The sequence below is a fragment of the Rhipicephalus microplus genome, chromosome 1 (assembly GCF_043290135.1).
Source record: "Rhipicephalus microplus isolate Deutch F79 chromosome 1, USDA_Rmic, whole genome shotgun sequence".
Classification (NCBI taxonomy): domain Eukaryota; kingdom Metazoa; phylum Arthropoda; class Arachnida; order Ixodida; family Ixodidae; genus Rhipicephalus; species Rhipicephalus microplus.
Window position 1 is genome coordinate 193,304,907 of NC_134700.1, and position 56,957 is coordinate 193,361,863.

The 56,957-nt window shown below is 43.1% G+C and overlaps 3 protein-coding genes across 3 annotated transcripts; all 3 read right to left on the reverse strand.

Annotated features, from left to right (window-relative positions):
• Positions 1-6,512: 6,512 nt before the first annotated feature.
• On the reverse strand, positions 6,513-8,918 carry LOC119185083 (cuticle protein 10.9). Its single transcript, XM_037434209.2, has 3 exons — positions 8,826-8,918; positions 8,675-8,728; positions 6,513-7,112 (listed from the first exon to the last, which is right to left on the reverse strand). The coding sequence occupies exons 1-3, from the start codon at positions 8,835-8,837 to the stop codon at positions 6,684-6,686; spliced, it is 495 nt and encodes a 164-aa protein (XP_037290106.2). The 5' UTR covers positions 8,838-8,918; the 3' UTR covers positions 6,513-6,683.
• A 23,585-nt stretch (positions 8,919-32,503) lies between these two features.
• On the reverse strand, positions 32,504-42,554 carry LOC119185084 (uncharacterized). The gene is made up of 7 exons (XM_075867999.1): positions 42,239-42,554; positions 42,030-42,153; positions 41,871-41,936; positions 39,636-40,148; positions 34,996-35,037; positions 34,842-34,895; positions 32,504-33,107 (listed from the first exon to the last, which is right to left on the reverse strand). Exons 2-7 carry the CDS (start codon positions 42,039-42,041, stop codon positions 32,667-32,669), a joined length of 1,128 nt encoding a protein of 375 aa, XP_075724114.1. The 5' UTR covers positions 42,042-42,153; positions 42,239-42,554; the 3' UTR covers positions 32,504-32,666.
• A 5,838-nt stretch (positions 42,555-48,392) lies between these two features.
• Positions 48,393-53,304, reverse strand: LOC119185889 (uncharacterized). The gene is made up of 4 exons (XM_037434736.2): positions 53,186-53,304; positions 52,449-52,508; positions 51,308-51,547; positions 48,393-49,155 (listed from the first exon to the last, which is right to left on the reverse strand). Exons 1-4 carry the CDS (start codon positions 53,195-53,197, stop codon positions 48,865-48,867), a joined length of 603 nt encoding a protein of 200 aa, XP_037290633.2. The 5' UTR covers positions 53,198-53,304; the 3' UTR covers positions 48,393-48,864.
• Positions 53,305-56,957: the final 3,653 nt, after the last annotated feature.

Here is a 56,957-nt window from a genome sequence, read left to right on the forward strand (position 1 = left end):
GAAACGAGCTGACTCATCTCTGTTGCACAGAGAGAGCATGCGTTAGCATCCCCCACGTGCGAATCCTACCATCGATTAATACTCAAGTGGAAAGGAAACGCCCTGTGAGTATAGGGGGAGCACGAAAAGATGCGTGGGGTGGGGTGGTAGTCGCACTAAAAGCAACTGCGTGCTCCCATGCCAAAGGTGCGGTGGGGATCGCTGGCGCGCGCTATCTCGTCCAGGAATCGTTTAAGAACTAGGCCCGTGGTTGGAGGCCAGGAAGACGACCAGCTCCGCCTTCCATAACTTTGTTTCCTTCTCCTTTCGTCTTTCGCACCTCCCCGAAGCCCAGGGCAGACCACTTCCAAGGAAAACATGATGGTTTCTCGCCTCGCGAACCTCCAGGTGACGAACGCTCTTCCATCATTGACTCGTCGTCTCGGTCTCACTTCCAGCCCGAGACGTGGTCCCGGTTTTCACGGCACCAAATGTATAGGACACCGACCGACAGTATGCCTGCTTTCTTTCTTCGTCTTTATTAGTCCACACTCACCTTAATGATGACAGTTGGCGCGTGGTTCCGAAATCGTCTTCATCGTCCATTTTTAACAGAATCGATCAGCACTGTGCCCCTATAACCTTTTTATTACGTGCTCTGATCTTAGCGCAAAGAGACATTAAAAACGGCAGCTCTGCCTGAAGCGGCCGTATTATGTTGCACCAGTGCTTTCTAGAGTGAAGTGAGATTGGAACGCAAAGTTAGCGGGTAGCTTTACGTCGCGTAACATTACTGTTTGTTGCTGTCGCATTCAATCATGGGCCCTCGGGGTTAAACTAATTTTCTTCGTATGAGGGATCCGCAACTTGCCATAATGATTCGTAGTGCAATAGGAAAGCGAAGAACTGGGTTTTCCTTTATACCCCTTTGATTTAAAAAAAAAAACTCAGTGTACCCTGCACTCGACGCGCAACGCTATACATAGACAGCGACACCGATGGGCTCCAACGTAGTCATAGCTTTACTGGTTTGCTAAGTTAGGCCTTTTTTTCTTAATATTTTTGTCCCTTATTTCTGTTTTTGTGTATCGTTTCTCTCTGTTTACTACTATGTCCTCATTGGTATTTCGATCTTTGCCTTTCCTCACTTTCTCTCTTTCTCTTTCCTTCCTCTCACTCTTTACCTTTCATTCCTTCCTTCTTTCTTTGCTATGCTATAGTGTCCCTTTTTTACCTCCACTTCACCCTCATACCTGTCTTCCTCACCCTCACTTCCCACCCACTTTTGATATTATATTGCGCAAGGCTAAGGAATTTTCTGCTAGCTTGCCTGGAAAGATGCGTGATTAAGAAGGTCTTCACCTTTCGATCGAGGATATCCAGGTTCGAGTGTCGCTTGTGAATGAACATTTTCGCTAAAATTTCTTTTTGACGTTCTTTATTTCTCTCTCTTTTTTGCTTTTCTTTCTGCCCTTCTTTCTCTGTTTCTTTATTTCGGCACTTGCCTTAGTCATATGAGTTATTTCAAGTGTGCCAAAGAAATCACCGCAAGTGTTCTTTAGAAGCGAAGCAGATGATGATGACGATGATGATAAAGAAGAATAAGAAGGCGAGCACATGCTGGTTAACAGCTACTTTACACGACTACCTGCTAGGAATGCAAGCACATATCATTGCGACGGACGCTTCCCAGAAAGATGAAAAGAGTGGCAGCGGTATATTCTTCCCTGTTCTAGACTGGTCCTTTTGCCTACAAATTCCGGATTTCACACCTATCTTTATTGCAGAATATTTACCTGTAGTACTGGCCCTTCTAAAACTGCCAATATCAATGAATTACGCCGTATTAATAACGGACTCCTTGTTGGTTTCCAGTGCGCTCACGGCATCCGGTGATTCGAAAGCATTAGGTGAATTCAACTCACTAGTACCGAATCACTTAACCCAGGTGCGATTAGAATGGGTGCCGGGGCATAGAGGCACAACTCCAAATAAAACAGCTAATGCACTACCGAAAGTGGCGTTAGACGGACCAGCCATCAATATTGCCCCTACAACAACCTTTATAGTAGCGTCTGGATTTCAGAGGCAAATGATGATGCGAGGATTCTCTATACCATCTTTAAAAAAATTTTCGGACTTCGACCATCTGATCACACTCTGGAAAACACTTTCTCATGTCATAACCGACACCTGGAACTTTTAATCGCTCAATTACGCTGTCGTATTTCTCCATTAAATTTTTATTTGTTTAGAACAGGCTTGAATTCCTTCCTGCTCTGCTGTTTTTGTAGAGAAGAGAAAGCTGTGAAACACTTTTTTTTCTTGTAGAAAGTTTTCATCATTAAGAAAGGTATCGCTAACAATTCCGATACGAATCCTTGGAATAGCTTTGACAACGTCAAATTTACTATCCCTGGGTGCACATACCCTAGGGCACAGCAACGGGAAAGTGTGCGAAGCCGTGCAAGATGTCATTGTACAGTCGAAGAGATTTATTCGGTAACCTCAACTCCAAAAGGTTCTGAATTAAGCAATGTAGACTACTGAAAAATTTTCTGCGACATCAATCATTTATTGCTCCTTCAGTAGGAACTAATGCATTCAAACTTTTTGTCAGGAATAATTTACAAAAAGTCAATATTTCTGTTAATATTCTTTTGGCTGTATTTAAATATATATATACTCCTTTTTGTTAAGCTGCCCGATTCTTGGTAAATCACCCATAGTGGGTGTGAGTCAAAAGTTTAGGATCTATATCTACGATGGTTTTGTGTTCACCGCTTGTGGCTTATTGACTGACTCAAAGAGCTACTCCGTTGTAAATAAGTGTCGATCCAAGGCAGGCTTCTTCTTTGCAAGCAAAGTTGCAGCAACACAGTCGAGGTTGTGTACAGTCGATAGCAATGTAAGACATTGAATTATTTTTGTTCGTCCTAGTGGCCTGAATCCGCTACTCACCATTATGAATCTGACGGGCTCAAAGCTCTGAAGGCTTCGTCATAAATGTATTTCTTGCCAGTCAGTGCATCATGTTCACGTCGGTACATTACAAGTATTCGCCAATTGAACACAAATTCTGTGTTTCATCGCATAATCCTCTGACAATATATAACCTAATAACAACAAGCCATGCAATTACAGCACGATAGTGTTAACGAGCTCGTGTCGAAGAATTGTCACTGGGTTTAGGTGTCGTTGGTTGCGAGTGAGGAACTCGCATTACGCGTGAGCTCCATATCAAAATGAATGCCATAAAAAAAAACTTGCCGGGACAAACCACGAAGCGAATGCTGTTTCAGCTTTACAGATGTCAAGCCTGGGGGCGGGTGCAGCATACAGTGTGTGCCGATGTTTCCCACCTCAAAATCGCTGCTAATAAGGAACTACAGAAAGATGAGAAGAACGAGAAGACGCAAAAGAACAATGGCCTGCCCGAGGTAAGTGGCGACATTGTTTTCAGAAAGATTGCTTTGAAGAGACAGTATTGGTGCCAAGCACGAAATTTGGCTCGTAATTAAAGGTGTTTCAACTGCGCTAATGTGCCCGGAAAACTGCACAAGAAAGCAGGTCACCCTAAGGTGCTTTTTGGTATTCTTCACTTTTTCTATACTTACCCATTGTCAGTTCCTTGACTGCTCTTCTTAGTGTATGGTCACTATGGCTGCTCTGTATGATGTATGGGCAGTGTGGTATAGCAGAGGAAAAGCGTTTGGCTTCGATAGCTGTGCCATCACTCTAGACGCTAGAAAGCAGCCGACAGAAGATTGGGAGTCTAATTCACTAAGCGTGCACGCCAATAAGCATCTCAGTCGAGGCTGTTATTCAGTATTATAGAGGGATTTCAGAGAGGTTGCGTCACTCTTAAGATTCCCCATAAATTGAATAGTTGAAAAGCTTTATTATACTACGCCGAATAAATAAAAGAAATCAATGATGATCACTGGTATGGCGGAAGAGTTTCACCACGGAAGCCGTTGTGAGATGAAAACAATGATTGCGTGCACAGTATAGTGGTCCGCCGCTGCGCGTATCCACTATCATGCAAAATGAGAAAGACCTAAAAACACCAAGGGCACAATGGGATTCAAACGCGGGTCTCCTGCATGCTTACCCAGTATTCAACCACTGAGCGGCACCTCTGCTTGAAACGCCGTTGTACACTGACACCAGGTAGGCTTCATGTAGAGAAAGTGATCACATTAATGTGTGTACTAATGTGCTTTAGAAGAGCAAAGGAGTAGCCAGGCGTCACACACTGTTAATTGCGTCACGAGTGGGTCGTCTAATGGTACAACCTTAAAGAATAGCGCTAGGAATGATCCTCTATCGCCGTCTCAACCACAGCACAAAAAATTGCACGAAATTTTTTGCAAGTGTGCAGAAGGTACCGCACTTCTCCGGAGAGTGACGAAGGATGGAATAGTAGATGCCTTCCTGCTACACAAAAATTATGATACTTCATGGCTTAGTGGACACTCTGCAAGTATGCTTGTAGCTGTTTGTTTAAAAAAGGCTCTGAACGGGCGTTCTTCTAGCTTTTGTTGTGACTGTGCTGTACATTGAACGCAAGCCTAGCGTTTTTTATTGATTACTCAATTAAGAAAATATCAGTGTTACAATCCAAACCCTCAAGCACGGTTTCACTGCACTAATAAAACTCACTTCATTTCATGTTCATGTCTTCACCTCACTGGTAGCCCATCTTGATATTACCGTCTACTTACTGTCGTTACCGCCATTTGCGGCATACTGGCACGATATACCGTCGGCGAGTTTGTCTTGCGGAATTCAAGTGTCAGTTTTGGCGTCGGCGTCATTGATTGTGAGCCCAAAGTAACCATTGTCCACGAGCGAAAAATTAAGAAAGACCCAAGTAAAATAAGTTTAAAAACTCTTCGCGCCGAGTAAGCATTGCAAGCTAGGCCTTCTGCGGGCTATAAGTACGCATACTACAACAGAGATATGCCAATACAACAAAGGGCTTCAGGAAAACAAAAGTTCTAATATAAATGTTATGTGTAGTGAAGTAGTCTCTTTAAGGGATGTAATATTTAGTGGCGCAAGTATAAAATAGCGCCCAGACACAAGACGTGCGAATAGCGCAGTCAGTGTGTGTTTCAAACACCCACCCATTAGAAAGCGTTCTGCACATTTAATAATCCTAGTGAGGAAAAGCATTAACAAAGTGACCAACCCTCTAGGTTCATGATTTGCTTTACTGACAACTGGTGGCCTCTTCAGTGATTCGCATAAGCAAGAATCATGACGCAGTGGGCACTTAGCAACGGGACTTCCAGTACGTGTTTCAGGATATAGTTTGAAACGGTGACTGTTACGAGCACACACGTTCGTCTCTTTGCAGCATGGTTTAAGCACACACCTAGAACAATTGAAAAGCGACACACTCAGGCCCAATCACGCTATCTTGTTTTACTCATGAAGGCGAAGCTCAAGCACCCGGTAAGTTATATGGCCGGATAAGACATTCTTACAAAATAACAACCAAATTGGCATTGGTAAGTCCAAACGTTATTAGCTGAGCTAGTTGATCTGCTTACTTTATGTTGAATCAGCGTGAAGACGGCCCTTCTGCGCTATTCATGAAGCACGTTGTCTCATTTCTTGTTTCGTTGTCCGGCCGAACTCAACTTTTTTCAACAACCTATTTCTCATTATCGAAGTTCTGGCCATACCGGAAAAAAAAGAAAACTGCAAGTGTCACGACATTACATCGCAGTATTCGAGGTAGTATGTCACGATGGTAAGCTTCATAAAGTTTAAAACCGTTAGAGAATATTTTGATATAGGACAATCGTCTGGTTGCCAAGTTGCGAAAAAATACAGAATTTCTCTGCGCTGTCCAGTTACGCTAAAAATCATTTGTTCGGTTAGTGTTCGCACTGACCAGGTGTGAAACCTTGCGATCTTCCTTCAAGATTTGTTTCTACCAAGACTTATCTCAGCCTGGCAGTTTCACTGTCAAGGCAGATTATGATTGTAATTATTCTTTAATTTAAGGGCTTGTGCATCTTACTCAGCGCGAAAAAATTTTTTTCTGATTTATGGCGAGAAATATGAAACAAGGTCACAAAAGGTTCCTTTTGACTTGTCGACACTGAAAACATATGGCGTTGTGAAAGATTCCTTACCCGGAATCAAGCGTATAGTGAAAAAATTTTTTCCAAACACATTCATCCTGCCCCGACGTGGTGGTTTGGTGGCTAAGGTACTTGGCTGCTGATCCACAGGTCGCGAGATCGAGTCCCGGCTGTGGCGGCTGCATTTCCGATGGAGGCGGAAATGTTGTAGGCCCGTGTGCTCAGATTTGGGTGCACGTTAAAGAACCCCAGGTGGTCAAAATTTCTGGAGTCCTCCACTATGGCGTCTCTCATAATCATATGGTGGTTTTGGGACGTTGAACCCCACATATATATTAATCAATACATTCATCCGCCAGAGTGAAAGGCAGATATGAGTTTTAATAATAAACTACGCGAAATTGAGAATAAATTTAAATTTATTTTAGTCTTCCTTAACGAGAACGTTCAATAAAACTTTATTGTACAAATATAACAGTGTGTAGTATTTTTTCAGGTAGAATGAACGATGTGCTGCAGAGGTCTCCAGCACCAGCCGCCAGTGCGTGTGGTCGTCTTTTATGTTTCCGTGGTCCGTGTTAGTGATGTGTGGGTATGCTTGACTTAAGCCTTGGCCTTGCCGATAGTGAATGTGACTGGGGCCACATGGTGGGCAGTGGCAAAGGACACGGGTTCAGCATGAATGGCAAACTGAGCTGGGTGTGGGGCAGCCTGCACGACCACGGGCTTCACGGCGGGGACAACGGGCTTGGCGACGACAGGGGTCGCTGGGGCCGGGGCGACATCAACGGCGGCTGAGGAGTACAGGACATCGGCTGGGTTGGAGCTCTTGGTTCCTGGCTCATTGGTCTCGACGGTCACGTGGAAGCCCTCGGCGTCAGCGGTGTACTTGACGGTACGGGTGATGCCACTGGGGTCGGTGTAGCTGTAGGAGCCGACCTTGTAGTTGTTGGCGTCACCGGTCTCTTCGCGGGTCAGGCGGGTGCCGAACTCGTCAGTGGTGTCGTAGCTGAAGCTGTATGGCTGTGGTGGCTGCACGACGGAACCAGAGCAGGGTTTCAACTTTTAATGTAGAATAGAGCAAAACTTTGGACAGTGGAATTCACCAACTCTGGGGGATCGGGGAATAACTGGGAAGTTTTCAATAAGAAAGTCGTAATTCTTGTAATAAATGTTGTCTAGTTAAACATAAAAGAAGTAGTAATGTGACAAAATAGCAAATGCTACCAAAAGATGAGTGAGCCCTGTGTTTAGAAAAGTAATAAGGAATTTGAACGCAGCTTAGAAAATAGGAGTATGAGTTGGCTCTACAATTTCAACCTGTTTGAACATTTGATAAACTCGCCCAAGGCATCGGCAACCCTCCCATCACTGTAGCTCAGCGACAATTATTAAAATAAATGTCGTCTTGTCAAACATAAAAAAGTACTGATATGACTGATTTGCAAATACCACTAAAAGATGAGTGAGCCCTGTGATTCGGAAAGTAATATTAAAGACTTTAAACGCAATTTATAAATTAGAAGTATGAGTAGGCTCTACGATCTCAACCTGTTTGAATATTTGATGAACTCGCACAAGGTATCGGCAACCTTTCCCTCACTGTAGCTCAGTAACAAAGCCCCGAATACAAGCACATTTGGTACAGATAGACCTAGTCTAAGGAGTCGTCAAACGGTGTCTGAAGTATTTTTCTGCAACGTATAGTATACGTAAAGGAACTGAGATAATATTCTCTACTCTCATGTACTCCGCAAAATTACCAGTTAGGATAAGCTGCCAGATCCCCTCTGTGTGAATAAAAATTGTTATATGGAGCCTGGAAACGTAGTCTAGGGATTAAACTTCAACTTCTCTTGTTTGACATATCTTACTGTTCCCGTGGTAATTGAGGAGCTCAAATTTTAATATGGCCATTTATATTGAAACAGAAAATCCATCCAACATCAATTTTCTCCTTAATCTAACGGATATTATGAATTTGTATGCCAGAAATACTTGAGTAACCATGCCATTCAGATATATATTTGCCAGTGCATCCTCCATATTATTCAGAAATAGGCTCTTATGTCCTGGAAGCGAAACAAACCTAGTTAAATTTATTTGGGGAGGAGGAATAAGCATTTCAGTTCACTCAGAACATGCGATTCCTTACTTCCTGACAGGAAAGAACGCACCAGTAAGTACTCTGTCAATTTTACTGCGAAGCTTGTTGATGGTGTTAATTTTCGGAGCCCTGGAGTGATCGCTAAAAGTTCTGCTACAAAAACTTTTAATGCGTGATTATTCTATTTCTGTTTTTTTGTGTGTGTTCAAAAATGCTTTATTCAGATGGTGCGTGATCTCTAGTGATGAAACGTTATTGAGTAATATTAATTACGCTCGTCAGTTAGACACGCATTTGCACCTTATGATTGGAGGAGGACTTATAATTAGGTTAGGTGAATTTGTTCATGGCAAATACATTTCTAAGTCAACAAACCGTTAATCTGAAGTAGACCTTTCAAGACTTCTGTTCTAGCTCACACATGGTGCAAAAATGCTTCTACCGTGAGCTGACGTAGACATTGAGTGGACATTGAGTGAAAACTCACGTATTCCTCGACTGGAGCAGAGGCAGCGACGGCGAGAATGCAGCAGAGAAGGACCTGCAATGTGCACAATTAGAAAAAATGCTTTAGCCTCTAGTCAACATCGCTGTCTCATAGCTTGAGATCTGCCCGAAAGAGGTGAGTTCCACTGCACCTTGGTGAACATTGTGGCTCGTTGAATGGGTAGTGTTCCTCCTGTCGAGATGAAAACAAGACTGGACCTTTGCAGCCAGCGCTGTTGCTTTTATACCGGTCCTGAAGATAAATTAGCCTGACGTTTTAAGGAGCATTGAACGTGACCAGGTAATATTTGAGCATACATTAGGTCCGAAGGGATCATCTGTATCATAAGAAAGCGACCACCAGACCCAGTACCACCCTACACCTCCTCTCCATATTGGTGAAGGCGTCGGACGTGAGTGGTATGACAAGGCCGCAAGAAGTCAGTGACTCTTGATACGTCGCGTTCTATACTCTCGGCTGATATTTCGCCCGAGTTTACAGTGATCACAACAAACACCGCCATGCTCCGCTTACTATGCGGACGTCGTCGAGCAATTTGCTTAGAATTGTAGCGGCACTGAATGCTGTGACCCTGTGTACAAGCTGACATTCCTATACGTGAGGAATGCTTTCTGTCTTTATATTGGCAGTGCAGTCCATTGGTGTCTTCTGATGCAATGAAGAGGAAAGTGGCATCACAAGCTGAGATACAATATACATTTATTCAAGTGAAAAAAAAAAGAGGTTGTGAACCGCGTTAACATATGTGAGCACAAAAAACCGTGCCCTAGCTGCTAATGTAGGGTCAGACATTGCTAACGATTGAAGTAATGGTTAAGGTTAAGCCGGTTGGGTGGATATAGTTCAAAACCTGCTTGTGATTACACTGAAATATTTTCTTCAGTCTTGTTTGCTGCGGTATGATCTCTAAATTTTTTATTGATATTATGAACATCAGTGAAACCACACTTTATACTCTGAAATATTCTACAGCTAAAACTTGACACCTTTACTAGGTTCCACTGTGTTTATTTGTAGTAAAAGTTACTTGTGGACAAATTAGTGTAATGGGTCACATTATTGAATATCCTCACAGCAGTGCGTGCTTTGACCTTTATGTTTGAAGTCACTATGGGCAAACATATATCAAATCAGTTATGCTCCCTCCAACTGGTTCGACGGGCCAGAAAACAGGACAAAGGTACTCAACTGTTCATAACAAACGTTTCTGAAATTGCCATAGTTAGTGATGTATCCCCCCAAAATAGCACTGTATGCAGTTTTAGACACTCTGGAGCGTCTTGAGCTAGAATGTATGCAGGAATATAAAACAAGCACGCTGCATTGTATGTCCATATCATTAATCTTGCTGTCAGTTTTTCAGATTTCACCAGACTTTGTGTGACGTAATTGTGTGTAACAATTTAGGGTAAGGGCCGCGTAAAATTGTGGGTGTGGTTTTCTTCCAATAACTTTGTTTATCTGGTAATACCTCTCGAAATGTATTATTACCTGTGCAATATCTCCCAGTATAAATGGTTTTTCGATACATCAGCAGAGCTTCTATAACAGTTTATAAGACAGAAATCATGCACTTCTGGCATTCCGAGCTTTGCCCCACTGAGTTCTCCCACTTTGCAAGTCAAGTTTTGTAAAGTTTTGAAGAATATCAACTTAGTCGGCTAAGAGTTAGAAACATTTTGTCGTGACAGCCAACTGATTAGATAAACATCTCGTTTCGTAGTGCTTACGTCTTCTGTATGGTGTACTGTAATGCAATTATTCAGGAAGGGAATGCGAAACTATTGAGAAGACAAGAAGCCACGCTATATAAACGTTTATTGGTGGTTCATTGTTGTTTTAATCTGCTTTGCTAACACGGAGGCATTGTTCTTGTTAATAATATGCTTTTTGTTTTAACCTGCAAAATAGGACGGTGGAGAAGTGTGAAGCAACACTGATATAATGGAGCCAGAGGTATTCGTTCTTTTCAAATATTTATTATCCCAAATGGGAACGAAGGAGAGGACACATATAAATGAAACCATTAGTTTTTATAATGCAAACAGTTGGCACTGCACATAGACTGCGTGGACTTCCATATGAAGCATTCACATCAAACAGGTACATGCGGGAAGCGTGTATGTACATGCCGTTATAGTTTAATCACAACTTCACAAGCGTATGGTTACATTTCAAGTGACGTTAGATTTGTCTCAATAAAAACACAGGCAAGTCAAAGGTATCCCTGTTATTATTATTATTATTATTATTATTATTATTATTATTATTATTATTATTATTATTATTATTATTATTATTATTATTATTATTATTATTATTATTATTATTATTATTATTATTATTATTATTACTGTTATTGTTCCTGTTGTTGTTGCTGTTATTGCTGTCCTTGTTGTTGTTGTTGAAACCAACGCCTAGAAACCAGGGGCAAACAAGAACACAAACAGCTGGAGATTGTTTTCAACTTGAGAGTTTGTTTCGCCTAAACAGTTGACTGTTGGGCGAGTTGGCGCTTTGACATAAAAAACATCATGAGGGCGCAACTATACAAAACACGCATGAGGAGACGGACGAGGACAGCTGTGGCTTGTTTTGCGCTTTGTTTTCTGTGCACCGTTGTATCTCAAACTGAAGCAACATAAGCTTATTCAAATTTCGCTTCTGTTGATGTCTAGAATTATAATAAAGACCGGTGTACTCATTGAAAAGGTAACAAATGTGAAGTGTTGGTCATGAAAATTGCATGTCTTGTTATTGGTCAAATCGCCTTGCTAAGAGTGATCAGATAAGCAAGATTCATTCATCTAAAGAACGAGCTTGGCTCAACTGAGAGCCGAGGTTTCCCATAGCGGATCGGCAGCATATGAAGCCATGAATAACTAGAACTTCAAGCATACTTATGAAGTGTTCTAGGGTAGCTCTAAGCTGCGTACCGCTTATTCACAGAGTATAAAAAGTCATTCGGTTCGGCAAACTCTGGTAAACTTTGAAAAGGTGTGAAACTTCATTGCATAGAACCACGTAAGAGCGCAAAGTGGATGAGCGCTTTTTTACGCCACGAGAGATGAAAACACGCAACAGAAGTAAAAGATGGGCTAGTTGGATATGCATGGCATAACTGCCGTTAAAGCGCATGAATAAACAGAAAGGAAGAGAGGACAAGCGTTTTCTCTCAACTGAACAATTTATTGGAAAAGCAAGAGTATATAAGCAGGCAATCAGAAGCAACGCATGCGTGTGCTTGAAACACAGCAAAAGTTTCGTGGACTGCGCAGTGGGCGTTGTTTACATGACTCCTTTTAGCTGTGGCAAAGTGTACATAGGTCAGTCAGGAAAATGCATCAATGTTCGTCCTAGAGCACGATTGTTCTTTGAAATCCTAGGGGGCATCGCAACTCGCCGTTCATTGCTGAGAGTGTGGCTGCTATCCTCTTTTTCAGCATACTGAAGTGGTTTTTTCATCTATCATTCAATTAACTCGTCAGTTCACGGAAGCTCTTCACATAAGAAAAAGAGGAGAGCAATGCGTCATCGAGCCTTTGGTATTGCTGCACGACAAAGAGTTTGGTTTTCTAGATTATGTTTCTGAATAATCTTTCTGCTTTTACTCTGTGGTCTCGAGTTGTCTCGGGTGTACTTTTTGCCTGCACACGCATGCGTTGTTTTTGATTGCGTGCTTACATATTCTTCCCTTTACAATAAATCATTTAGTCGAAAGAAAGCGCTTGTTCTCTCTTCCTTTCTGTTTATTCGTGCGCTTGAACGACAGTTATACCATGAAAACACATATTTGCAACAATAAGTACTCGTGCTTAAGAAATCATGCGATAAATGTCGGCACTAGGCAAATAAATTACGGCAGCTGAAATACATTTCACAACTCAACAATTTGCTTTGTCCAGGGATAGTGCATCTGCAATTTAGTTGTCAGTAAATTTCAGGATATTTTCTCTTGACACCTACCACAACATTATTTGATTGCGAGACTGTAACTATTACGAGATTGCGAACCGCTCAGCGCAGTTCATCGGAAGGCTCGAGAAATGTCGGCAACGAGCTCGCCTTCATACAGAAGCCAATCAGCAAGATCGGAAGCAACCTTACGGCAGCTCTCATCGCGATGTCTTCTACAGTCCAAGGGATAAAGTGTTGCTTTGAACGTCCATTCGTGCTACAGGATTGTGCGACAAGTTTCAGTCACGCTTCATTGCACTCTATACAATCAACGAACAAACGTCACCACTGAACTATCGTGTAACTCCCCGCGACCTTTCCCGGATAGTCGCTGTGACGGTGTGGACATTTTTCATGTGTCGCGTTGAAACCCATTCATTAGACGTTCCATTTCCGTCTAATGGCGTATTCGGTTGAGAGTATGTGAGCGCTCTGAAAAGTGGCTGCGCCTTCGGTTGGTAGAACTTAAGTGCTCCGACTACCTTCGGTTGGCTCTTCCAGAGCGTCGTCCGCCGACTCGGAGCGCTCCCGACCGCTCTGAATACGCAGTGGGAGCTTGGCGCGATCTGACCGAGAGGACGAATCACGTGACACGAGACAGCCAATCACGTGGCTACCGTTAGGTGAACGAGGTGAGGTGAAGAGCGCTAGCGTGCGTTTAGAATGATAGCATTGCCGGTCGCGTAATACTTCATGCACGTGCACTATTAATGGCGTTTTTGCATGCGTGTGGTATACTTCACATCGATGAATCAATAAATGCACCATGTCAATAACGATGTGGCTAGCGAGGGTGGAGGGAACGTTAATGCTGTTGTTACAGCAGCTCGCAGACAGCCTTGTGATTTGCCATGAAGATAGCAGTTCCAACGAGGACGATGACTAGATTTATGTGCATAGCTCAGAAGGCTTTTGCTATGCCCAGCCATGTCGGAGAGAGAGAAAAAAACGTTATAGGGTACTATTACTTCGAAATAGGCATAAAATGCAGGCACACATTCTCTTATAATGCACAGCAAAAGCTTTAGTGGCATAATCTGCTAGCTCATACACACACAAAAAAACTATTGGGCACGAGCATTTATTGTCATCTGAGAACAAATTCTTAGCATATCGTGTAGGCGCATCAGCCGTGGGGGGAGGAGCAAGGAGGGCGTGAGTTTCTACTGAAAAATTAGTGGGTTGAGTCCCCCACACTTTGACAGTGGTCACTATTGGCTGCACGCTGGGGAAACCATTTGAGGCGCAGTTTTCCTCCACCACGGTAGTCGCTCAATTAAATTGTTCCGAGGATATAAAAACGTTAAAAATGTTATTCTTCCTTTTAGGCTATCTGAGGTATGGACCGCGTATGCGGTGCTTTCGCGCCTTGTGCTGCAGCATTGCAGAGCGGGCTAGCGCTGAACAGGGGCCCCATAGCATTACGTCAGTTCTTCACGCTTTGATTTTGCCGTGATCGGCTGATGCAGCTACGGATGGAAATGAGCTAACTTTTTATCGACCGGTCAAATCATGTCCTGCTTTCGGACTGTACTTTTCTTTATTCGAAAAGAAATAGCATCTCCGCTGCTCTGTCGAAGCTGCTGTGAGTCGATGAGTGTTATTAATCTTTTTTAGTGTTTTAGTTTTGCCGTACTAGAAGAGCTAAAAAATTCCGCTTTAATATCTAGTAAACCTGCTCAGCCTTGCTTGCAGTAACATTGAGCTATGGTGGCAGCTTGCGAAAGGGTGACGAATAAAGCTATGAATTGATATGTGGGGTTTAACGTCCTAAAACAACCATATGACTATAAGAGACGCCGTAGTGGAGGGCTCCAGAAATCTAGACCACCTGGGGTTCTTTAACGTGCACCCAAACCTCAGCACACGGCCCTACAGCATTTTCGTCTCCATCGAAAATGCCGCCGCCACAGCCGGGATTCGATGCCGCAACCTGCGGGTGAGCAGCCGAGTGCCTTAGCCACTAGACCACCGCGGCGGGGCATGAAAGTGAAGCTACGGACTCTAGCTCAGTGGAAAGCTCCGCTTTTAAGCTTGCCCTGCAACTTCACCAGGAAGAAGGTGAAAGATTGGGGTTTTTGCCACTATGGAGGCTTAGTTAGCAGACAGCTTAGTTGCTTTGTTGGTTTTCATTAAACTTGAATGGTCTTTTACATCTTAAAATGCAACTCGGACACCAAAAAAGCGCGCGCACGGCGCTCCTCTTTTCTCTCTCTTCCTCTACTTCTCAGCAAGGGTGACCTCACAGAGATGCACATGCGCACAAGCTGCTAAATGCTGTTATGCTGCATTGTGAAAATATTTCAATACACTAATATTATTAGATCTCACGAGCGACTATAAGTAGCCGCAGCTGTTGTCATCGGTGGCTAGCCTATTTGAATTACATTTTGGAGGAGATGCTGTCCGGCAACTCCGAACATCTTAAGGTATTATTCAGCCCTTGAATGTGCTGTTTAATGTGTGCGCTCTGTAATAAACACCACGACATTTCATAGATTTGTGACGTCACGTAACAATTATTGAGCAAGCACTTTTATGGCAACCCGAAAATCCTAAATGTCGAAGAACCATTGACAAACAATATGCCGTACTGAAAACAGTTCATTATTTTATTTTTAGGAGCGAAGCTCCTTAAGGCGTGGGCTGTGCGTCCCCTGTATGTAGCCACCTCTCGTTCAGTTCTAAGTATTACGCTAGCCACCGCCCGATCTAAAGGGTACAGCCATATCCATCCGTCCATCCGTCCATCCGTCCGTCCGTCCGTCCATCCATCCATCCATCCATCCATCCATCCATCCATCCATCCATCCATCCATCCATCCGTCCGTCCGTCCGTCCGTCCGTCCGTCCGTCCGTCCGTCCGTCCGTCCGTCCATCCGTCCGTCCGTCCGTCCGTCCGTCCATCCGTCCGTCCGTCCGTCCGTTCGTCCGTTCGTCCATCCATCCATCCGTCCATCCGTCCATCCGTCCGTCCGTCCAAAAGATGCAAGATGTTATAAACTAGACGGCAGTACGTGTAGTTGATTATGAAAGATGCGAGGTGTTATAAAATAGGAATGATGCCACATATGGCGCGTGTCATCGTTCGATATAGTGCGGCGACGTACGCTAGGGGGAGCGTTGCAATAAAATCGAGTGGGCAAAATGTACGAAGGATTCATGGTTTACCAGGTTTACCTCCGGAGCTTCGCCCACTCATCATCATTCACTTCGTGGATATGGCGGCATTTTTTACGCAAGTAGTCATTACGCGATGAATCGTAATCCCGTCATTTGTTGCCTCGCGTAACAAGCTGGGGCTTTGTGCATGACACAGCATATTGAGGCCAATAATATACAGCTGATGACCCCTTCGAAAAGAAGCAGTGAAAGGTAGTTTAATGTAGGAGTAAATACGCGATGTTTATCTCCTTGTTATAAATTTAGACCGCTAGCACTGTAACCATATTCACTTTGTACCGACTTTATGTCTGCCCTGTACAAAGTATAGATTCAAGACATTGCGTGGTTCAGTGGTAGAACGCATGACTACCCACGGAATGCTTGGGTTGGATTCCTTCTAAGATCCTGAAGCTTATGTTTTTGCAATCGTCGGACGAACGCTGCTGAGACCGGACTTTTTTAAGCTTCTCTCATTTAAATTATCGACGGCCATGGTCATCGCTTTTAGATAGATACTAACTTTAAGACTCGTAGCTGCATACTGGCATAATACAGCCCGTGGTATAAGGGTATGTGACACACGTGACTGAAATAAAGAGCTTCAGGACATGACACAGTTTTCCCATTATTTATACCTGAACCAGACACATATTCTGATATTATCTGCATCCTATGACGTTTTTGGCCTATGCTAAAGTAATGATGCAACTATGAGATGAGCAGGAAGTAGCTAGTCAGATAAATAGATATGTACATAGAATTGCTTAAAGTACCTTTGGTTCTCGAAGGATTGCTTCGCATTTAAAAAATATTCAATGATTTAAATTTTTACTGTTAGGGAGGCTGCCATCAACATATATGTATTCACGCGGAAAGTTGTGAGGTAATGAATAAAAAGCGCCAAGTATTATACTGTTGCATGCATGACACGCATGTATGTGTTGTCCCAGCACTTGCTGCTTAAAAACTGGCTGTCCTTTTTCCACGTTATTTAGGAATGCTCTGTGCATAAAAATAACATCAAAATCCAAGCGCATTTGCGAAGTTTTCTCTCTCACTATGCGTGTATATATATATATATATATATATATATATATATATATATATATATATATATATATATATATATATATATATATATATATATATATATATATATATATATACATACGTAGTTCAAAAAAGAAGTTCTGTTCGTCCGCTGAACATATAGTCAAGAAATAAAAGAGTACACTTACGAAAATTCGGTACTTTTATACTCTACGTTTCGCGGGCCGTGGCACGGCCTTCGTCAAGATGAACAGAAATACGAGTATGTGAACGCTTTTATAGGCAGGCATGAACACGTGAGTACAAAACACGTGCGATCAGCATGTTAGTATTTTCGAAACAGCCACGACAACACACAAAAAAAAGACTTAGAAAAATTGTAGTACAGTAGACAAGATCAAGAGCTCGCAAAGCTGCATTTGTAACATTGACCATTGATAATGATAATCACGCATAAAAAATGATTTGATAACTTTTAGGAAGCAGAGAATATGCTAGGAATGCGTCTTTAAATATTTCGCTAACATGCGGACGTCAGGGAATCGTAGAAAGGCGTGACACCTTGCCTACGCATTCGTTAATGCCGGATAACACACAATTGAATTTACGGATCAAGAAAGATTCTCGAATTTCTTGATCATGGTGTGATTCGAAGCCTGATTTTAATAACGCCACCATAATCTTGTCAAACGAATGACCTGGTAGATGAGAATGCTTGGACAATGAGAGATGTGGCAAACTGTTTATGTGTGATTTGTTGTTGTTCAAACGTATACGAAAGGATGTCTCGGTTTGACCGATGTATTGCATGTGGCAGATTGAGCATTTAAGTAAGCAAAGGATGTTGCTGCTATTGCAGTTCAAGTCTCCGTTAATCTTAAGTGGAAAGTTAGAAACCCTAGTTTTAGTACAGTCGCAGTGGCCATGCGTCCACAAACTTTACATCGCAGTTTTTTACAAGGGCGACAACCAACAAGAGCAATGAATCTAGTCTTGGAAGAAGTTCCAATGTCGCGCAAGTTCTTTGATATCCGATATACAACTCGTGGTGATTCAGTGAAAATGTCCTTAAGCCGATCGCTCTGTGTCAATAAGTTGGAATGCTTTCTGAGTATATGCGACTAGTTAGGAATAGACGCAAAATGCGTTAGAACGAGGTTGGTTCGGGAAGATGGCGCTAATCGCTTGTCCTTATTGATGAGCTCTCCACAATCGAGACATTTGGCCCACTGGATAACGTCGTCAATTATTTGTGAAGGATATTGTTGTTCGGTTATGCTTTACAGAGCTGGTCACAGTTGCGAGTGAATTCCCTGTTGTCCGAACAAATTCTTTTAAAACGGTTAGCTTGGCTATAGGGGATACTTGTTTTAGTGTGTTTGACATGGCTGCTTTTAAAATGAAGATATCTTTGTCGGTTGGTGGGCTTCCTGTAAGGGTTCGTTGTTAGTTTGCCATTGCCTAAAGCTACATTGACGTCAAGGATGTTTATGCTGACTGGTGAATAAGAGTGGAAAAAGGAGATGGATGGTTCTACGTTGATAAAGTCAGCAATGAAGGAAAGTAATGCCGCTTTATCACGGTGCCAAATTAAGAAGATGTCGTCAATGGAGCATTTGTAATAAACTGGTTTAAGGTCACGAGTGGCAAAAAAATTATTTTCTAGAATTCCCACGAAGATGTTCGCATAATTGGAAACTATTTTTGTGTCCATCAAGGTGCCGCTAGTTTGAGCGTAATGTTCACCGTTAAATTCAAAGTCGTTAAGCTTGAGTATCAGTGCTCAAATAGTGTCTAAGGTTGAATCGTCGATGAGTTTGTCATTTACCGAGTCGTTGTATGCTTGGAGTACAAAACGAATCCCGTCCGCAAGGGGTATATTTGTGTTACAGTGATATCACATCTAGTGTGACCAGAAGAGCCTCACTAGGAACACGCATATTTACAATTTCCCGCAGAAGATCTTAGTGTCCTTGACATATGAAGAAAAGTTAGGAGGAATGGACCTAATAAGATGGTGGCATAGCGAGACAGGCTTTCCGTGATGGTTCCTGTTCCTGAAAATATTGGCCGTGGCCTTTATTGTTCTGTTTATGAATTTTAGGAAGCAGATAAAATCTACCAGCTACCGGACTAAAGCGGACTGAGGATTGAAGCGCGTTTCTGGAATATTGTTTTTTCTTACAAGCTCTTTTAAAGTTTCTTTCACTTTGGTCTTGAATTCCTCGGTTTGGTCGTACCTCAAATGTCTGTAAAATGCGTGGTTATTCTATTGCCTGTGAGCCTCATGGAGGTAATCAGCCTTATTCATTATTACGATTGCTCCCCCTTTATCAGCCGGTTTGATGACGTTGTCGTCTCGGCAAGCCAGGGTTTGGATCGCTCGTTTTTCTTTGTCGCTTAGGTTGCGCTGAAGTGGCGATTGCTTTTTGTATGCTTCGAGCACATCTCGCTGCACTGCTCGGATGTAAATATCAAGACATTTATCCCTTTGGGAAGAGGGAGCCCAATGCTCAGTAGAAAAAAATAATGTTTCGATAGATGGAGGCCGATTATGAAAGTATTCCCGTGAACGCGTGCTTCTTTCAAAATTGTTAAGTCACTAATTAGGTGGAATTTATTGTATCCTCCAATGGTAGGACAAAAGTTCCAACCACTGGAAAGAACACTCACTTCCTCTGCCGATAACGTGGCACTAGAAATATTTACTATATTTCAGACTTCTGCAGAGGACGAATGCACTGAAGACGTTGTGTCATCAGGAGTGCTGACGATAGTGATAATTTTATCGCGCATCAACTTTTTTATATTTTTGTCGCGGGGCTCGCGAATATTTTCTTGCCTGTAGTTATCAAGCAAGGCTCTTTCATCGGCAGTGAAATCCCCCGTGGCAAAAAGTTGGTTCTTTTTGTTCTTTAGCTGTTTTTCGGGTGACTCATAATGGTTAGTGACAATGCGCGTGGGCTCTAGGGAAGCTTTTTGAGTGTGTTGTCCCACCTGGAGAGATTATTGCTAGTCAATTCAGACGTGACAGGCCTTAAAGTAAGGCTTAAATATTTAGGTACTGTCGATGCAGCAATATACATTTTTAAGGTGGAAGCATGCAGGTCGCGGCGAATACGCTTTTCAATTACTTTTCTAAGCTTCAAAAATACACGGAGGCATCCCCAAAGAAAGTCTTACCCCGTCTAGGTGGTAGTTAGTCGGTTGCTAGGGCAGGATCATGCCGCTTCTTTCTAAATTGGTACCTTGACTCGGATGACGTGGCACCGCTGGGTGGCGGAGAAGCTGCCGGTGTTGCCTTGCTGCTCACTGGATTATTCGTAACACTGTTAAAAGTAACTGCTTTGTCTGCCATCGTCGTGGTCGTCGTCCTAGCCGGTGTCTTGTTTCTCGTTGTCAGGCCGGTCGTTGCGTTGGTTGAAGGTACACAGCTTGGTGATGCCTTTTTTGTTAGTATCAACTTATTCACTGCATCTCTCTCCGTGGACTTGTTCTCAGAAGCCCTGCTGGTTGATGGCCGCCTTGTTGTTGCCTTGCTTGTCGCTGCCCTGCATGTGTATGTGTTGTTTGCCGTTGTCGCGCTTGTTCGGCTTGTCGCTGAGCGAATTTTTATCGCTTCAATACCACTTGGTGGCGTTCTCGCAGCGGGTGCAGCCATTTTCTCAAATGATGGAAGATTGTCGTGAGAACGAGTTTTCCTGGTGCAAGGCACATTACCAGTAGTTCCGCTGCTTGTGTAGTCTTCCCAAGCAGCCGAAGACGCATCTTGTGGATTTTTTATTTATTTATTTATTTTATTTATTTAATACATACTGCGGACCCCACTTCGGTCCAAGCAGGAGGGCATGGTGTAATGCAAAGAGAAATACAATACAAACAGTGCACAGTTACTCAGTATCGCAAGTACTACATTTGATTGTCTGGTTCCAGTCTGAAATGGTGCGTGGAAAAAATGAAAATTTGAACGTGTCCGTACTCGCGAAGTACGGAGTTAGTGCATTTGGTTGGCGATGTCTTGTCGGTCTTGTGTTTAATGGAGAAAGAAAAGGGGTTGGATCAAGGGAAAGTTTGCGATTATATAAAAGAGACAGAAAATCAAGGCGGGACTTCTTTCTACGATCCTGAAGGGAAGGAATAATATTAGCTAGCATTAGGTCTGTGGGGGAGTCCGTTCGCAAAAACCTAGAATAAACAAACCGAATGGCCTTCCGCTGAATCCTTTCAAGTTTTTCAACGTTTTGTTTAGTATGGGGGTCCCACACGATACTCGCATACTCCAGCTTCGGCCTAACGAAAGTGAAATAACTAAGAAGTTTACGTTTGGAGGGGAATTTCTTAGGAAGCATAATTTTCGAAAGGCAGACCAGCAAATATTATCTATGTGCATGTTCCATGATAAGTTGTTTGTTAGCGTAACGCCGAGGTACTTATAACTGTCAACCTGTGTGAGAGAAGACGATCCTAATTTATACACGTGTTCACTAGGGTTTTTCTTTCTCGTTACACAGAGATATACACTTTTTTCCCAATTTAATTCCATTCCCCATTCTACACACCACTCCCGCACGTTTTCAATGTTTTTCTCGAGTTTGTTCTGATCCTTAGTACATGTGACTTCCCAAAACAAAACACAGTCGTCAGCGAACAATTGAATTTGAACAGTAGGGTCAACAACAGCTACTAAATCGTTAATATACAACAAAAAAAGCAATGGTCCCAAAACACTACCTTGTGGAACCCCAGAGGTGACAGGAAGCCACCGAGATTCTTCTTCATTAATTTTTACAAGCTGTTGGCGGTTGGATAGGTAGGCTGCAATCCAGGAGACAAAAATATCCGGAAAGTGAATGTTTTTAAGTTTTGCTAATAATTTGTCATGTGGTACCTTGTCGAAAGCTTTTTTGAAATCTAAAAATATAGCATCAATTTGGCCGTTATTGTCAAGACACGCTGCTAACGAATGAATTATTGTCACCAATTGGGTTGCCGTGGAATAACCTTTTCTAAAACCATGTTGAAAATTTGTTAGTACGGCATTTTCGTCTAGAAATTCAAAAATCTGTTTGGAAATAATATGTTCAATGATCTTGCAGCATTGAGACGTTAAAGATATTGGACGGTAATTTTGAAACCTGGACCGGTCACCTTTTTTAAAAACGGGAACAATCAGAGCCATCCTCCAGTCACTCGGCAGCTTCCCAGTGGACAAAGAAGTACGAAATATTACTACAAGAAACTTAGCAAGTATTTCGGCATATCTGCGTAAAAAGGCGTTTGGAATCTGGTCTGCACCACATGAAGACTTGGTTTTCAAATTTAACATCATAGATAGTACACCAGAGTAAGATACAAAGTCAGCGTCATAAATGCCAGGATCTGATATTAACAGTGGATACGTTTGCGCAGGAGAAAACACACTGTGAAAATAATGATTAAAATATTCAGCAATAATTCCAGGGTCAGAAACGAGGTCACCATCGACTTTCATTTCCCTTACAGGCTGCTTTTTGTCAGCAATGTAATGCCAAAACTTATCAGGATCATTTTTTATGAAATTTGGTAGGAGGGTTTGAAAGTAGTGGTCCTTTGAGCAGCGCACTGTGTTTTGCAAAGAATTTTTAATCTCACTGATGACGTCAGACATCATAACGTCAGATTTTCGAAGCACAACTGGCTAGAGTGACTGGCAAGTAGAGCAAAGCTTTCGAAACTTGGGTAGAGACCATTGCTTGCGAGCACGTGAGATGGCAGGAGCCATTCAAATCCATGATGAACGTGGAATACCAGCTTTGAACGTTGGCCAAAGTTTCGAAGGAACTGGTTGAAAAACCTTGCGGACTTGTTACAATGTTGCACAAAGGCTTGGCTTCTGCTACCTTGAGGCGGTTGCAGGATTGTGGCAGGACCAGGCTTGCGTATATTCGACGTATAGCGGGGCGCCGTTTCGTTGCGATATTTAGCATCTCGAGGTACCTGGCTAAAGCCACGTTGCCGGAACACATTGGGACGTCATTGCTGCCAACGTGAAGGAGGAGCGTTTTTGTTAACGGAGGCGCGAGATCTAATAGTGGACATACATCACTAATGGTAGCACCACTCTGAGAGATGAAGGCTGGCGTACCCACATGAAGTGGATCAAAATGTTGATATCTTGTCTACTGTATCACATTTTTTTCTAATGCTTTTTTTGGTGTTCTGGTGGCTGCTTTGAAAATTTTTCGACGCTCATAGGCTGATCACACGTGTTTTGTATTCTCGTGTTCATGCCTGCCCATAAAAGCGGCCACATACTCGTATTTCTTTTCAACCTGACGAAGGCCGCACCATGGCCGAAACGTAGAGTGAAAAAGTATTCAATTTTCGTAAGTGTCCCCCTTTATTTCTTAATTATATTCACAGGACCCACAGAACTTCTTTTTTAAATTATATATATATATATATATATATATATATATATATATATATCCTTGAAACAAGATAATTGAGCGATTACCGTGGTGAAGGAAAACTTTGCCTCAGGTGGTTTCCCCAGCGTGCAGCCAATAAAGACTACTGTCAAAAGGGCAGGGGGCTCCACCCCCTAATTTTTCTCAGTAGAAGCTCGTGCCCCCTTGCCCTGCCCCCCACCCCCACCTGCCATGGCTGATACGCTTATGAGCTATGCTAAGAATTGGCTGTCAGATGACAATGAATGCTCGTGCCGAATTTTTTGTTGTTGTTAGCTAGCAAAATTTGAAGACTCTTGTTTTTGTTGTGCATCGTAAGAGAAAGTCTGCCTGCATTTTGTACCTATTTCGAAGTAAGTGTAGCCTAGAACGTTTTTTATTTCCTGATGCCAAAGCACGATAATGGATAGACATCGCAAAGGGTCACCGGGGTAAAAGTGTCGATTCAAGTGTTTCGCTAAATGTTCAGGCAATGCCCCGCCGCGGTGGTCTACTGGCTGAGGTACTCGGCTGCTGACCCGCAGGTCGCGGGATCAAATGCCGGCTGTGGTGGCTGCATTTCCAATGGAGACGGAAATGTTGTAGGCCCGTGTGCTCAGAATTGGGTGCACGTTAAATAACCTTAGGTGGTCAAAATTTCCGTAGCCCTCCACTACGGCGTCTCTCATAATCATATGGTGCTTTTGGGACGTTAAATCTCGCATATCAAATCAAACGTTCAGCCAACGGGCTCACGGCTGAAGCTGGATTTGCAGGCAGAGACACAGCGAGATCGAGAAGCAACGCCGGAACAAGATGAACATGTATGTCCATCGGTGAGATGGCCTTCCTGATTCCCATGTGCAAGGCCACGCCCTGGAAGCTGGACAAGTTGACTGTACTCCGCATGGTCGTGTATCACATCAAGACTATACGTGGTACATGCTCGTCACTATCACTGGGACTGATGTACAATGTTTCATCGAATACATGTGTTTTACAGAAACTTCGCTGGACATGTACTGCACGGTTAATGACTAATTATTGCACAGAAAACAGTGACATGTATTCGTTCAGCGATTGTTAGTTGTGCTGCGATATTCTTGTGCTCGCATTACCTATATCAATCCACCAATCAATCTCAATGTTAGACTCATAGATCATTTAAGCCTAAATACATTACTTTTGTTTATAGTGAGTGGTCGTATCTAGTTCATACCATTAATTTGTCTACAATCATGCAGGTTCATTAAATTCATACACAGAAGGGCACTACAAGCCCCCCCCCCCCCATGGTTGTCGGACGGGGACGTAAAAAACGTTCTCTTACAGGTAAGTGATAGCGCAACTGGAATTTTGAAAGTTTATTTTCCAAATAACCTTTGTGTAAGTCAAGTTCGAAGTTACCCACAAAGCTTATTTTCACTTGCGATCAAGATAGAAATTGACTACCAATCTCTCATTGTATTTACTGCCGGTATACTCTGAGGCTGTCTTTATCTGACATTGTTTAGTGTCAAGTCACACATACTGTTTTACTCCCGCACGGATAAGATTTTGCAGCAACATCCACGAAAGTGTTTATCAGATATTAACCACGTGGTGGTACATCCACTCTTTGCGAATGCTTATCGTGATAAATCGAACTTCATATGCTATAGCTAGTGTGACGTGAGGGTTTCTTACAATGACTTTAACTTAACACTTCCATTGTGGCATTGAAGAACATGTAATATGAAGAACGACAGTCACATTCAAAAAGCTCTTACCTAAGGTATTTCTAATGAAGTTTCCTTTTTTTTTGCAGGATGCTGGTGGTTTTCTGTTTGTTGTTAGCGGTGACCGGACCGCGGTTGCATACGGTTAATGTTGGAGTCGGTGCAACAGACGCTCAACAACACTCAGGTGAGAGAGAATGTACCACGGCGTTCTCTCACACGTATCTTGGTTTCAGCGTAAAAGACTTGGTTGATCCCTCTTTTCAGGAATTACTATATCTCAAAGTTAAAACGCGTCCTCGCACATATAGTTGAGCATTCATGCTGCATTTTTTTATCACAAGGGCGAAGGAACAATTTCTGCAGTAACAAATTGCAATGTTACGCGAAGAACGGCTAGAAGCCCAAAATTTGCAGCGTGTACATCAAGCAGAATGGACACACGTATAGACCTTTTTCAAGCACACTAGCGCTGCCAACGGGCACGCAAATGCTCATGGGAAACGTTGGTACACCAAAGTAGCCTCCTCAACGAGCGCGCGGGCCTCGCGCTTCAACTTTGCGTTCGCACCGCGCCAGCGCTTCTCCTATCAAGTGAACACTGCAAGGTTTGATATTGCGTGATTCACTCACAAAGTTCAGTGTTTAGGCGCGATGGTCTGTCTACGATTTGCACGTGTCTCCTGTTCAACCAGCTGAGTGGCTCAAAAGCGTCACCTAATGTTTGTTTTGTTAATATTTAATAATGACATTTACAGAATGCTGCAGGCTCAAATCTGAGCCCATTCAAGACTGAAAACAAGCACTTGTACAAAGAAAAATTCACAATTAATCAGTGGTCTACGCACGAAATCTACACACAACTGTACATATAGCAATTCATATTCAACCGCATTTTCACCACATAAATCAGTAGCAACTCGTGACCAGAGTAAGTATATGTGCACAAAACTATTTACACTAATACAAACTCGCAATAGAACACATGTCACAGAAATAGGAGTATTATTACGTTAACACGTTTTTGTAAACGGCTGGGATTAGCAGAGTGACTTGTTGGGCGAGCTGGTTCATTCTTAACGTAGCTTTTGGCGCGAAATAAACACGAGAGATGGACAAGCGCAAACTTTTCCGTGTTGCACTTGTCCGTCTCTCACGTTCATTTCGCGCCAAAAGCTACGTTAAGGCTGGAATTACTTGTGCACGTACGTTCGTGTACGTATGAACCAAAAAAAAAAGGAATAGTGCTTAGAGTTATGATCTGATGAAGTCGAGGTAGTCAATGTGTTGTAGCGGCTCAAATGGCAGGGCGTTCCAGTCTGCAATGGTCCGAGGAAAAAAAAGCATAACCTAAATGTGGTTGTACGTGTCTGGAATTGTGTTATCGACGCAGTGTTATCGGCGATTCTTCAGTGTCAGTCCGCCTTCGGCACAAATAAAAAGCAGTGCAACTTGGTTGCCTAAAGTGTGCAAGCACTGTCCATAAATTCACGGATGCATTAGGAATTAATGTCTTTTGGCGCTGTTTACGAGTAAATTGTACGGTTCTGGTAATTTTAAAGAGTGCTTTCGAAATAGCCGGTATTCTGTAAAATAAAATACATTCACAAGACCACGGGTGCGTCGCTTCTACGAAATGCACATACCAACTTCCCTTGGCCCTGCAGGTAACTACAGGTTTGAATAAAACTTACAAGGTGAAAAGAAAGGAGTACCACCAGGAAAGAAATATGCGCACCGGGAACGCCTACTCAAGACAGAAAGGTTATCGCGCGTGTTAACTAACATGTATAAGAAAATGAGGGTGCATTGGGAAAGTCACAAAAAGGTACAAAAACACCAACAAGTGAGGCGCGTATTTACAGTTGATCAACAAAGTTAAATTTCTTGTGCTGCAGTGTTGTGATAGCAAAGGTTAATTGAAATAAACAAGGTGCGGTGTTCTTCAGGATATGTCTCCGAGATTTCTCGCGTGGTTTCTTTACGGCTACTGTGCCGGCTACTGTGCCCTTATCGCCCCTCATTAGGCTAAAATTTTGTCTGACGTCATCAGATTATTTAGCCCTTTCCAATATATGCAAAACGAAAAAATTCAATATCAGGTGCACCGATTCAATGTGCGCCGTCAAACAAAATTTGAGCCTTACCAGGGGTAATAAGGGCTTCAACTTTCTCAGGTGCTTTTTTGACAAGCAATCTGAGAAAGCCAACGCAGCAGAGTAAGCATCAGCTCGGGAGACTTTAATACAATTGTAGAGTACATGCTTCATTGCACGGTGTGGCGTCAGACAAAGATTGAGCCTTATCAGGGGTGATAAGGGCCTCAACTTTTACGGTTGCTTTTTAACATGCACTCTGGGAAAGTCATCGCATCAAGAGAAGCTTCAGCTCGGGGGACTGCAATGTAAACATAGAGCTTATCCTTCATTGCACGGTGTGACTTCATACAAAAGTTGCGCCTTATCAGGAGTGCTTTTTTGACATGCATTGGGAGAAAGCCAAGGCATCAAGGAAAGCTTCAGCTCGGGCTTTTCTAATATACACGTACAATATATCCTTCGTTGCACAGTGTAACGTCAGACAAAAGTTGACCCTTCTCAGGGGCTATGAAAACTTCAACTCTTTCGGCTTCTTTATTGACAATCATTTCAGGAAAGCCAACGTATCAAGAAAGCTTCAGCTTTGGAGGCTCTAATCAAAACGTACACTATTTCCTTCGTTGCACGGTGTGACGTCAGACAATAGTTGAGCCTTATTAGGAGTGATAAGGACCTCAACTTTCTCGACTCCCCATTTTTAACATGTATTGGGAGAAAGCCAACTCGTCATGGGAAGATCCTGCTTGGCAGACTCTAATATAAATGTACAGCAAAGTATAGAAAAACTGGAAGCATAACTTCCATAGAAGCCCATGAATCCTGTAGTTCGCGGATCGTTGCCACCGTTTCCATCTATGTTAGGAGGGCACAACTAAGAGCAAACAAAAAAACTGATGTCACACTCGGAAGCGGTAGCGACGTCGCGCATTTGCCCTACATTGTGCTAAATTTACAATTCTCCTAACTACTGAGCTTTTACGTGCCGTAATTGATAAGCTATTTTATTGCGCATTAATTGTGTCTCGCTAATTGCAGGCGAGAGAAAAAAAGAAGCAAAAAACAAAGATTGTGGAAGCAAAGTTGTTTCATTTGCCAAATGATGTACTTGCAATATGCACAAGAAACTCCGCAGAGGCAATTGTGAGACAACTGTTCACTAGCACAATAGCATAACAGTTCAAAAACTCACACTGCCCAATCTTCGAAAACCACTGCAGAGAGACAGCAGCATTGAAACTATAGCTTTGGCAGCCGTATAGTACAGCGTCTCGTTGCTTAGCGTGTCGTGTTCACCGTCACCAGAGGCAAGGGCACGCTGGCCGCTCACCAGCGAAAGCAGTCGGCCGTCACAGAAGCGGCTCTCGACACATTCTATGATCCAGTTGAGCCCAGAAATGCTACACTGGTAAACATCTAATAAAAAGTAAGTAAACTATTGAAGGTACGCGCGAAACCACCACATAAAAGTGAGCGATGCCTCGTTTGCTTGGCAATGCACTGAACTAAGCACACGCTCCAAGGCAAAACCGCTGGCTTATGTTACGAGACTGCCTGCATGTGCCCGCTGCTTCTGAAACTGAACGAGTAAAATCGGGCGCTCAACCACATACCAAAGACTGGAGTTTTCTTAGAGTAATCTTCTAAATTTTTGTAACAAATAAAATTAAAACTGTTGAATATAAACGCCTAATTATTTTTATTTTCAATATTTGTCCCTTCTTCAGCTAGTCGCACTTAAATCGTCACGTGGTTGCTGATGTCTGTCGCGATAGGTTTCGGACCACTTTTCATTCCAACTATCGCGACATATTTAGATTGATTTTGCGTACAGTATATCTTTTGTTGCACTGTGTGACGTCAGACAAAAGTTCAGCCTTATAAGGTATGATAAGGGCCTTAATGTTTTTAGTTGCTTTTTGACATCCGGGGAAGCTTCAGCTCAGGAGACTAATATAAACGCACAGTATAACCTTCTTTCCACGTTGTGACGTCTGACGAAAGTTGAGTCTCATAAGAGGTGATAAAAGTCTCAACTTTTTCGACAGATTTTCGACGTATATTGCCGGGAAGCCAATGCATCAGGAGAAGCTTCAGCTCTGGAGAAAAGGGAGAAAGGAAGAAGTGGAAGAACAGAGGAGGTTAGCTAGTGCTTAAACCGGCTGGCTACCTAGTGCTGGAAAAGAGGGCAAGAAAAGCAGACCCACCAAATCACAAACAAAAAGAAAAAAAAGAATAAATATAGTTTACTGCATCAAAGTGAGCGCCTTCGCCGTCTAAATGCATTCATTATCAGACAGATTTCTTAACCTGAGGACATTCAAGTTAGGTTTGTCGCGTCAATACGTACTTGTCCTTCTACAGTATGAGCAACTGCACATCTTGGATATCATTTAAAAGCGGGAATATGTATATTGTATCGAATACTATGAGGTCCAAAAATGTATTGAAACTCCTGTAAGGAAATAGTAAAAGAAATATACGTTAGTGGGGTCGGGTTTCTTACCTAGGGCGTAACGGTTCAAAGGCGAATGGGTTGACCACTCAGCTAAGCGTCAACGTTGGCCTTGTGCCAGTATATTTTAACCATATGAACACTCTGTACAGAAGATTGAAAAAACAACACTACGAAAGGGAACACTTTCTGTCAAGACATTGGTGCATTCTTTCGTGTTGCGGAAATTAAACCCTCTTCCAAGAGCATTGCCCCTTCTAAGAACATATGCCTACTACACTGCATATCATTTCATTGAGCGTTCAAGGTTTTCGCAGTCCGGCAAAGCAGGCCGAAGTGATTAGTGTTGCCCGTGCAGCAAATTGTGATGTTTTGTGCCCGCAAAAAGAAATTTCTTCTCGCTATCCGACGTGCTTGCTTTTAAAGGAAAGTTCAACCTAGATTGTTATTTCTCTTTCGTTGCATCTTGTTTTGCGGGAGTAAGCATTATTATGTTTAAAATGGCTTCATTTCGGGATCATCATGCTTTTTACGATGGTGGGGCTACGGGTTTGGCTTTAGACTGCACCTACTTTTCTTTCAGATGAAGGATACTGTGTGTGTATCGGCCATGACAAGCTGGGTAGTCTAATTACTTTTTTAGAGACTTGGTTGTGTTTTAGGGGCGAAGCTGCTTAGGGCGTGGATCTGTCATTCCTCCGTATTTATGGAATAGTACGCAGCCACCGGTGGCACATACCTAGTCTAGAGCGGGTATGTGCCACAGAGGATGTGAGATGCGAGATGGCGGTACTTGGAGTGTTCACTAGATCGACGCATGGACGGACGGATAGAGGGACGCGCAGACGTACGAATGAATTGACGCACGAACAGATGGACAGATGGATGGGCACACTCACAGAAGGGCGCACGTTTAGACGGACGGACGCATGGATTGACGCGTGGATGGTCGCGCAGACGGACGGAAGCAAGAACGAACGGACGGAGGGAAGCATGGACTGGCTGACAAACACTTCGCCCCACTCATCATCATTCACTCCGTGAATATGTGGTGATTTTTTTCGTGACGGTCGTAATGTAATTTTAATTGGTGACATCAACTGCGTTCTCGATACGCGAACCGATGTACAAGGTCCTGGCGCGGGCTGGTCTCCTTGTAATTCACGAGAGCTGCGACACCTTTTCCACCACTTTTTGTTACTGGACGCGCACAATGTAGTGCACGGAAATACGTTTGTTTGGACATGGCGACGCGGACGATACACTAGCAGGCTCTACCGGGCTTATATTCCACGTGCGTTAGAGGCACTCGTCTCCAATATATGCATTACATCTTTCCCATCTTCTCCTATGTACGTATCTGATCATCGGCCTATTGTCCTGGAGCTCAATGTCCCATTTTATTTTTTGGAAGAGCCGTGGCATCTTGATGTTGGCATCTTGCAGAACGCACGCTCAAAATTTGTCACGCGCAATACGTGTGTCGCTCACGGCGTCTGGTCTTAAAGATTGGGATGCGCTTAAAACGCAGTGGTGCCGGCGCTGCTCAGTAGAGGGGCGTTCGCTTCGTCAATGCGTTTTAAAAGAGCTTGCTTACACTGCAATGAAGTTACACATTGCTTTGCGCGCCGAAACACCTTCTCCTTTGATGCGAGCTTGGTAGCGTGAACTGCGTGAACGCTTTCAGCGCTTAACTGCTGCTTCGTCCCTAGAGGCAGCAGTGTGGCACGTAGACACAATCCAGTGCACACCCTGAGGTACTGCGCTACGTGAGATATTTGTTTTTAGGGGCGAAGCTTCTTAAAGAGGCATCCGTTTGGCCCTAGTGGCCATTGTAGTATGTAACAAGTATAACATTTTTGACCTCCAAGGTGGTGCTGCTGAGAGATTTCTTCTGTGTGTTGTTTAACAATAAAGAATAATGCTCTATGTATGGAAAATGAAAGACAGGAGCATTCCACTTTTAGTTCACGCGCACGCTGCGATCCCCCCTAGCAGCCATGTGCATTGAGCACTATCTGACAAGAAAGGGTTGCGATGTTATACTCGCTGGGTGTAACCTCTTTAGATTTAGAAAGGTTTAGCGAGCTTTGAGCCGCAGTGCCATGAATACAATGAACTCGTATATACCATGAATGAACTCTAGGGGGCTAAAGGTGGGAAGTAGATACGAAGCGCAAGCCGTAAGAAAGTAAAAGCCTAATTCTCCTGTCTCTCATTTCCCATTAGCAACCATTGGCATGTACATTGAGCAGTATCTGACAGGAAAAGATTGCTACGTTATACTGGCTGGGCGTAACCTCCTTGCTTTTAGAAAGGTTTAGCGAGCGTCGGGCCGCAGTGCCATGAATACAGTGATCTAGTATATACCACGAACTCGAGGTGGTTAAAGGTGGGAAGTAGACCCGAAGCGCATTTGGCATTAGAAAGCTTTGAACCATGAGATAACATTTAGGCAAATGGACGAATATCTGGTTGCCAAAGTGCGATGAAAACAGAATTTTTCTGTGCTGTCCAGTTACGCGAAATATCACTTGTTCCTTTTGTGTTCGCAATGCCCTGGTGTGAAGCCTTACAATATTGCTTACAAGATATGTTTTTACCATGTCTTGTCTCGACGTGGCAGTTCTCGTGTCAAGATATAATATGAAGGTGGGTATTTAATGTGAGGGCTAGTACATCTTTCGCAGCGCAAAGAACTCTTTCCTGATTTATGGTGAGAGATATGAAACAAGGCCATAAATTAATGTTCCTTTTGACTTCTCGAGACCCACAACATACGGCGTTGTGAAATATTCCTTAGACACACTCAAGCGTATACTGACAAGCTTTCTTCCAAATACATTCGTCCTGCATAGTGAAATGCAGATTTGGGTTATAATTATGAACTGCGTGAGATTTCAAATGAATTTAGATTTATTTTAGAGACTTCCTCAACGAGAACATTCGATAAAACTTGACTGTACAATAATAACAGTGTGCAGTATTTTTTTCAGGTAGCGTAGACGTTGGGCTGCAGGGGTCTCCACCACCAGCCGCTCGTATGTGTGGTCGTCTACTATGTTCCGGTCGTCTGTGTTCGTGATGTGTGATATGCTTGACTTAAGCCTTGGCCTTGCCGAGGGTGAATGTGATTGGGTGTACAACGGCGACTGGGGCCACGTGGTGGGCAGTGGCGAAGGACACGGGGGCAGCGGGCACGGCAATTGGAACTTGAGCGGCCTTCACGACCACGGGCTTCACGGCGGTGACAACGGGTTTGGCGACGACAGGGGTCGCTGGGGCCGGGGCGACATCGACGGCGGCTGAGGAGTACAGGGCATCAGCTGGGTTGGAGCTCGTGGTTCCTGGCTCATTGGTCTCGACGGTCACGTGGAAGCCCTCGGCGTCGGCGGTGTACTTGACGGTACGGGTGATGCCGTTGGGGTCGGTGTAGCTGTAGGAGCCGACCTTGTAGTTGTTGGCGTCACCGGTCTCTTCGCGGGTCAGGCGGGTGCCGAACTCGTCGGTGGTGTCGTAGCTGAAGCTGTATGGCTGTGGGGGCTGCACGACGGAACCAGAGTAAGATTTAAACTTTTAATGTAGAATAGAGCAAAACCTTGGACAGTGGCATACACCCATTAAGGGGGATCGGCCAAGAACCCGGTAGTTTTAAATACAAATTCTTATTTATCAGAATAAATGTCAAGTTAAACATGAAAAGAAGTAGTAATGGGACAATATTTCATATATTATCAAAAGAGGAGTGATCCTGGTGGTTTGGTAAGTAATAATTAGGAATTTCAACGCAATTTAGAAAATAGGAGTATGAGTTGGCTTTGCGATCTAAATCTGTTTGAACATTTCATGAACTCCTCCAAGGTATCGGCAACCTTCCCATCACTGTAGCTCAAGGGACAAAGCCCCGAACGCAAGCACATTTGGTACATATGAACCTAGGCTATGGAGTCGGGAAGCGGTACCAATAGTATTTTTCTGCAACCTATAGTATCTGTTAAAGGAAGTGAGATACTATTCTGTTCATTCATGTACTCCGCAAAATGAACAGTTGGGATAAGCTGCCAGATCACCTCTGTGTAAATAAAAATTAGGATATGGAGCTTGGCCACATAGTCTAGGAATTGAACTTCAAGTTCTCTTGTTTAACAGTTTTTACGGTTCCCATGGTAATTGAGGTGCTCAAATTTTCATTCGGCTGTTAATATGGAAACAGGAAATTCATCCAACATCATTATTCTCCTTATTCTAGTGGATATTTATTTATTTATTCCTGCTCGCTTACTTTGCAAGCCATAAACAGGAGTGGGTTGCACAAAAAGTTAAAAAGATGTAATGAACTGTGACTACACATTGTGGAAAAAAGTAAAAAAGTCATAGATCTGTTTTGAACAGTATTTACAGCGTGGAAAATACAGGAAACAGTATATTATAAAAAAAAACGCAAAGTATTGTAGGTGAAAATGCCGGCAAGCAAACATGTGGATAAAAAACAACAGAACAAAATAAACAAATTGTAGCTAATAAAAACGTAACGACAGAGGATTGAAAAATAAATATAAAAAGATGACAAGAATGCGCAAAACAGCACTTGATTACTGAGCGCTCATCTCAGCATTAAAAGGAATATGTGTTGAAACACCTTGTGTCATAGAGTAGTAAGAGCATGGACAGAAAACGATATAGTTATATTATGAATTTGGATGCCTGAAATACAAGGGTAACCAGACCATTTTAACATATATTTGCCACCGCATACGCCATTTTAATCAGAAATAGGCCCTTATAACCTGGGAGCCAAACGAAGCAAATAAATTTATGTGGGGGAGAATTAAGGATTTGAGTGCACCCAGAACATCCGATTTCTTACTTCCTGATAGGGAAGAGCGCACCAGTAAGGTGCGCTCTTTATTATCAGGCAGAAACTTGTTGAAGGTGTCAATTTTCGGAGCACCGGAGTGATCGCTAAAAGTTCTGCTACAAACACTTTTAAGGCGTGATTATTTCCATTTATGTGTTTTGGTGTGTTCGAAAATGCTCTATTCAGACGGGGCGTGATTTCTAGTGATGGAAAGTTGTTGAGTAATATTGGTTATGTTCGTCGATTATACACGTGTTTGCATTTTATGATAATGAGGACGACTTATCACTAAGTTAGGTTTTTTTTTCATGGCGAATACATTTCTAGCTACGTCAACAAACCGTTAATCTGAAGTGGACCTTTCAGGGCTTCCATTAAAGCTCACGTAGACATTGAGTGGACATTGAGTGAAAACTCACGTATTCCTCAACTGGAGCTGAAGCAGCGACGGCGAGAATGCAGCAGAGAAGGACCTGCAATGTGCACAATTCCATAAAAAAATGCTTTAGCCCCCAGTCACCATTGCTGTCTGATAACTTGAGATCAGACCGAAAGAGGAGAGCTACACTGCACCTTGGTGAACATGGTGGTTCGTTGAATGTGTCGTGTTTCTCCCTGTCAAGATGAGAACAAGACTGGACCTTTGCAGCCAGCGCTGTTGCTTTTATATCGGTCCTAAAGAAAATTTCGCCTGATATTTAGAGGAGCTTTGAACGTGACCAGGTAATATTGGAGCATACATTCAGGTCCAGTCTGATCACCCGTATCATAATTAAGCAGCCACCGGACCCAGTAGCAAACTACAGCTCCTCTTCATATTGGTAAATGCGTCGGACGTGAGTCGTATGACAAGGCTGCAAGAAGTCAGTGACTCTTGACACGTCGCCTTTCACAATCGGGGCCTACATTTCGCCCGAGTTCATTGTAATCACGAGACACACGGCCATGCTCCGCTTACTATGCGGACGTCGTCGAACAACTTGCTTAGAATTGCAGCGGTGCTGAATGATGTGACCCTGTGTACAAGCTGACATTCCTTTACGAATGGAAGGTTTTCTCTTCTTATATCAGCAGTGCAGGTCATTGGTGTATTTTAGCTCAGATAACAGATTCATTTAATAAAGATAAAAGAAAGCTTTGAACCACGTGAACACATGTAAACATACAAAACCGCATCGCAGCAGGTAATGTTGCGTGAGACATTGCTAACGATAGAAAAGCAAGGTTAAAGTTAAGCTGTTATAGAAAATGTAGGTCAGAATCTAGTTGAGATGACACTGAAATCTTGTTTTCTTCAGAGCATTTCGCTGTGGTTGGACCTCGGAAGTTTTTATTTATATTATGAACTTCCGTGAAAGCGTATTTCAATATACTGAGCTATTTTCCAGGCAAGACTTCATAGAGGTAATGGGTTCTGTTCTGTCTATTTGTAGTAAATGTCTCTTGTGGGCCTATTAAGAAAATGTGTCGCGTTAGAGAATATGCTTACAGCAGCACGTGCTTTGTATAAGTTTTAATCCACAGTGGTTAAACAAACATCCAATCAGTTATGCTCACTGCAACTGCTCCGACTGGCCAATAGATAGGGCATGAGGGCTCACCTGTTAGTGACAAACTTTTTGGAGTGGTCATTGTTAGTCATATATTCATCCAGTCGTAGCAGTGTATGCATTTATACTCACTCGGGAGCGTCTTGGGCTAGAGCGTAAGCACAAAAATAAGGCAAGCATGCTTCATTGTCTGCCCATCCCACTACGTTTGCGGTTAGTTATTCCCACTTTACCACATTTTGTTTGACGTAATTAGGCGTAACATTTCAGTTTAAAGACCGCGTAGAATGGTGGGTGTGGTCCCCATTATCTGGTAACATCTCTCAAAATATATTACCTGTTTTAAGTCTGCCACTATAAATGGTGATTGCATACTACAGCGTAACTCCAATAACAGTTTATAAGAATGACATCAGCACTTCTAACATTCCCAGCTTTTCCCCTAATGTGTTCTCCCACTTTGCTTAAAACTTTGATGAATATCGACTGTGTGGGCTTACAGCTAACAAAGTTTTCTCGTGACAGCTAACTGATACGATAAACATCTTGTTTTGGTGTGCTTACGACTTCTGTCCATTCTTCTCTGATGCAGGCACTCAAAAAGATATTGTGAAAGTATTGAGAAGACATGGGACCGCGCAATGGGCTCTGGATAAATATTTACTGCTCATTCACTGCAGTTTTCATCTGCTTTGTTAACAGGCAGGCATTGTTTTTGTTAACATTACTCCGTTTGTTTTAACCCGCAAAAATGGAGAGCAGATAAGTATGAAGCAACAGTGATACAGAGGCACCATATAGATCACTTTAATTTTATTTGTTATTATCTCTAATGGGAATGAAAGAGAGAACACATGCAAATGAAACTGTTAGTTTTTATTATGCAAATAGTTCTCACTGCAGAAAAACTGCTTGGACTCCCATATGAATCTGTAACATCAAACAAACAGGCCTATGCGGGCAGCGTGTGCATGCTGTTATAGTTTTCACAACTTCTCAAGCCTGTGGCAACATTTCAAATGATGTGGATTAGTCCAAAGAAACACAGGCAAACTAGGGTATTCCTTAAATTATTATTATTATTATTATTATTATTATTATTATTATTATTATTATTATTATTATTATTATTATTATTATATTTTGGTAAAGAACAACGCCTAGAAGCTAAGGGAGACCAAGAACACAAATGGCTGGAGATGGTTTTCAACTTGAGAGTTTATTTCTTTTCATTTGGCTTGTTCTGTCCTTTGTTTTCTGTGCGCCATCGTATCTCATGCTGAAGCAATACAAGCTTATTCGAATTTCGCTTCTGTTGATGTCTACAGCTTTAATAAGGACTGGTGTACTCATTGTGAAAGCAACAAGTGTAAAGTGTTGGTCATAAAAATGACACGTTTTGTTATTAGTAAAATCATTTTGCTGAAAATGACCAGTTAAGCTAGATTCATGCATCAAAAAGAACAGCTTGACCCAACTGGGAGCAGAGGTATCCTGTAGCTGACCGGCAGCAAATAAACTCATGAATAACTACAACTTCAAGCATACTTAGGAAGTGTCATTAGGTAGCTCTTAGTCACGCCCCGCTTATTCACGGAAAGAAACTGTCAGTCGGTTCGGCAAGCTCCCATAGAGCTTCAAAAGCTCTCAAACTTTACGGTATAGAACGAAGTTAGAGTATAAAGTAAATGAGTGCATTCTAGGCCCCAAGAGATAAAAACACGTATTTGCAATAATCAGAAATTGCGCGTTAGAAATTATGTGCTAAAGTCGGCACTAAGCAAACAAATTTGTGCGGCTGATGAATATTTCACAACACAACTATTTGGTTTGTTTATAGATAATGCCTCTGTCCCTAAGTGGTAAATAGAGGTCATGATCTTTTTTCCTTTCTAAGCTACCACTACATTATTTGTTGGCGTGCCTGCGATTTCTCCAACGGAATTGCATGAAATATGGTGTGAAGATAATCAAAGGCGTAACAATAAGTAATTGGCGAGGTTTCTGATTACTTCTTAATTGATCTCATTCTTTGCAACTTGAACCGACATAGGAGGCACCATTCCGAACTAATGTTATTCTCATGCTTAACATGCTAGCACACTAAGCAAATTTAGTATTATTGTGAAAGAGGGGTCGCCTTTTTACTAATACATTTGTCCTGTTTAAAAAAAAACACTGCGTCTAATGTTTGTGTGCTTTCTCTTGACACATGTTTTTTTTTTCATTTTTTGCTACTCAATAATCTTTATATTGCGAACAGTTACTCGGTTTGTCAAACGGTGAAATACATGGTGCCACTTAAGCAACACACACTAGCACATTACTTTGTCAGCAATAGAGCAACAAAGACATTTTTGGTACAATGCACTTAGTGAACAGATTTGCTTCCAGCAAATACAAAAACCTGAACGAGGTTGATATCTTTTATTGGGCTTACAATACAAGACATTCGTGTACATAGGTAGACAAACAGTTCACATATAACATCAGATTGTCTTTTAGAAAACAGGTAAACACCGTCTCAAAGGCTATATTTCCCGAATGGTCCCTCGCATGAACGCTGTACTACGGAGAGGCAATTGTTAGGGCAGTCAGTGCAAGTATGCTGACGTGACTGGGAAATTAAACCTTTTGGGGCTTTTTTTACGCTTTCATGAAATTAACGAAAATTATTCTCGCATATTTTAATATCACCCTTCATTGCATTCCTCACATTCACCAAACAAGCTGAAGCGTAGCTTCTGCACTAACTTAGCCTATTGATAACTGAGAGAAATATTTACAAGAAGGTGGCACCGGCAACTTATTCTATGTAGCGAAATTAAGGTGTCATGTCTGTGTAATCCTAATGGCAAGAGCTACACCAGGGCCATTCGGGATGTGCAGTGGCTTGACCAGAGGAACACGCAATGCCTTTCTAGCTTAGTGAATTAGTAATAATCCTATGTTGAGCTGTAAACATGAGAAAAAAGATCTTAAAATATTTCTGACCACCTCATATCAAGATAAATCGGGTTAGAGGGGCAACTAACGCCGACACTGGTGCTGAAAACGTATGGATTATATAGGATTATCAAGGGATGAAGAAGAATACACTGTTAGATGAGCTATACGTACAAATCGTTACATAACGTGTGGTGGCGCACTCTAGGAAACAAAATGACTCCTTTGGCTCTTGGGAATGCTCATTTTCCGAGCGTATGACTCTCTTTGAACAGACATGTGCAATGTTTTCACAGATTATTCTACTGAAATCATATAGATTAGAGATAAAAACATATTTTGCGTGTATGTTTTGCAGCCAGTTGTGTACGCGCAAAATTAGGCCTCACTGAAAAGAGTAACCCACACTTTTTTCTCCTTACACTGCGTGGAGCATGGTCTGGTTTCATGCCTGGGGTACATTTTTTTCTGGTCTTACAAATACCCTGATATTGACATTGCATCATCCAGAAAAAAAAGGGAGCATTAGTAATAGCACTAGGTGATTTCTGAAACACAGTTTAGCTTATTACTACGCCTTCAACGTTCAATATTGAAACAATGAGCTTATCAGCACGCACAAGAGAGTTACAATGAACAAAAAAAAAACTGTAAACTAAACACCAAAGTTGCCGTGATACCTTAATATTGTAACAAGCGAGTCTTGAACGTCCTTTAACGACTCTTGGCTTTCCTCTGTACCGACACGGGCACTCTGAGCTGTGCCGTTGCGAATGAGATGGGCGCGGCGTGAAGGGTCACGGGTGCTGCGTGTACTGCAGCAGGACCAGCATGAACGGCAACAGGTGCTGCCTGTACGGCATCCACGTGAGCCGCATGCAGGGTTACGGCCGTCGGTGCAGAGCGCACAACTACGCCGGCTGGGACACCGTGCAAGGCCTGCACGGCGACAGGAGCGGCTTCAGGTGGTGGCTCGACCGCCGTGGAGGTGATTTGGGCTTGGGCAGGGTTGGAGGTCCGAGTTCCGGGCTCATTAGTCTCTATGGTGACGTGAAAGCCCTCGGCATCGGCGACGTAGCGCACCGTGCGTGAAATGCCATTCGCGTCTACGTAGCTGTAGGATCCAACCTTGTTGTTGTTCTCGTCGCTCGTCTCCTCGCGAGTCGTACGGCTGCCAAACTCGTCAGTTGTGTCATACCGGAAGCTGTACGGCTGGGGCGGTGCCTCCTCCTAAAAGGGTTCAATTTTTGAGCAGAGAGACGAAGAGGTGGTCAGTACAGCGCTCTCAAGTGTGACATGAAACTGGTCAGTGGGGCAACATGCCACCTTGTGGTTATTGCCGAAGACTGTATTTGCATGTGCTTAGAACACTTTTTCTCTGCATTTTCTCTATACGTTGCCAGCAGATTTTTCAGTCTTCACTAACCTTCCTTCCCACCGAAAGACTTGAAAGCATGAATAACCCAGCTTGTGCATTCAAAAAAAATATTAGTTCTTTATTTAGATCATTGCATTTGCGAAGACATAGCCTACGTTAGTAAGGCGTCTGGTGCCCCATTCCCGTAATCATCACATTTGTCCCATATAAAATGTAGTTTTATATATCAATTCAAGTGAACATTTTTGAAAGATTGAAATAATAAATCTCGAATAAACATTATTCGAGGCTAGCAATGCTGTATACTACGCAACATCTCATAAAATTAGCAGAAAATTGCCATATAGGTACGTAATATAATATTTATTTTATGTGAGGTGTAATGTGCCGAAACCACAATTTATCTATGAGAGACGACGTAGTTGAGGGCTCCAGAAATTTCGACCACCTGGTGTTCTCTACCGTACACCCATATCTCGGCACACAGGTATACAATATTTTCGCCTCCATCGGAAATGCAGCCACCACAGCCGGGATTCCAACCCGCGACCTGCGGGCCAGCAGCCCAGTACCTTAGCCACTAGACCACCGCGGCGGAGCTACGAGCACTGTTTCAGACTCACTAGCATGTATACAGGATAAATTCGTTCTCAATAACAGTTATCTAAAAATTCATATTAATGAGTCCCCAAACTGAAATTGCCATATTATATAGCTGTTGAAAACGGGATATCTATTAATTAGCCTGGATTGCTTTCCGTATGTCAGTGTGTTTGAATAGCCATGAGGAGCAGTATAACTTTAAAAATAAACATAATTGTTTCAATTCAGTCCCAAAACAACCATCAAGAAGATGGAGGACACTGTACTGGAGGGCTCCAGGAATTTCGACCATTTGGAATTTCTTTACGTGCACCTGAATCTGATTTCACGGGCCTTTAGCATTTCGCCCCCTATAATATACGGTTCATCGTGGTCAGCATTCCTTGCCTGAATCTTCGGGCGCACATTCGGGCACCTCCTTCAATAGAATACAGAGCACCGCAGTATGTTGTTAAAAAAAAAATCTCGATTCTTCAAAATCTGTAATTCGTCGGCAGATACCATAGTATTCATGAAAGTTCACATCTTTTGCGTAGTCTGAAAAAAAAAAACACGATTGAAGAAAGTGACGCAAAAACCCCCATAAAGTGTCGACGATGACAACGCATACCCATAATCATTGTGATACGCTGTAAGAGTTCATATAGTATTAAAAGACAACTTTATTATAAGCTTCACTGCAAAGACTTATCCACTTACATAAATTCTAACATTATGTTTGTAGCTTGAGTCAAGAAACACTGGATCAATGATAATAATTTCATAATAAGTGCTCCCGTAGTTTTTTTTTTACGTGGCGGCAAGAATTAAAGCTTACTCTGGACCAATGAGTCTCATGTCACGCTATAACGTTTTGCTCTTATAAAGATACTTAGTCACGGTTGCATTTACTGCATATATGTAATAGCATCAGAGGTACTGGAACGAAACAAGAAGCAGCGCGCAGAATCAAAGGTGAGCGACACACTTACCTGTCGTACAGGTTCAACAACTACTTGCCCGGCAGCGTAAGCTGTGAGGCACAGCAGGATAAAAATCTGCAACGTCAGAAATACTCCGTTTAAACCATATTCCGTTTAAACGTTGCATCAGTTACACCAAACACCGAAGTTGCACAGAGAACACAGCACCTTTCCGATCATGGTGGTTGGACGGTGTCTGTCCAGCTTGCTGATGCCACACGGAGGTGAGAAAAGTTCACTGGTACCGTATCCTCGTAGTCGACTTCGTTATATACGGCTGCAATTTTTCATTCTGTAATTCACGATTCGGCAGCATGCAGTGAGGAGGTTCTACGCGAAATAAAAACAAAAAAAGAATGAATCAGCTATGCACTTACCCAACACTCTTCTACGAAAGGCTGCAGTGACATTGGCAGACAATATCAATGACAGGAGGAAGCCCCCTCCAGACTGCGTGCAGACGACCTTCGAACGCGATAGCATCCAGGAATATTCGAGCTGCATTGCAACGGACCGGGCTGCCTTGTATTTCTACAGCCAATGCTGAATTTGTTTCATGCGTGTGTGGCGTCGCCTCGGCGTGCAATCCACTCGTATTCGATCCTCTGGGCACGCCGACTTTCGTGGTTGCATGCTTTTAGCTCGAGAACGAGAAGAGTCACGGAGATGTTTATCCTACACGAGTGAGTGCGCGCCAGGAGACGACCCGAGCGTTTTCCCTTTTATCGTGAACAGTTCCGAAACGAGCCGTTTTATCGCGTGATCCCGGTGGATTAGCCAAAAAGAGTCAAGCGGTGGCGCCGAGCCGGGTCGCAATCCAAGAGTGATGACGGTATTACGTTTCTGCCAGTAGTTCGTGTTGTCTGGTGCAATAACGATTTGAATTATGTGCTTTCGTTGTCGCTTCATTGTCTAGGTTTAAAGGGAAGGATGAAATCACTTTAGTGGTCTTTGGAGCGATATTATGTGCTCACGAGCAATTACTTTGTTCAGTTCATGGCCCAGTTAATCAAAGTCAGCCGACAAAATGGCATTGCCGTGCGAGTGTCCTTGGATTCTCACTTTACGCTCCCACACGTCCGTGCACAATCAAAGTAACCGTCAGTCGTTTCTTCTTGGCCAGCGTGCCGGTGTTGTTGATCGCGCGTTGGCACTCAGTAGACGGCACTCCGGATCTCGCGGTGTTGACATCATGGTCGCCAGGAGAGTGCGATAGACATTTGGCTGACAAACGATCCTCGGAGTTTCGCAGCCGCTACCTCTGTGATTGTGTAAAGGAAAAATAAAAGAAAGGCGGATTCAGTTCCTACTGCTCTGTGTCAAAACAAGCCTTCTTGCCCATTCATTGATGCGAAAATATGGACCCGTGGTAGTTTCATCTTTAAAACTGCAACACAAGCTTGTGACAACCGGGGTCCCCACGCAGCGTGTTGGGAGTATCGAGGCAGAGTAAGCTTCACCACTGGGGCGACGCGTCACAGCCCCTCGAAGCCCGCCTGTACCCTGTTCAGCTACCGGTGGGTGGCCGGCCGGCACTGGGGATCGAACCCCGCACCTCCCGTAGCTGGCTTGTGACAAGTTTTCGAAGTAATGTGAAAGAAAATGGCGGCACTGGCTTGAAGTGACTACTGAAGGTCTGCTAAAAAGATCCTAACGTGAATAAAAAAACACGTTGCTTATTTTTGTTGGATAGCTATCCTAGCACATTCTGGGGACTTAGTGGATATTATTCAGTTCTAAAAACAAAGCAACATAAATTGAGTTTCATATCTTTACCACAATGCCTATATACTATCAGTATTTTAGTTGGTTTAAGATATTCGCAAATATAGTTTTGTCCCTTTTATAACGACGAATATGAAAAATACAGAAATAATTTGGGCATTAGGAAAAATCAGATATAAAAGTGGTGCAATGAAAATGCTCTAAAAATTCGAACTGTATTAGTATCGTCACTCTATAAAAGTACCTGAATCTGTTCTTGGTAAACTAACAAAAATATATACCTTTGAGAATGCTTCACTGCGCAGAATGCATAAAAATGGCAGACACCACGTACAGTGGGAATCGATGATATGCGAAGCACGAATGAGAAATGTTCATATGTCACCTTACAATCAGCACAACGTTACGAGGTGGAGGTAAATGATGCCATACATAGCTTCCGTGTCACTATTATCATGTTTGGATGTGTATTTTACCTTCGTCATCTACTCACGTCATGTGATACCAAATTTAGTATATGTGGAGCTAGCGAAACGGCCGCGAGAACGCTATGAGCGTGGTATGTAGTCATGCTCACACATGACACGCGTTTCAGCATTGTGATGTACGCACCAGTCATATATTTCGTCATTCATTGACGTCCCATTAGACCAGATTTGGTATAAGTGGAGCTAGCAAAACAGCCGCGAGCGCATAATGAAGGGTTCAATGTACTCTAATGTAGCGTCTACGCGCGCACACACTTGGCACAGCGACGCTGCGTCAACAAAACGCGAGCACTCTATAGTCTGACGCCAGGTGCTTCCAGCGTCCATCGGCGCGGACCGACGGCAACCGGCGCGACATGCGACATGCTGCGTTTCGGCATTTCACTCCGATGCGTTACCCAGACAGCCTTGCGTCTCCCTCTTTTCGTGACGGAGGGACGCTGGACGCGCTAAAACGCGCATTCGTCAAAGCAACCCAGCACCGCTTGCGCCTGCGAGTAAATGGCAGGACCGGCGGCTGGCGTTGCCACGCCGGCGTGACGCTACGAAATAAACGCCGGCGAGCATGCGCACCGCGTCACGTCGAAATGTATTGGCGCATTGACTCTGTCATGTCGTCATGTTCTCACATGACACGCATCTCTTAATTATAATGTTTGCATGTGACATTTACCTATGTCGTCCTTTCGCGTCGCGTAATAACGAGTTTGGTACATGTGAAGCTAGCGAAACGGCCGCGAGAGCATCATGAGTGTGGCATGTAGTCAAGTTGTTACATGACACGCATGTCATGATTTTCATGTTACAGGGTATGTCGCATGTGTTCACCATGCAATCATGCCTTACCATACCAGTTTTGCAACATGCCAAGTGAACGAAACCACCGCAAAAGCTCCAGGACCATGAAATGTAAGTCATGCTATTCATGACATCCATGGCATCATTTTTATGTTACGGCTGGTCATATATGTTACTCATACTGTCATGTTATGTCATACCAAGTTTGATATTGATACCATTATCGAAACGGCCAGGAGAGCTAAAAGTCGTAGGCGCCTAGATGGGCGCCTAGATAGATAGATAGATAGATAGATAGATAGATAGATAGATAGATAGATAGATAGATAGATAGATAGATAGATAGATAGATAGATAGATAGATAGATAGATAGATAGATAGATAGATAGATAGATAGATAGATAGATAGATAGATACGCTCAAAAACGCCGAAGTTCACTAAGAAATGCCATTTAGAAAATAATCGGTGACCGGGCCTGTACATAAAGCAAAACGGTTATGCTAGAGTACATGAGAGGGCATGCCCGTCAATAATGACTTGTCATGCATTACTAGAAACGCAACAGGCAAGCTTCACATAGAACAACAAAGGCAGTGAGTGCCATTGAGTGATTCATTTCTTCACTAAAAACGTAAATAGGGATTAAGGAGTCACAATAGCAATGTTCTATTTAGTTGGCATTTATTTGAAAGCTGTACGTTCAGCAGTGCGTGTAGTGTGCATTACCTGATGATGTTTGCCAAATAATACTTATCAAATTTCATAAGTTTCGTCATCCCTCCTGTTGACTGGTCACTTACAACGTTTGAAACAAAAGAGTGATGTAAAAAAGCCTCTTTTATTTGCTCGAGATGGACTGTAAGTACACTTTCATTATGTACATTGAGTACGGCTCATCAACGTTTTCACATGCAGCTTCTTTCAGGCTGCGCTAGCAACAACTGGCGATCGAACTCGCGATATCGTACTGCTACAGCAGAACGCCTCTGCTTCCAAGTGACCATCACGTGAGTGCTAAAAGGCAGTCACGTGTGCCAATTAAAAAAGTCGCATGATTTTATTGAAATTACGGCGTTTGTAATAAAATTAGGCTGATTTAATGCACATTATCTTGATGGATGCTGGGTCGCTCGCTGATTAGCATCTGAATTATCGCTGTGGGCGTAGGTACATACTTCTATCCTATCTTTTATTCTTCATACCTAGCGCTTGCCTACTGATACAGTTGATGTTTTGGAAAACAAAAGCCGGTTCGATGATATTCGTAGTGTTTTACAAGCCTCAAACATGGAATCACTAGCGACGACACTTGCTTTTTTGTGGCATTGCCTAGCAACTTATGCCGTGAAGTTGGCTATACCTGTGACGTATATTCCGGAGACTTACGAATTTCATATACACCAATACATGACAAGCTTTCCTCTGGCTACAATACAGTTAGGCCCATATACACAAACCAACCTTCGCCTTACCTCAAGTTTTCCTCAGGGACCTACACTCTGTGTACGCGTTAAAAGGGCACAGAAATAGTAACAGGTCGAAACATAAGGACAAGACTGTTTCATGAATACTGGCCTACTTTTTTTCATCAAGCGCAATTAAGAGTAAAACTGATAAGAAAAAAATTGGCCCGAATCTACTGTAAATGTCGTCGAAAGACGGTAGTCTTGCGTCTGGAGAGATTTAACAAAACGTTAATTTGATGTTCTGCGCAAAAAATATCGGTGAGTGGTATTCTGGAGGCGCTGCGTTAATGTGCCTCGAGCGTGTAAAAGAGAAGAACAAGCGCATCTGGGCACGTTGGACACGAGTGCCATCTGGCAGTTATCTTCGAAAACGAAGGCGTGCGCGACCGCGGATAAAGATGCCCGCTGGTCCCGGAGGTCATAAGGTGTAGAATGCAAAGTGACAACCACCGTTCCGTCGTAGCAAAGCGTTGCAAACATCTTCTTGAGCATCGCGTGGCACTGTCAGCGCAGCGCATTGAACGCTACAGTCCTTAGAGTTAAGTGTGTGTGCCTCTTCTAGTATAAAGGCAGACATACAAAACAGAGACATGTTGTTATGGCGCCTCAGATATGCGCAATATTTGCTTTTTAATTGACAATCGCACAACGTTGAACGCTAAACTTTGAGCAATATTGGTGGGCGCTGCGGATCGAGTTGGCCGTTTGGTGCCATTTGAGGAATCGTTAGGGCGGACAAACAGACAATTGTACAGACAGACAGACAGACAGACAGACAGACAGACAGACCAAAATTTTTCCGTCGAAAGTCCCCAAGAAAGACTGTCGTCTTTAAAACTCGAGGAAGTGATTAGGTTGGTTTGTGAATACGGGCCTTACCCCCGTATTCACAAACGCTCCTCGACTTGACTTTCACCCTTCACTAGACAAAAATTCACACTGCTCCGCTGCAGGGCTGAAAATGACGCTACGCTACTGAGGAATAGCAGCAAATCATCACTGATATGCAGTGACTTTTCCTGCCTAGAGATGGCACTCCCATCGGCTTTCTCATGTGAAGGTGGAGCGTTGAGTGAAGGGGCGTTCCGGAATACGTGGGTAAGAGTGTTATTTTATTGAGTACTCTAGCACACCGTCGAAGTTTCGGCGTACGTGCGGATCCGATACCAGTAGGCATTAAATACAAAAATTGAAGGGCGCGCTTCTTTAAATACAAACACATGGGGCGCAATCATTTTATGCTTGTTGTTTGTATGGATGCAGCTTTGCGCACTCATAAGCTCTTCCGGTGGCAAGTGTCAAGTAGGCAACAGTAGAAGATCTACTGCTTCGTGAAATTGAGCGATTCTGGGAATCACATAAGATCAGGAGGATAAAGATTCACTTAGGATTCCGTAGGGCGGCGCCATTTTTTAGCGAAGACAAATATTTATTCTGCACAAAAAACACAATATAAAGATTTTCTAAGTTACCAGTTCATGCACTGCTAAGCATAAACTGCGCATAAACATAAACTGCAGTTACCTCCTCATAACATTGCAAGAAGAAATATTATGCCTGTAAGCACTGCTATGAAGTGTACTAGAAAAGCTTTTTACCCATGTAAATTTAGTTACTTTACATTTATCTATTTGGTGTCCTGCGATCTTCTTCAAATTCTGAACAATGGCACCGGACATGGTCGAGAGTTTCTACCCAATGGCAGTTATCACAGTTGGGAAAGCCAAGGAGGCTGGATGACCAACCCTTCACTCTAGAGAAGATCTTGGGAGTGTGGCCTGCACGTACTTCAGCCCAGAAAGCCACACGAGGCCTCCCACAATTCTTGAGAGCAACGTCACTGTGCGACCACTTGTGAAACCTGAACTGTGTGTGCAGTGTATGTGTTATGTGCAATGTGTACCTCCTCCTCCTTTCTCTCTTTTTCTTCCTAACACCCTCTCCCCCGTGTAAGGTAACAAACTGGTCTTAGTCTAGTTAACCTCCTTACCTTTTTGATATTTCCCCCCCTTCTTCTTCTTTATTTGGTGCAGTAGATAAAACACGCATATATTAGGTAGGAGAAACAAGTTGAAAAAATAACTTTATTGAATCACGCCTGGATACAAGTGGTAGCAGAAATATCGGTAAAATGCATTGAAATGTAGTATTTACTGGGAGCACCGGTGGTTGGCAGGCATGCAAAAGCAACAGAGGCGCATTTTCACTAAATTGGCACTTGCGATATCACTTCGACACGCAAGCCTTTACTCCCATAAATTCACATCTTCATCACTTGGCCAAAACGCACAAAGAGGAAGAGAAGGATAAAGAAAAAATTTCTGCAGAGGCTCCGTACGCAGAAACAGCGAAATAGGCACATAGAGAGCCACCCTTTGACAATGTACAAAGTGTACAGCATATATATGATGTGATCACAATTGACACATGCCTTTACGGCAGCCATAATGAGTAGTTCCTAACTCCTATTGAAGGAGTCTATGGTTACATATGGGGCAAAGATCTTGCTGACATATGATCACTATTACGGACTTCTTCCGAATGTGTATGTGAGTGGCGGGTTGCCACCGAGCGTAAAAGATCGGGAACCACCAGGCTTGAAGGCAGACGATGTGACTGCCGGGGCTGGAAATGCACGCAGAGGAGCAGGCCGTGTCAGCCTAAAGGTTGGCGACCGCGCGACAGGGATGGGAGCGACGAATCGTGCAGGCGGCGGGAAAGGCTGTGCCACAACCCTCGGACGTGGCGCTGGGGCTGCAACAAAGGCAGCTGGCCTGCTGGTTAGGGGCGTCGCAGGTGGAGCGACATCGGCGGCCTGCACGGAAAGGTCATTTTGTGGCAGCCGGAAATATTACCGGTACCATACTGGTGGTGTGTATTAAGGCGAAAGTGTTTGGTGGAGTGGTTACATGGCATTGTTGCTTGGTCAAAAGTTAGCCGTTCATGGAGAAAGTGAAACTTCGAGTGTGGTGAAGAAAACATCCTTAGTGCAAGACAAGGGGGGCACAATGCAACCTAATGGGTTCCTCAAGGTAATTACTAGCCTGTTTTTCACTCCGTAGCTCGTTATGTCTTGCAAGCAGCCTGTTCTCCGAAAGTTTGGCTTATATTCACGAACGAGTGTGCAGCAGGGTTTCACCCTCAAGTGTAATGCACAACCAAACTTTTATAGCAGGTAGAACTGCACAGAGTGTCAAAATTAGGAACGTAGTTGGGTTCTGCGCCGTTCTGGAGCAATGTTTTGCGAAGGGGTTTCCTTAAGCTGTGCACAACCAGAACGATCACTCATAGACGAAGCAAGTGGCACTTATGAAAACCGGTAGACACTTACCATCGCAAATCAAGTATGCCTAACATTTCCCATTGGGCCTAAAATATCAAGATATCATATATAAAATATATGTTTTCAAAGTTCCCGCCAAGCATTTTTTCTTGGATATATTTCCTTTTGTATTTATAAAAGTACTGGTCTAAATTTTCGCCTCTATGTGTGGCTTTATCACGCGCAGTTGCGGCAGTGGTAGTAAGAACCACAGAGAAAAAAAGGAAGGACTTCTAGTTGTTTTTTTTTGTTTGACGAATCCTCAACGAAAACTAAGAGATAAAGAAGCCATGGTAGGTACAGTAAACGTTATTTGTATGGTTTGTCTGTTTTGCAGTAGTTATGGTGTATATGTGAAGAAAGTAAAGAGAATGTAAGAACTTTTCACCGGCAGTGACCAAAGTTTGCAATGCTTAGTTCGCGCGCGTCATGCTCAATCAATTGAACTACGGTAGAAGTAGTTCTCGTCAGCGTTAGGTTGATTTGTTTGATATGTGTGGTTTAACGTTCCTAAACCACCATATGAATATGAGAGACACCGTAGTAGAGGGCTTCAGAAATTTTGACCACCTGGCATTCTTTAACGTGCACCCGAATCTGAGCACACTGGTCTACAGCATTTTCGATTACAACGAAAATGCAGTCGTTGCAGCCGGGATTCAATCCCGCGACCTGCGGGTTAGCAGCCGAGTTCCTTAGCCACTAGACCACCACGGCGGGGTGCCAGCGTTTGGTGACTATAAATTTCATCATCATCATCATCATCATCATCATCGTCCTCAGCCTGACTATCTTCACTGCAGGGCAAAGGTCTCTCTCATGTTCCACCAGTCAACTCGGTCCTGTGCTTGCTGCTGCAAATTTATACCCGCAAACGTCCTAATCTCATCGGCCCACCTAACCTTGGGTCTTCCCCTAACCCGATTGCCTTCTCTGGGAATCCAGTTAGTTACCTTTAATGACCAGTGGTTATCCTGTCTGCGTGCTACAAGCCTGGCCCATGTCCATTACCTCTTGATTTCAACTATGATATCCTGAACCATGGTTTGTTCCCTAATTCACTCAGCTCATGTCTTGTCTCTTAAGGTTACACCTACTATTTTTCTTTCCATTGTTCGCTGCGTCGTCCTCAATATAGGCTGAACCCTTTTTGTAAGTCTCCAGGTTTCTGCTCCATAGCAAATTACCGGCAAGATGTAGCTGTTATACACCTTTCTTTTGAGGGATAGTGGCAATCTACCTGTCATGATCGGAGAGTGCTTGCCAAATGTTCGCCACCCCGTTCTTATTCTTCTAGTTACTTCAATCTCGTGGTTCGGCTCCACGGTTATTACCTGCCCTGAGTAAACATAGTATTTTACAACTTAAAGTGCACTATTACCTATCTCGAAGGTAATATCACTTAAGTTAGACTATCAATTTAATTCAAGGCAAATAATGTAACTAAGCGTAATCCTACCTTGTCGCTTCCGCGTTTACCACTAAGCACACGGCGAGAATGTCTTCTTCCTCAGTATGCAGTGGCTGATGCAAACAGACATTAAGGCTACCACCCAACTTTCTCGCTGCTTGTCATGAATCCTAATATCTTTCAGCGTCTTCCAGTGGCTTTTGTGCGCGACTACGTATAAGTTGGTGAGCCCACCTGGGAATTGATGACGACACCAGCCGGCGCCGATGTCTTGGTGCCGGGTTCGTTGGTGTCGATGGTAACCCGGAAACCGTCTTGGTCGGCAATGTAGTTCACGTTGCGGTAGATGCCAGTCGCCTCTGAATAAGAGTACGTGCCCGTCTTGACGTTATTCGCGTCTCCGCTCTCCGTCTGGCTCAGGCGCGTCCCGAAATCGTTTGTGATGTCGTATGAGAATGTGTACGGCTGCGGAGGCTGTGAATACAAGTTGCGGGGAAGAAAATTATTCATTATTACACAACACTTTCTCAAGCTCATTTGTTTAGCAACATATATTGTTCACGTACAGAGTCGCGGTATCCGAAGTATCACGCATTCACCACTAAATGGTATTTCGAAACGTGAAGGCATTTTGTAACAGCAACTTTCCAGATGAACTGAACCTCTGCAGTAGAATTCGCTCCCAATGTAACACTTGTGTTTATAGACCATCTTCTGTTGCTTATAGAGAATAGAGACTGAGCAAAGACAGGCTCACTGCTACCCGCTGCATACGTGAGCTCTTTTTTTTTCTTTGTTAGAACAGATTTGCCGGATACACAAAAAAAAACATCAATTATGCTCTCCCCACTGATATAATTCTGAAAGTTCGAAGAACTTGCACACTTTGTATATTTTTATACTAAAAATTCTCCAAAATATCTAGATGCAGCTGTCTCATATTTTTTCTTGTTTTGCTGCTCTAAACATATTTTAGGCTATCGAATATGCATTTGTAGAGATAATGTCTTCAGATGATGTCTACGTCTTCTTAACAATTGGTCCTCCCAGCGAATACTTAGCGAACATTGATCACAATATTCATAGGCGTGCAATATTCTAAAATAATCACTGCCAGTGATTTTTGTTTGACGTATTCTACGTATGGCATTTCAAATGAAGGCAGAAAAACTCGGAAATAGGTGTAGCATGTTTTTACCACCAAAATAGGCACCGACATATTTTCTCAAGAGAGCGCGCAATTTCACACAAGTAAAGAATGAAGCGAGCATTATTATAACAATATCCACTCATTTGGAGCCGAAAGGGCTCTAATTGCTTCACTTTAGTGAAGCTTCTGTAGATTTCTTAAGTAGCTAGATTGTCTGAAACTCACCCCGTCGTAATATTCAAGTCGCTGACCCACCGCCAGGCCAACAAGAAGTAAGAGAAATACCTGAAAGAAGATTGGTCAGTATAGTATGATAAAATATAGTATTTCTATTTACCTCTATTTAAAACCTATATAGGTCCACTTCCGTACTAGTTTTTAGCAATTAGAAGCTATATTTTGATTGATTTAGAAAGAGTTACGTTTCATATTCCTGACACTCTCAAAAAACGACGTGTACGCGCTAATTGTGGCCCCGGAGACTACCGTATTTCGCCAGATTCATTATTTTGAAGGATATGAAGAGTTTAATAGGTGAAACAGATGAGTTGTGTGTGATGCTTGTCATAGAAAAAAGAGCGACATTAATTTTGATGCAATCTGCAAGTGCACATAGGAGGAGCAGCCAGAGCACATAAGTTTAGCAGGGAATGCATTGGTGTACTACGGAGCACCGTTTTGAATGCGTGGTGATATGAATTGGCTGCTCTTGGGTGCTACAAATATACTTTCCACGACGAACCGTATAACGGCGCAAGTCTAACCGCATGATTTCTCTCTCATCGCAATTCATTCCTAAAATCACTGAAGAACAACTGTCAGATCGCTACTGGTAACTTAGAATATCAAATTGTGCAGGAATAAAGAGATTGCGCGTCTTTTATAGTGGTGCGCGACTTTAACAAGCACTTTAGTAACAACACGGGAAGTTCATTTCACAGGCCTTTTAGATGAGAACTCACGTTGCCAAGCATAGCGCTTCTTCCGCAGTGGCTCCAAGGACTTGGACACGTTATCGGATGCGCAACGAGGTACGCTCGTTGCAAAGTAATGGCGAAACGCTTATATATCCAGCCGGTTATCTTCATTGATCGCGACCAGAAAGTCCGGTATCAACTCGTGTCCAGTTCAATTCTAACGGTGACGCATGCGGAGAGGAGGTGTAGTATGTAGGACGGATCGTGAGAAACTATAAAACGCATAAAATAAACATTTCTGTGAACTATGAATCGTTGAAGAAGGTAATAGAGCTGTGCATATGCAAGGACACATCGTAACTCCTCCACGTCGTGGGTGGTGATGGAGTATTTCCTTTGGAGTCCGAATTCGAACGCTCCCTAAGATAGAACAGTGTGCACTTGTACGAGCTGTTCGCAATGCAGTGAGGTGGAAACGAAAGGCACACGAACTTTCATCGCCTGGTCGCACAAAGCGTGTTCTTCATGTCAAGGCAGGTGACCCCGAAGGTCGGGATGGCTTATTTCAGAACCATTTGCCATCCATTGCTCAATTTTATTACCATAAATATTAGACGGTTTCAAACTGCGCCATTTATAAATCTGTACCCTTTTCATTCCTGACAAATTGTCATCCGTATCATAATGAGGAAAACGTGATAATACTGAATGATAAGACGTGCAGTACAGATAAGCTTATTCGACGCTAGACATTGTCGTTCATCTCATATCGCATTGCTTAGCGAGCACAAACAACAACACATCACTCACACATTTAGTTTATTGATTTGAAATAGATATCAATCGATAATCATTCTTGCTCCTCTGTAAATCTTCAATGGCGTTACTTGTGTATTAGTTGATAGGAGAAAGTACTTTAAGGAGTGACAAAGATGTAAAGCTGGTAGGATAAAGATTCTAGACACTATTTTATTGAAGGTTGTTTCAGGTGCAATAAACTTCGGTGCTGCGACACCCGTAGGTAGGTAAATCACATTACTTTGATTGATGGAACTAAGCTTAGATGTTAATATGGAACGAGCAACGTTTGCATCCTAAGAAGGCCAACAAATATCAAATGCTCGGCGTAAGGTACGGGCTCTGCAACGTAAGAAGTACTAGATTCATTTCACGACAGTGTTCCTATTGAGGCCTATGAAGAAACAAAAAACACTAACCAGAAATGTTGGGCTTTTTTACTCGTTTTCAATGCAACAGCGCTGTAAAAAAGTGACATGATAAATAGATAACGGAAGCTTTCTATAATTTATGAACTTAGAAGAAGGCTGAAATTGATGGCCAATGCTGCAAGGTGAAAGTAATTGTTCTCTTGTGGTGTCACCGCAAAAAAAAAAAACAATCGTGAGAGGGTAGATATTCAGAAGAACGTACCAAACGTACCAAACACACCGATCCCATTAGTTGTTGTAACTACGGTGGACCGGCTAAATGACGGAATACATGGCTTTGACGAAAGCTGCAGGACAACTACAAACGGAATTATGACGAGGTGAGAGGACAATGACATCTAGCATTCACAAAAGTTTATTTACGGTGCAGTTACAGGAGTAGTTCTGAAGGCTGGACCTCATTAAAGTGCTCTAAAAATATTGAAGGCGATTGTTGAGTGTACAAGATAAGGTCGGCACATGTGCGCATATCTTTTATATGTCTTTTATTCCTAAGACTGAACTATGGCATAACAAATTTACATCGAAGACTTATATATATAGTATATTCGTTATAGCATTTTTGTTAGAGGAGGATGGGCTGATTATTCAGTTCAACCGTAGGAAATGGAGAACATGTTGAGCTTTTTTCCTACAATTGGTTAAGCGTGGACATCCCTCAAGAATCGGAGTGAATATAATGGCTAAATATTTCCTCGAACCAACACTGCATTCAAGATGGCACCACTGATTGGGTACGTTCCCAATTTTATATTTCCGGTCAGCGGCACATTGCACCACCCGTTCACACGGTCCTATCTTGGTGCGGCTGAGCTCACTACTTCCCGTGTGGTCGTCCTTCGCGTCTGCGGAGCGCTCATCCATTAATTCCTTGCCGTGTCCTCCCCGGGTGGTCGTGCCTGATCTCCGATATCTAAATTCTATCAGACTATTTACTAAGCTTAAGGACATGGTGTTGAAGGCAGTTGTTTGGCTAAATCACCTGATTAATTGGCACACTGGCTGTAAATGAGGGAAGTAACCTCAGCAATCACACGATTTCGCTTGCGCGAAATCGTGTGATGGCACGTATTTTATTCAGAAGCGCACAATGATGGTGCGCGGCTTTATATAAGTTTTGGGAAAAAAAATCACCGACATATCAACAAACCAAATGATGTTAGAAGAGCCTGTTCGGAGATGATCGGGTAACCTGCAAATCCTCCGTACACATCTCTTACCATCATATATAGAGGTGACTACGTTGTTATATATACATTACATACACAATATTCATGTATTTACATTTGCATGCACCATAAACGTTTTGATTAACCTGATACATTTTATATGCACAAGAGATGCTCTTTTGCAAAGTACAAGAAGGGCATCGCTCGATGAGGTCAAGGACACATTTCCCTTTAATCCTGACTGCTTTATGATGCATGCACTTGTACATTATATATACACCACGGGTGGCTTTCGCCACCTGCGGCCCTTGCTTTAAAAACCCCACTGGTCATCATCATGAAGTACGAAAAGGGCGTTTTTCCACGATCTTCGGGACTCATTTCTTTTAAAGATTACTTTTTATGAGCACTAAAGTACGCTGCCAAGGTATCATCGATGATGGGACGCAATAAAAAGTTCGAGAACGCAGCATCAATATGGGGGCCCCTGATTGTGGTGGGACGATTGCAGTCGTACGATACGTATTACAGACCATTGCGTGACATCATGCGTTGGACTAGCCAATTGCTTTGCATGACCTCAACGTTCAGGTCTCCGACGAATACGAAGGGACCATGTTGGAAATCGGTCCTGTATCGATGCATTATCCTCTTGGTGTACTTGGGGACGTCTCCTTCAGACAAGCACACGGCCATGACTGTTAATACAGATAAGAACTTCATAGAGGCAGGCTCCGCATTATGGCTTTGGCTGGTTATTGGCAACACGAGCTCTTCAGCCGCATAAGATGGCTTGATGTAGATCCTGACATCACCCGCAGGACGCTTCGCTTCTTTGGTGTAGACAACAGGAACTAACCCATTGATGTGTGTGTTTCCAGTATTCCCTGTCTCCATGTTGCAGAGCACGTCAGCAGCGGTCAGAAAGGGATCACGTTCGATGTAATGAGCATGTGCGTTGAGGGACCGAACCTTCAGAAGAGCACGGGTGAAGTCAGTTGAGCGGAAAAAGACGCCTTGGGTGGTGGCACGTCGTCTAGTGAGAATTGTTGGAATCACTAGAGAGGATGCCGTCAGCGGCGACCGAAGAAGTGTACACTAGTAGCACTGGGTACATGCCGATGGCCGGCGCACAAGGCGCGAACATAATAAGGTGACCGAGCAAGCTCCTGAAAAAGGCAACTTTCTCTGTAGACCTAGGTGCATACCACGGGGAGGGGGGCTACTGCTGTTTGCCTTTTGAGATTTATACTGTTTGCATATATAGTTAAGCAGCTAAACGAGCATAAATCCACGCATGCATACAATTACGCACATTCGCACACAAAAGGTCGTCCCACCCTTCCTTTCTTTCAAGAAATCAAATTTTGGTTCCGTTTTCTTTCATGCCTATAGGTGTTGGCACGATGGAGTTCTCTG

Coding starts and splice junctions, on each gene's coding strand:
- LOC119185083 (XM_037434209.2), bottom strand. Junction 7,113..8,674: donor CTGCTCCAGTCGAGGAATAC/GTGAGTTTTCAC, acceptor TCCGTCGTGCAG/CCACCACAGCCATACAGCTT.
- LOC119185084 (XM_075867999.1), bottom strand. Junction 40,149..41,870: donor TTGTTGAACCTGTACGACAG/GTAAGTGTGTCG, acceptor GAACCCTTTTAG/GAGGAGGCACCGCCCCAGCC. Junction 33,108..34,841: donor CAGCTCCAGTTGAGGAATAC/GTGAGTTTTCAC, acceptor TCCGTCGTGCAG/CCCCCACAGCCATACAGCTT.
- LOC119185889 (XM_037434736.2), bottom strand. Junction 51,548..52,448: donor GACTTGAATATTACGACGGG/GTGAGTTTCAGA, acceptor TTGTATTCACAG/CCTCCGCAGCCGTACACATT. Junction 49,156..51,307: donor GTGTCGTCATCAATTCCCAG/GTGGGCTCACCA, acceptor CTTTCCGTGCAG/GCCGCCGATGTCGCTCCACC.